Below are 72,089 nucleotides of genomic sequence, written 5' to 3' on the forward strand. Positions count from 1 at the left end.
AAAATTGAGTTCAACCTAGCTCTATGACGGATGTTTGGAGCTTTGTGGGTCTCTCTAGATACTACCATTGGTTTGTGAAGAATTTTGCTTCCATTGCCACTCACATGACTAATTTGAAAATGAACGATATTTCGTTTGCGAAGAAAGCTTTCAAAATCTCAGGACTCTATTGACGACGATACCTATACTAGCATTACCGGTGGAAGGTAAGGATTTCATAGTTTATTTTAATGCTTCTCATTCGGGCTTGGGATCTGTGTTAATGCAAGATAAGTATGTGATAGCCTATGTGTCGCGCCAATGGAGGTACATGAGAGAAATAATCCAACCCATAACTTGGAATTGGCAGTAGTGGTATTTGCTCTTAAGATTTGGCGTCATTATCTTTATTGTGTGCAGTGTTTACTAATCATGTGTTCATCCAAAACGATCTGAATTTGAGATAAAAAAGATGGATGAAGTTACTCAAGGATTGTGATGTGACCATTCAAGACCATCCATGCAAGGCTAATGTGGTGGCAGACGTGTTGAGTACCGCAAAGTATGGGTATCTTGGTGTCACATCCAGGAATACCCCCTAGACATAACCGGCGGCAACGTCCTCTTTGAGGACTAAGACTAGCCTCTTATATTACATCATTACATTCATAGGTCAAATTAGCGAAAAAATTAAAAATTTTCATTATTTCTACTAGGATATTTACATAGACCACTACATACACATAGTATATATATATATATATATATATCGAGTATACATAGACCCTTCGTATAGGAAGATTACTTAGTCTTCCACTTTTTTGTAGATAAGTATATAAAATATAACATAGTCTCAAAATAGTCGCCTCATCTCATAACCATCTAATAAGAGTATATCAAACGGGTCCTAGCCCATACATCTATGAAACAAGACCACATATAGGTCATACAATGTTTAGTACTCAAATTAAAGGAAAGAAACGTACGAGTCTTAAAACAAAAGAAACAACATAGACTTGATAGTTGCATAGCCCTAAGAAACTGAGGACATACCCTACTTGGATTATCAAGAAATCCAAGTCTTCTTCAAGTCGCCTCCAAAAGCCCTTCAACAATTGGAACCTAAAATGTTAGGGAAAAGGAAGAAATGGGGTTAGCACACCACTTATACTAAGTATGAGACCATATGCACACATATCATGAAAACATGCTAGAAGGGACATTTCATTAAGTATGCAATTTTCTTAAAAACCTTTATGCACATTCAACAAGAATATACCAAATCACTAAGGCATATTTATTAGGTCATAGGCATGTAAATCACAAGACCAACAACATCAAACCTAGTCAATTCAACATGCATATCATGTAATTGGATACATAGTCAAGTAACTCTATCATCAAGTCATAATTAACCACAAACATGAATAAGAGTGCATATCATCATAACCAAAGCAAGAAAATTACCCATGAACCCCTATCAAGTCAACAAGTTCAATGACCAATCAAAGCCCCATAACCTTACTCAATCAAGTAACTCAACAGGAATGATGACCAACATCGCGCTTCACATAACATGAAATTTAAGAGTACGTAGCGTAACACTTTGACAATATAGAACAACACATATTCATAAGTGATACGAATCAACAGATAATATAAACAATGTGCAAGTTCACCATATATATATCATGTACCATTATAAGCATATTAATGCATACGAACATCCTCCTAAAACTCCTCTAAGGATAACTAGTGCAATGTTTAGGTAGAGTCTCATACCCCTATATAGATTAAGCTAAACCCCTTAGGTTACCCTAGTTATAGTTCATTCCTGTAATTTATTTTACCTTTTGAGGACATCTTTCCCTAACCGACATAGACCAAGTGAGATAATGTGGAATCCGGTGTTATGGAACCCAACATCGAAAGAAGGCGGACTACTTGACAAGTTAGTACCAAAACATGAAAATGAAAAACTACGTGGATCCACTAGCTAGTATTCCTATGGGGACAACATAGTTCAAGAACTAGGAGATATAGTTGGAACCCCCTTTATGGTATATGCATTATAGTCTCCAATCTCACGAGTACATTAGTGATCTTACCTTCCTTATGTGGTAAGGGACACTCCTCCCTCTAGTTCACTCAGTACTAAGCTAGAGTCCCATTTAAAATGTCTTTAATGACTTTAGTAATCATCATAGATTATTGTAGGTCATAGGATCTAAACCTTGTATAATCATCATCATCATTATAGCTCAATAAGAATTGAATGAGTATAATACTTTCATTAAAATTCATATAAGTGATGTTAGCCCATAACATTTTCATATCATGATAAGGCACATTGGTAAATCATTCACCATCCGTATAACATTTACATATTAGCCAACACCTCAAAAACCATAGTCAAGACATTTCAATTGAACATCATACCATGCTATCAATCCTAATACAAGGCATACTCTAATACAACATCATGACTTAAGAATAATTAACCATAATTTGAACTAAAAGATAGGGATCACAAGGCTTACCAAGTCTCCTTCATAATCCATCATCAAGGTCTTACCATCAATCCTTAACTCAACGCAATTATGGTATAACATCATCATAATTCAATTATCAACATGATAACAAGCCTAAAATAATCACTACATCACAATTTGATACTAGTTCATAGATTAAGACAAGATACTTAGGCCAATTCACAACATACTTCATAACCTAGATCACTTCTCAAGAACTGGTATGGAAGGACTATAAATCATCCTAAATCATTCATTATTATTATAAAAACATCATCTAGTAGAAATTCAACCAATAACCAAGTCAATTAAATCAATACAATATAATTCATATCAAGATCATCCCCTAGGGTTAAGGGGTAAAGGTCATCTTTTACAAACTAGACCAAACCATCATATATATCATAAATAAGTTATAATACATGTTAATCTATTCATAATATCCAAAATAAATCATAAGAAAATTAATTCATAAAATCATTTTTGAGATTGGATAAAACCCTCTTGAAAACGCAACTTTGGAAATTAATTTGATGGAACCATTTGAGGAAATAGGTCTCAAAGGTGAAGGAGATAACATACCTTTCTAATTGATAAAGATTGATGGTGAAACTTGACTATTTGCAGACCTTAAACCCTCTCCTTACCTTGGTCTTCAATTGAGTTCTTCACTAGAAAGAGAAAGAAGAGCGAAGGAAGAGAGTATGGGTTTTGTGAGTTTTGAGAGCTTAGGTTAGTTTAATGGGGTTGGGGTATTTAAATGGGGGAGTCAATTAACTTAATAAGACTTCCCTTAACCCCCAACTAGTGACCTAAACCCTTAATTAATTAATTGGACCTAACTTAAGGCATGCAGAAAATTAGGCCCTCACAGACAAGACCTCGACTGACGGTCCATCTGTGAGTCAACCACCCTTGCCTCCTTCCCTGGTGCACATCCGTAAGTGAGTTCAAAGACTGGCCCAAATGTATCACTATCCAAAATTTCTAAGTTTTGATCGACGGATGGAATCGACACCCTGTTAATCCACACACTCCGCGTTGATTCTCTTCGTGGGTTCACACTGTCGGGGCAGTCCTTTACCCCAAAATGCAAGGTTCCTCCTCAAGGGCCCTTGGTTGGTCCTTGGGGAGTCGTACCCGGACTTTTCGACTATAAATCAACTTAAACACATGTAATCCATCCTTCCACATATTTTCATCCTTTTTCGACTTCTAAAAGCTAGTAAAATAGGCTTAGGCACGCTAGCACCTCATTAAACTAGTTTCCGGACATCATGGACGTTCTTGGACGTTTTTGTTTCTATACTACCTAGATGACTTATATTCATTAAGTTGGTCCTTTCAACAGTGTCTAAACCTTATGATACTTGTGTTAGTCTCTAGAACATGTCTTGGATTTTTCAGATGTTACATTATCCCCCCACCCTACAGGAACATTCGTCCCCGAATGACACTAAAAATCTTTAGAAGGAAGGAATAAACTCAAGACTAGAAGTCCAACGAACAACAATGCATAACAACATGAGTTACAACATCAATCATATCACTTACACAAGGCAATTCAAAAAGCTTCAATTACCACACATAAGACTCAACATTACATTATGAGAAATATCCTTCTCACAACAACAAGTGCTCAACATAGCATTTATGAATCAATTATGCCAAAGTTCAACTTACCAACATGCTACATATCAATTCATAAATACTTACCAAATCAAAATGCACAACATGACTCAAAACAACCAGAACTGTAAATTTTGAAGTCTAAATGCACATTTCACTAGAGTTCACTGTAACAACATCCAAAAAATGCACATTCTGCGAAGCTTCACCAAAATCAAGAAACTTCAATTTATTGTCATTATTTTCATTGTTAATAAGAACTACTAACCTTAGTTATAAAATAGATGAGGGTAATGGGACTTCATGTCGGCCTCGGCCTTCCATGTTGCACTCTCAAGTAGGTAATTCTTCCTTAACACTTTTACGGAAGCCACCTCTTTATTCCTTAAACTCCTTACTTGCCTATCAAGGATTTGAACCGGAAGCTCCTCATAAGATAGTTTATCCTTCACACCAAGACCCTCAATAGGAAGAATAGACTAGGGACCACTGATACACTTCTTAAGCATGGAATAATGGAAAACCGGATGAACCGAAGCCAATTCACTAGGCAACCTTAAATCATAAGCAACCTAATCAACCATGTGCAAGATTTCATAGGGTTCCATATAACGAGGACTCAACTTCCCTTTATTTCCAAATCTAGCCACCCTTTTCATAGGCAAAATTTTCAAATACACCTTATCACCTTCTTCAAACTCTAAATCCTTTCTCCTATGATCAGCATAAGATTTTTGGCGACTATAGGATGTTTGCAACCAGTTCCTTATGATATGAATTTTAGGTCGTTTGAAACCGGTTCCTTATGATATGAGATTTCTCCAAAGTCTTTTAAATCAATTTGGGACAAAGAAGCGAAGTCTCACCCACTTCAAACAACCCAATAGGAGACCTACACCTCCTACCATACAAGGCTCCATAAGGAACCATAGATATGGATGAATGGAAACTATTATTATAAGCAAACTCCACCAAAGTCAAATGCTTATCCCAATTTCCCTTGAAATTAATAATACAAGCTCTAATCATATCCTGAAGAGTTTGAATAATACGATGTGCTTGGCCATCCGTTTGAGGATGAAAAGTGATGCTTAGCTTCACCTTAGTACCCAACCATTCTTAGAATGACCTTTAAAACCTAGATTAGAATTGTGAAGCCCAATCCAATATGATGGATAACGGAATACCGTGGCAATACACAATCTCATCTATGAAGATCCTTGCTTAATTTTTTGCCAAATAAGTAGACTTGACGGGAATGAAATGAGAGGACTTGGTCAAACTATCCACAATCACCCATATAGAGTCATATTACTTTTGTGTCAGAGGTAAAATAACCACAAAATCCATATTGATGTTTTTCCACTTTCTAGTAGGAACTTGGATCTCTTGAAGAAAGCCACCCGGCTTTTGATGTTCCGCTTTCACTTGTTGGCAATTCGGACACTTAGCAACAAATTCTGCTATGTCCTTTTTTCAAACCTTCCCACCAAAACACTTCCCTAAGGTCATGGTACATCTTTGTCGAACCCGGATGAATGGAGTAACGGGACCCATGGTATTCTCAAGGATCCAATTTCTCAAACCATCTATATTGGGAACACACAACCTTCCTTGATACCTCAAGACACCATTCCCCCCAAGAGGAATGACTCATTAATCTTACCAAGAACTAATTCCTTCAACTTCATTAATGATTGATCAAGGTGTTGTTTGGACTTCACCTCAACTACCAAAGATTACTCAGAGGTATGATGGACCATGAAACCATCATTCATAGAATCTTCGAACCTCACACCTAATCTAGCCAACCTATGAACATCTTTCACTAGGTATTTCTTGGCTTCATCTATATGAGACACACTACCCATGGATATCCAACTTAGAGAATTTGAAACAACATTGGCCTAGTCGGGTGATAGAGAACATTATGTTGTAATATTTCAATAATTCCAACCACCTTCTTTGTCAGAGATTTAACTTGTTTTGAGTAAACACATATTGGAGACTATTGTGGTCGGTATACACTTCAACATGAACACCATTCAATTAATGCCTTCATATCTTCAATTCAAATCCCACGGCCGCTAACTCAAGATGATGAGTTGGATAGTTTCTCTCATCCGCTTCAAGTTGCGTAGAAGCATAGGCTACCATTTTCCCATGTTGCATAAGCACACACCCTAAACCCACTCGGCATGCATAACAATACACAATGAAAACCTTTGTACCCTCTGGTAAAGTCAACACCGGAGCGAAAGTAAGCTTATTTTTCAAGATTTTGAAGCTTCTCTCACATGCCTCTGACCACTCAAACTTCTTACTCTTTTGGGTCAAAGTAGTCAAGGGAGATGCAATGGAAGCAAAACCATCCACAAACCTCCGATAATAACCCTCTAGACCCACATTTTTCACCGCCTCAGTTTTCCTTGGATCAACCTCAACTCCCTCACTAGAGATGATATGTCCAAGAAACACTACCAATCTTAACCAAAACTCACATTTGCTATACTTGGCAAACTATTAATTCTCCTTAAGCACTTGTAACACCACCCTCGAATGGTTCATTCATCACCCTCATTTTTTGAATATACCAAGATTTCGTCAATGAAGACAATGACAAATGAATCTAGGTAACATCAAAACACCCTATTCATGAGATCCATAAACGCCGCCATGGCATTTGTGAGACCAAAGGACTTTACTAAGAACTCATTGTGACCATATCTAATCAGAAATGTCATGTTTGGTATATCCTCACCTCTCACCCTAAGTTGGTGATACCCCGATCTCAAGTCAATCTTAGAAAAATAACTTGCCCCTTGGAGTTGATCAAACAAGTCATCAATCCGAGGGAGAGGATATTTGTTCTCAATATTGACTTTATTGAGTTGGCGATAATCAATGCACATTCTAAGGGATACGTCCTTCTTTTTCACAAATAAAACGGAGCACCCCATGGAGAAATACTAGTTCTAATGAAGCATTTGTCTGGTAAATCTTTGAGTTGAGCCTTACACTCTTTCAATTTGGTTAGAGCCATACAATAACGAGGAATTATATTGGGATTTGTATCTGGTAACCAGCCGATACAAAAATCAATTTCCCGTTCGGGAGAAACACATAGAAGAGCATTAGGACAGACCTCTAAAAATTCCCTCTTTTTTGTGGACCGACTCAATGGGAGGAATTTCGGAGTCTAAATCTTGGACTCTTGTTATATGGTATAAACACCCTTTAGATATCATTTTGCATGCCTTCAAACAAGACATGATACGACCTCTAGGAATAGAATTTCCCCCCTTCCACTCTAAAATGGTGTCATTTGGAAAGTTAAACTTCACCACCCTCGTTCTACAATCTATAGAGGCAAAGCAAGCATGCAACCAATTCATACCCAAAATGACATCAAAATCAAGCATATCAAGTTCTACTAGCTCGACATAAGAAACTCGATTGGGTAACATTATAGGACAATTCCTATACACCCTTTTAGCAACAACCGACTCACCCACCTGGGTATACACTATAAAAGATTCATGCAATATATCAGGAAAAATGTCAAACTTTTTAGCTACTAGAGAAGTAAAAAATGCTAAGGTAGCACCGGTATATGACAAAGATATAGTGAGGCTCAATGGTGTGCCCTTTTCTATCATCTCAGATTGTGGTACCTAATTTACTTCCATGTTTTGAAGGTAATTGCATGATTAATTGGGCACCCAACTCACTTTTAGTATAGTTTTCCATCCACAGATGTATGGACAATCCTAGGGGATTATCAAAGTATTGGAAGAGATGTTAAGAGCATGTATGATTGATTTTAGAGGATATTGGGATAAGTTCTTAACTTTGTCCGAAATCTCCTATAATAATAGTTATCACTCAAGCATTGATATAGCACCATTTGAGCCATTATATGGTAGGGTACGTAGATCACTCATAGGTTGGTATGAGGCTGGAGATGTGAAAGATTTAGGGGTTGACATAGGCAAGGATGTTCAAGATAAACTTTTAGCAGCCCACATTAGACAAAATAAGGATGCGAATCATTAGGTAAAATGTATGGAGTTTCAAATTAGGGATAATGTGCTTCTCAAGGTGTCACCCTATAAGACCCCAAAGATGACCAAGGTTAACTAGATCCTAACATGTTGATATTGAAGGTATACGGTCCAAAATATGTATAATATGTAGTATATAGGAAGTATCTAAAGTATTAGGGGTGTTGGAAGTCAAACGTCAAGGGACGACAAAGACGTTCGACGACTAAGTCACCTATATATTTGTTTTATGGTTCTATGTGTTTATATGTGTTTAATGATGTTTTAAGGTTCTTAAATATGTTATTATAGCATGTGTAGTATTGTTTAGAGTTTTGAGAAGTTTGGAGGTTAAACGATCAAGAACGTCCATGACGTTCGAAAAATATGCCTTGAAGTGATCTTGTACGTCTAGCGTCTTTCATTGAGTTTTACGTATTCATTTTAGATGAAATTCATGTGAGAGTTTTTAAACTTATATAATATCATATTTGGGTTAGAAACATCTACGAAATTAACCCCAAGGACCATCAAAGAGTCCTTGAGGAAGGACCCAAACATGTTGCAAAAATAGTCCCAGGCAGACCATGGCGACAGAGCAGTCAACGGCCTGTTGGCCTGATGAAACCCCGTCGAGGGTCCATTAGTGGGTGACTTCACCAAGTTTGAACTTTGGAACTTTTTCCAGACACTGTAGCCAAAAACTGAGGGTTGTGACGCCCCGTCGTGGCTGTGACACCCCGTCAAGGGTAGGCGTCGAGAGGTTGTCTCCTACGCGCAGAGTTGCTGCCAACTTAGGGGTGAATTGGTAAATTCACACCACTTCTAAATTAATTCATTGTCAGTTTTTAAAGGTATTTTGGGTATTTTAATTAAGTATATAAAGGGTAAACACATTAAAGACTTCATTCTTCCAAATTGAAAACCCCAACCTTAAGATATCCCAAAGACTCCATTGAAGTTCAAATTGAAGAAGCAGCTTGGTGTGGCGTTTGGAGTAAAAATTCTTCATCAAGTTTAACAATTATAATATTTGAGGTATGGATTTTGATCCTTGAAACTTGTTTCATCAAGGATCCCAACTTTCAAGATGTTCTTCAAAGTTTTCTAAAGTGAATTGTCCAATTTCGGGATTTTACCATGGGTTCTTGCATAAATGATTTCTACACATTCAATTATGATATAACTGATATTGTATTAATTAATTCAATCAAAATTACCTATGAACCCATGTAAATTGGTGAACCCTAATTTTGACTACTTATTTGGTTACTTGATATTAAGCTAATATTGTTGAATTGTTATGTAGTTTCTTATGGGATTTCTAATGATATAAGAATTGTATTCAATTGATATCTAAGTTATATTATATTTTTAAACCTATATTGAATTGATGTAGATTCACTGAGTTTATGGTTATTGCTTTGAATTATTGTTCATGGTCATGTGTAAGGGTCTTGTGATGTTGAATTGGTTGATTTGTCATTGAATTGAAGTGTGGATGAGGGGATGAAGGTATACTTCCCTATATTCTTTATTTTGATGTTATTTATAATTCAATTATGTTATGATTGGTTTGGTCCACCTTTGGTGGCGGTGCTATCTGAATTGATGTGGCCTTGTCGGCGTTACCTTCTAGACTATTGATGATCACGGCCTTGTCGGCACTACTTGAACTTATATGGCTATTTGTGCATTTGATTTGATGATGTGTGATCATATCTACCTATATGTGAATTTATGTGTTAGACTATTGATTCTATTTAGTTAATAATGTTATGTTACGGGTATGTGTTAAGTGTGTAGTCTTAGAGTTGATACATGGTCGATCCTGAATTTGCTAGATGAGTCTAAAATGGTTGGGTTGATAATGTTAATATAGGATGACTAAATAAGGTTAAGGGTCATTACTAAGAGTCTAAAGGAAGATAGGCAATTTGTGTTAAATGAGAGTATGTTGTCTCTTGTTTAGGTAGACTTGGGTCCCTTACTTGATGCTTATGTGAATATGTGATGTCTTGACTTAGGAACATAAAGGGTCTTAGTCTTGAATAAATGAAGATAGATGAGACCTTGCATGATGATACGAAGGTCATTTATATGGAACCTTGAACCAAGTGGTAAAGTTATAAATCGTGAAGTAGTTAGCCGTAATGGTATCCTTCATGTAATGAGTGATGGGCTTAAGGTTGATTGGCTGGAACGGCATCATATCATACCTTAGGAATGTCACGATGAGCTTCTTGACGCCATTGTGATATATGCCTTAGTGGACCTTATTTTGGTTGGTTGAATGTAATTGGGTCATGAACTAGATATGGGACCCATTTATATGAACCTTAATGAGAATTGATCTATCAGAACTAAGGCTAGCACCGAGTGAGTATGGTAAGGGAAAGTATTTCTAGTTAAGTATGAGACTAGATTACAAAGTATGCCCTTCATATTCCTTAACTATGTGCCTGCATAGGATTTGTCCAAGTTCTACCATTGGCAAGTAGATTAACCTCATCGGAGTAGGATAGAACTCCAGATTCCATGTCTTGCTATCATGGTTGATGTTGGTTATTGCCTATTCTCATCATATGGAATACCTATTAGCATTAGAGGATTTTATGAAGTTTAGGTAGTGGTATGGGACGTTATCTAGCCATTGCACAATAGACTTTGAAGGTGTTATGTGGATTTCCTAGGTCATCCAAGACCATTATTTAAATGTCCCTTAGGAGATGTATTAGTCTTAGTGAACTAATGAGCTAATGACTTATGTTATGGAGTATGTAAAAGGAATAAGTACATATCTAGAGTAGTTAAGGGTTGTCTAGTTAAGGTGTGAAGGGGGCATAGGAATGGTTACTTCTATCTTACATAGATGAGTCGTAAGAATGACTCTAACTAGGGAAGATGTTGATTATGTGGGAATGATCCGAACTTAGGTAGTCTTGAAGAGGTCATTCATGGACATTATCTTCTTGACCTACTTAAGTAAGTCTTTTGATAGCTTTTGATGAGGAAATGTAATAGTGTCTATATGTTGATATATTTGATGTCTTGAAGTGTGTATGTGACTCATTATAAGTAATCCTAAGTGTCGTTTAGGAACATATGGAGAGGTTATTGGAGGTATCTCTTTGTATGACTTAAGTGAATCTTAGGATGAATTTAAGTGAGTAAATTACATGCTAGAAGTTGGTTATTAAAGGGGTTAGTAAGTCACTAAAACAGTGAAGTCAATTCACTGTAAAGTGATGCCTAAATTTGATATTGTTGATTAATTATTATGTTATGTGTTTATAAATTGATTAATGATGTTATTATGATTAAAATATGATTTGAAAAAATGAAAAGATGCATATTTCCAATAAAAGTCAGTTTTCATGATTTTTATGCATAAAGTCATACTTAGTACATGTGGTTGTACTAACTCTATGCTTTTATCTATCTATATAGTTCTTGGTAGGTAAGGAGCTTTGAGAAGTGAAGACTAGGACTTAGAAGATCCTTCAAGAGAAGTTGAAGTATGTCCTCACTTGACTTGAGGGCATATATGTCTTTTATGTTTTCGTTCAAAGTATTGTAATAGACTAAGTATTTCCATATTCGCATTTTGAAGTATGGGTTGTGTCCCAAGTATTCTTGTGTCTTAAGATGATGAGATTGAGACTTAGTATTTCCTATTACTTTTATATGAAAGAGATTTTGAAGATTATATTATATTTTGTGAAAAGTTTCAGTTCCGCACTACTTTTCACTATGTATATGCAATGAATGGTATGAAAGGTCTTGTATTAGACCTTTGAGAGGTCAACAAAGACGATTATAATCCAATATTGTACCCTAAATTCTAAGGTATGTTTTCGGGTTGTGACATACCCGTGAAATAAGTTATGAGATTTGTTAATAGGGGTAAGCTAAGTCCTAGGTACATTGGTCCCTTTGAGGTTCTTGAATGTGTAGGGTCGGTGGTGTACAAATTAGCTCTACCGCCTAATCTATCAGGTCTTCATCCGGTATCTCGTGTGTCTATGTTGAAGAAGTATCATGGTGACGGAGATTATATTATTCTGTGGGACTCAATTGTGTTGAATAAATACCTTCAATATAAGGAAGAACCGATAGTCATTCTTGATCATCATGTGCGTAAGTTGAGGACAAAATATATTAAGTTTGTAAAAGATCAATGTAATTATCGTATAGTGAAAGAATCTACTTGGGAAGCCAAATAGAATATGTATGACAAGTATCCCCAATTGTTCAGATAATCAGGTACTACTTCGTTCTTCCCTTAGCCTTATTTTCCTAAGTTTTGTCACTCGAGGACGAGTGATGGGTAAATTGATATATATTATAACAACAGGGTTCCATTGTTATAAAAATGCTAATAAGGGGAAAATTAGTCCCGACAAAAATTTTTGTAGTATTTGAATTTTTCCCAACCTTGTCTAGATTTGGAAGAAATCAGAGTCTTTAAGGTATAGGAAAATCTAGTATCAATCAAGTACTTAATTAAAATTTTGGTTACATGAGATGCTATATAACTCATTAACGAACCCATACAGTTTTACGAAATTGAATTTGAGTGAATAGAGCTCCAGAAATCAATCTTAGCGTGAAGGGTATTTTCTGAGCATACTGGAATGGGGGTGTTGTAAATTGGGACTTTGGAACTATGTGAATGATCTCTATGTTTCATTTTTTGCCACTGTACTGGATCATTGCTGTTGTGGCGGGGCTGCTTTAGTGGGATGAGTGTCATTGTACCGGACGAGATGATACTTAAAATCATAGAATATTGGGGAGGGCTCACTACTTCAAAAATATCCTTGTAGCGGGACTTGAAGCTGCTGTGGCACCTCCGCTACACGGGATTAGTGTTGTCGTTGAAGGACAGACGTGAATTAAGTCATTAATAAGACACTGAATGGCCTTATTTGGCATATTTTGACTTTTATAGGAGCGAACCCCAAACGAATCTAACTCGTTTTCCACTATGCTAGAGGCTAAATGTAAGATTTTAACTCGTAGAATCTTTTTTTGATTCGTAAAACGTAACAAAATGGGTCAATATTGATGGATATCGGTTCCTAGATAGATTTTATGGTGGAAACAACCCTAATCTACCTACTAGATCATAGGTATGATCAGGGAATGTGAGTATTGTTAGTAATCCGGGTAATTAGTGAACTTTTATTAATTTTCGTGTGTTATTAATTGTTTCTAAACAAAGAACAAGTGGAACCAATCCAAAAAGGGAAGAATCGAGTTTCTTAGGGTTTCAAGCTTGTTTCGAGGTAGGTGATTGTTGTGATTCTATAATTGTGTGATGTTTGTTTGTACTTGTTTCATTATGATGCTTGCATGTGTATGCATGTTGCAATATCGATGTCACTTGTTGTAAATGAAATAGTTGAATGATGGTTGTCATGAAATCATAATGTAAATGTATGATTTTGATTATATACTTGTGATTGTGGTGTGTACTTGGGGATCAGATTTCCATGTTCAGCAAGCTAACTATTGGATCGGTTTGCCACATTTTGTCACATCTATTGGATTAGGTTGCCACATTGCAGCACAACTATGGTATCGGATTGCCATATTTCTACAAGCTAAATATTTGGGTTTGGGTTCAGAGAGAGGACCAATAATGTATGATAATTGAATGTTGATGAGCATGTTGATAATATTGTAAATGTTGATATGTTATGCATGTAATTATAATGTTGTTCGACTTACTTAGGTCACACTAGTAGGATAGTCGTGTGATCCTAGTAGTAGACTGTGGTCGTATACTGATTCTGCACTTGCTCGTATTTTTGTTGAGTACAGGGCATCTTCAAGCGGCTATTGTCAGACCTTGCTTACGAGATTAAAGATCGTCGCATTGAATTCAAGGGTGAGCTAATCTTCCGGGCTTCCATGGGATTCTCTTTCGTCTATGTCCACGATTTCCGGACTTAGACCTTTGCGTTAGAGTAGTGGATTAGTTCATTGGTATTAGTTTTTAGACTTGGATCTCTGTCAGATGTTTTGGTGCATTGACTTTCTGATTCTAAGTTTATCTTTTCCGTTGTTTGTAAATAGATCAATTGTTGAAGTTTATAAGAACTTTGGTTTAATTCTTATTTTGTTACATATTATAAACGCCTTAGTCTTAGATTATTTTCTTTAGTTGGATGGTAGTAGTGGTTCTTCATTTAGAGTGTTATTGTGGGTGTCAATTACGATGGTCTGTATCGTGACAATCAAAGAAGTGATCGAGTCCAATAAATGCAAATTTTGAATTTGAAAAGAGATTTTGAATCTCTTACAGTCTGTTTTGAAAGACACTTGGCAATTGGGATTGGTGTAGGGGTAGTAATTACCAGCCTAGTAACTACAGTGACCTGTTTGGTTATCGCATTGTAATTACCTTGTAACTATACACGTCCTATTTGGATACCACAATATAATTGCACATGTTTTCTTTGGATGCACAATTGCAATCATAAATTATAATAAATTTAATAATAAAAATTAAATTATTTAAAATTTATACTAGACAAATAAGAAACTTTATAAAGGAAATTAAATTAAATATTTAAGATATATATTCGTTATAAATTTATATATTAATTAATAAAGACATTTTTGTAACGAATATTATGAATAAATAATTTATTTATATTTTAAAAATTAAAATATTTTAATTGAATTGATCATAACAACTAAAAGTATGAAGTTTGTACGAACATCGTAAAATGCATGTTTGATAAAAAATAAATATATAAATAAAATGTCATAAATTATTAAAGGGAAAAGGATCAAAAATACCCCTCAACTTTGGTTTATTAGTTGATTATATCCCCTACCATTAAATAAAAGTTATTTATACCCTCGCCGTCACTAATTTAACCATTTATACCCCACGGAAATCCCCAAATTGACTTAAATTTACCCAAATTATAAAAAAGATATGTTCCCTAATTTAAACACTTGTTGATATGCATCTGTCTCGTGCATCGAAGATTAACCCATGCCTCATATTTAAGACTTACCATCCTACAAAAGAGCAGCTTCTCTTTGTTGAATTGTCTGATTGATATAATGATGAATACACATTAAGAGAGATTCAGACATTTCGAGGACTAATTTGCAAATGGAAAATGTTATTGTGATGTGTCTACTCAATATTGGTGATATCTTGATAGATTTGTCAAGATTGAATTTTGATCGCTTATTGTCAAGATTGTGTGTGCGCGCGTGCGCGTGCGTGTGCGTGTGCGCGTGCGCGTGCGTGCGTGTGTGCGTGCGTGTGTGCGCGCGTGTGTGTGTGTGTGTGTGTGTGTGTGTTTGTGTGATATCAGATACCAGTTTGGAATTTCTGTTAATTTTAGACGGGTTGGACATTGAGTTTAAATTGGGAACAAGTCTTTTTTAAAATTTGGGTTACTTTGAGTCAATTTGGGGATTTCTGTCAATTAAGGGGTATAAATGGTGAAATCAGTAACAGTAAGGGTATAAATAATTTTGTTTTAACAGCAGGGATATAATCAACTAATAAACCAAAGTTGAGGGGTATTTTTGACCCTATTCCCATTATTAAATGTTTGACAAAAAAAAAATCTATCAGGTTTAATTAAAAATGACATGCAATATAAATTCAATATTAATTAAACAAATGAAATGAAAATATAACATAAGTTACAAATTCAAAACAAAAAATTTAACACAATACTCTTATAACAAATTTCAACATAGCAATAGATATAATTTATTTTTACTTTTTTCTTAATAAAGAAAATGTAAGTCTATAACCTTACTTAACAATAAATTTTATTCTAATTTAACAAATAGAAAATTAATAAAATTATGCTAACGATATAATATGCATGGCGTAAATAAATAGATAATACAAGAAAAGTATATAGAATCACGTAAAGTACGATTGAGAACAACAAGAAAATGAAATATAATGATAAGAAATAAAAAATAAACTTTGCAAATTTTAGAATAAAAAAATATAAGAACTTAAAATAATAGAACTTAAAAAATTTAAAAAAAATAAAAAGTACTCGGGTGGTAAGTACATCAATTCACAGCCTTTTTCTTTGAATTGTAGAGTGTAATTACACCCAGCCAATTACAGCAATTACTTGCTGACCAAGTAATTATATGTCCTTTCAAATAGGACAAGAAAATGTAATTACATCAAATCCAATTACAAGGGTGTCCTTCCAAACAGACCCTTAGGATGCAAGAAGATGAAACTATTGTTAAAGATTCTGATAAAATTTCTTTTATTATTAGTAAAATCAGGTTTCTTTGCGAGGATTTCAGAGAGGACAGAATAGTAGAAAAAATTCTTGGACAATTCCAGAGAAATTCAAATCTAAAGTTCCATCTTTGGAAGAGTGTAAAGATCTCTCTACTATTTTTGTTGAAGAACTAATAATTACTCTTCAAGAACAAGAGCACATAAGACCCTTCAGGCAAGATAATGTTACTGAGGATGCCTTTTATGCATAAAAACAAAAAAGAAAAAGGTAATTATCCTCTTTTCATATACTGCAAAATAAAAACACACTTAGAAATTTTTTGTTGGTGGAGACCTCATGAAATATGTGAAAATTGCAAACAAGTCGATCATGTTAAAAAAGTATGCAAGCTAAAGAGCAACCTTCAAGCACAAGTGTAGAAGCAGAAACTGAGGAGGAGCAAATTTCAAAATTGTAGTTTCTAAAGCAAACGAGGAGTGTTGAAGTTTGCTTTTAGTTACTGCAGTAGTTTTTAGCAAAACAAGTTAATTAGTTTAAGGTGAATTTGAAATTTGAATTTTAGTTAGGTAGTTTTAGTTGTTGAGATATTTTAGTATTCTTAAATTTTAAATTATTGCAGATTGTATTTTTTATGTTGGCTATTTAAAGCCCCTTAATTCTTAATAAAATTATTGAAAGTCATTTCAATCTACTACGAAATATTTTCATTTTTGTGTTGGCCCATCTTTTAAGGAAACACCAACATACTGCATTGACAACTGGGAGGCTATTGCAGATGATTTGGCTGCCACCCATCAAAAGTTGGACCAGCATCACCTTGCTTCTGATTCATGTCTGCCTTTGACTTCTCAAGTCGACATTTCTTTCATTTTACTATGAATAAATAATGAGAAAGAAATAGGGAAATTTCATACGTTTTGCTCGATAGAACTCCTCAATTTGAGTATATTCGCAGTTCTCGCTTATTACTAAATTACAGTGAATCTCAATCTTCTTTCTATTCACCACATACTGGGCCTATAGATTGTGAGATATGTATTGGATAATATGTGGTCTTTGACGCGCCGGATATATTCCTGTGCTCTGGTTTAGGTGTCAAGATTGTTTTAACATTTGTGTGTTTCGCTAGTTCTAACTTAAAGATCATTTCCAAGGATTTCTAGAATTTATATTTAAGGTTATTCTTAGTTGGATTTTCTTATAATGATTTCCTCACCCCTAATGTTTTTTATTATCGATACCCAATCATCAATTTCACCTAATACTCAACATAAATATTGGAAAATCAACAAACCATGAATTTATTTATTTGTTTCACATTTTTGTTCGTCCCATATCCAAAGGGAAGATGGAAAACATGGAGTAAAGTAAAAAGATGGTTTTTATGTTTTCTCAAGGACGTACAAATGAAATCATTTTATGTATTTTTCCAAAAAAATAAATACAATGTTGCAATGAATTCTGTATCCCACCTGGGTTAACTAGCTAACTTGTAGAGTTATGGTGTTGAATTGGATTGACCTATACAGTTTTAGTGATGTTTTTATAATTATTTATGCTCTGTTCAACTGGTTCACGTATTTGAGATGGATTCGTTTAGACCTATTATTACATATGCAAATGTCTGCTCTAACCTAACTCTATTTATTCATGTTAATAACCACAGTGACATTGCGCTCTACTTTTATATTGTTCAAATAATCTTACTTTTGTGTATACCTTTAGTTTTGTTAAACAACTAGCTAGAAAACATACCGCGCAAATTAAAATATATGTAGTAGAATCGTTTTTATTTTTAAATAATTATATCATAATATCGTTTGTATTATTATTTTTTGATTTTATTGTATCAAAAAGTTTGTTTTGAAATAATAATACCTAATGAAACTTATCAAATTTAGCATCCACTAAATGATGAATGATACATTCATTTTAATGAATAAGTCAGAATATATGTTTTATATTAAGAGATAATAGATGTTACCTTTGTTTAGGAGTCTGTTATAAGTTTCCTATATTTTAGTCATATGATGTATACATAGTTAGTCATTTTTACCATGTTGGACTTTAATAGTTTTTTGTAATCTAGGTTTCCGTTAATATTGTACTTTATCAGTTTTGTATCGACTTTATTTAAATAGAAGGTTGTACGTAAATAAAAGTATTTTTCTCTCCTATATCTCAAACCTTTTATATGGTATCCAAGTTTTTTCTTCTCCTAACAGAGTTCTAAGTTCCTTATTACACCCTCTCCACCAATGGCACCCTCATTTACCAATGCTTATGCAACTAACACTATCACCATTGTTCAATTCAACTCAGTAACCCAGCTTCTGATTAAACATGTTGGCAGCCATAACTTCTCCCTGTTGGAAGCCCAAGTGTCCATGCTCATGATAGGACACAATCTTTATGGTCAACTCAATGATACTATCTCTGCTCTTTCCGAGACCAACAACAACAACAAAAACATGACAATTACCAAGCCTAACAATGTATATCGGTTTCGTCAGGACCATTTAATCCAAAACGCAATTTTAGCATCAGTAGATCCCACTCTTACTGCTATTGTAGCCGCTGTAACCACAGACAAAGCAACCTAAGATTCCCTTCATACGACTTAAGCCAATAGGTCACAAACTCATATTCAGCTTGTGGGATCACCTCGCTGGTCTCAAAATAGAGAGTCAAACTGTAACAGACTATCTTAACCAAGTTCGATCTCTCAAAGATGATCATGCGACTGTTGGAGCTCCTGTCACCAATGTCGAAATCATTGTCAAGATTCTCACTTGTCTTAGACCATAATACCGCAAAATATATGCAATAATTCGAGCATGTGATGCCCCAACTTCATATGTTGAACTATTTAAAAGCTTAGAGATCACGAGCATCTCCTCAAACACCTCAATCCACTATAATAATATTGTTGTTTCTCAAAATTCCATCTCTCAAACACGGACCAACACCAACGACAATGCTAGGCGTTCAAACAACTACAAGCAATGTTCTCAGTCAGGCACAAAAAGCTTCTTGATGTGTCAGTTATGTGACCGACATGGACACTATGTGCGCATTTGTCGCTCTCACTCTCATAATCATATTCAGGCACATGCCACCTTTGATGGACAACAAATGCAGCAATCTTCCCCATGGATAGTCGATTCAGGTGTATCACATCATGTTACATCGGATGCCCAGGTCTCAACAATGTTACTGACTACAATGGTCCAGTGGAAATCACTATGGGAAACGGTTACGCCATACCAATTTATCACACAGTTAACTTTGATTTATCAACATCTTATTCTAGCTTTAACTTGTCCAAAATCGCTTGCTCCCCTTCTATTTCTAGTAACTTGATTTCAGTTTCTTAATTTTGTCGTGACAATAATACATCTATTGAATTCTATCCATTTATCTAGTGAGGGATATCAGTACGGGGCGCCGTTAGTTCAAGGGCGCAGTAGAGGATGTGTCTATGAGTGGCCGCTATACAATCCTTCTTTTTCTTCTCAACCTCAATGTAATGTGGTTGCGTATTTAGATCTGTGGCATCGGCATTTGGGCATCCAACACGGCATACTTTAGATTTTTTTTTAACTAAATTTTCCATTCCTGTTGAGCAAGACTCTCTTTCATTTGTAACTCATGTCAATCAAATAAAAGCCACAAGCAAGCTTTCTTTACCAATTCTTTGAAGAGTCACATGCGTCTCCAAACTATTTATAGTGATTTGTGGAGCCCGTCACCAATTTTATCCATCGATAAGAAAACATATTAGGTTTTGTTTGTGGATCAGTTTTAAGAATACATGTGGCTCCACATGATTTAGTCCAAACACGAGGTGTCAAATGTTTCCAAAACACTACATCTATTACTTGAACGTCGGTTTCAAACAAAAATTTTATCTTTTTATACTGATGGAGGAGGTGAATTTCAAAGTTTAGCTTTTTATTTGAAATCTCAGGGAATTGAACACTTCATTTCCCCACCTTATACGCTACAAAGATTTGATGTAGTTGAAAGACAACATCGCCATGTTGTCGAGATTGTAAAAACTCTAATGCATCAAACCTCTTTACTATCAACCTTTTGAAGTTTTTCATGTCATCAAACTATTTTTTTCAACAGCGGAAGGACAACACAAAATTTAAATGACAAGTGTCCATACGAGCTTTTATTTCAAGTATCACAATCTATGACAACGTCAAAATTTTTTGTTCTTTACGTTATCCATGGTTAAAAGCATATGCACAACATAAGCTTGATTCGAAATGAAAGTCTTGTGTTTATTTGCGATTTTTAAATAAATATTATTGTCATCAATGCTTTGACCCGACCACCTCCAATGTTTATATTTCTAGAGATGTAATTTTTGAAACTAGTTACCCTTATACCAATATTTTTTCCAAATTTAAAAATTAGCATTTGAAGATTTCTCGGGATGAATTATCTCCTTCAACATAGATGTACAATGATATCCCACTAACTCCACATTGTGTTGAACTACCTTAGACATTGTCTACATGTGCTCAAAGGTATGTCTCTATTCCTTCATCAGCAGCGTCGCCAATATCAGGTACACCTCTGCTTTCTCTCAACAATACAACAAGCACCTATGCTTCTCCCTGCCCCATTCAATCCTCTCATATTCCTCTATGTCCTATGAAAAGTATCAGCCATCCATTACCCAAATCTATCGACATTGGACTTCTATAGTTACTACATCTGTCCAAGCCCCTCAACTCCCACCACTACCTCAACTAGACACCCGTTCTTACTAAATGGTTACCCGCTCCCAAACAAATAGCCTCAAACCCAAGAGTTTTATTGTTAAAACCAATCCCTCTCCACCAATTACATGCTCCTTTCGTCAAGCATGCAAAACCCTATCCCAATGGCAAGAAGCAATGAAAGCGGAATATGGTGCTTTAATAAGAAAACATACATGGGATTTGGTCCCAAATGATCCCTCTCAAAATGTTGTGGATTGTAAATGGTTGTTTAAATTTAAGCATACGCCTGATGGAAACATTGATAGGTATAAAGCTCGCCTAGTATACAAAGTCTTCACACAAAGACCTGGGTTAGATTACATTCCACATTCAGTCATGTGTCATGCCTGCAATAGTTCGCTTAGTCATTGCAATTGCTGCTCAACGCTCCTGGCCTATTCACCAGTTAGATGTCAATAATGTCTTTTTGCAAGGTAATCTTAAAGAAGACATACCCATGCGGCTACCTCCTGAGTCCTCTCAACATTCAATATACATTTGCAAGCTCAAAAAGGTCATATACGGACTTAGGCAGGCTCCTACAGGCTGGTACATCGAGCTTACCACTTACTTGACAAGTATTGGGTTTGTTAAATCAAAATCTAATTTATATTTGCTTATACTTCATAATTGTAGTGTTACTATATACATTCTCATATATGTTGATGACATAATTATTACAACCAGTATTCAAGAAAGTGACAGGTCAGTAATTACATCACTTTCCTTACGATTCTCTCTCAAAGATATTGGTCTCTTGCATTATTTCTTGGGTATTGAAGTTATATACACACCAACTGCAAACTTTCTGTCTCAACTAAAATATGTCATGGATCTTCTGGATGAATTGCATATGAGTGATTGCAAGGGCGTTCCAATACCAATGACATCACCCTGCACCTTCGCGGATTCATAAGCTAATTCTATAGTTGACATTTCCCTTTACAGAAGAGACATTGGTAAGCTTCACTACATATACTTCACTAGGCTTGACATTTGGTTTGTTGTGAGCAAGTTATCTCAATTTATGCATGATCCAAAAGTATCTCACTGGAAAGCTATCAAACGTTTGATGCGCTATTTGAAACACACAAGCACATTAGGAATTCAGCTCAGTCGCGAACCAGCAGACCGTTTACTTGCTTGTTATGACTCTAATTGGGCTAGAAATCCATAAGATAGAACATCAAGTACTTATTATATTGTCTACCTTGGGAACTCACCAGTTTCTTGGTCTTTTAAAAATCAAAAGTTTGTCTCTCTCTCATCTATAGAAGTTGAGTACCCAACTGTTCCTGTTGCTTATTCTGAAGTCAATTGGCTAACGAAAGTTCTCCGATAGCTTCACCTATCATTGTTTGCTTCATCAACTGTTTTATGTGACAACATTAGCACCACCTACATTTGTGCTAATCCTGTTTTTCACAATTGGATGAAGCATATAGTCATTGGCTTTCATTTCCTTCGTGGTCAAGTTCAACAGAAAGCGCTTCAGGTTCGTCACCTTCACTCTGCTGATCAAGTCATTGATGTCATCACCAAACCTCTTCCGTGCAAAGCTTTTTAGCACCATTTTCACAAATTTGGTCTTGTTATGGTCACCCCCAACTTGCGGGAGCGTATTTAGAGATAATAAATGTTACCCTTTTGATTAGGAGTGTGTTATTAGCGTATTATTTTGGCCATATGATGATATACATAGTTAGTCATCTTTACTATTTAGGGTGTGTTTGGTATGAAGGAAAATGTTTTCCATGGAAAATGTTTTCCTAGAAATATTTTCCTAGAAAACAAGTAGATTTTGGACTTATTTTCTCATGTTTGGTTGGTGCATAGAAAATATTTTCCGGAAATGATTTTTAGTGTTTAATTTATGAATGAAAAATGTTTTTGAGGAACATCTTTTATTTTACTAGAGTAGAAAATAATTTATGAAATTGAAAATATTTTTTTTGGGTGGTGGTGGTGGGGGTGTGGGGGGATAGTGGGGTTGGGGGCAGGGGGAGGGGGTAGGATTGAAAAAATAAAAATTTGAAGTTGATAGTATTTTTAAAAAGCAAAATTAATTTTTTTGGGGTTGGGGGTGGGGGTGGAGGGGGCTGGTAGGGGGGCTGGCCAGGGGGGAGGTAGGAGTTTAAAAATAAAAAATTAAAAGTTGAAAATATTTTTAAAAAGCAAAATTAATTTTTTGGGGAGGGGGTTGGGGGGAGGGTGGTCAGGAATCGGGTGAAAAAATAAAATTTTGAAATTGATTTTTGTTTTAAATTGATGTTTTTTCCAAAAAAAAATGTAATTTGAAATTGGAGGAGAGCTTTGGAAAATGTTTTCCTTAATTTTGAAGGGAAGTCATTTTCCTTAATTTTGAGGAAAATGAGTTGATTTAGAAAACATTTTCCAGAACTTTTGTCTCAACCAAACATAAGAAAATTGGAAAACATTTTCCAGAAAATATTTTCCTTCATACCAAACATACTCTTAGGCTTTACTAATTTTCCTATAATCTAGGTTTCTGTAAATGTTGTATTTTATTAGTTTTGTATTGACTCTATTTAAAGAGAAGGTTGTACGTAATAAAAGTATTTTTCTCTCCTATATCTCAAACCTTTATATTTTATTACTAAATGATTTCATTTTTATTGCACTGGATGGGAAATTGTTAGTATGTTTTTATGGTCCTCTTTCCCTTTTTTTAAAAGAAGTCGAGATCCGAGGAGATTGAACTTTTAAATTGTAATATCTATTGTGAGGTACTTTTTGTGAATGTGTTTGTAAGTTTTTTCAAAATAAAATAACAAGTAAATAATAAACAAATACATCAACAACGTCCTATCATTCTTTATCGGATTGATTTATAGATAATAGTCTCTAATAAAATAAATATTACATTGAAATCAATACAAAAAACGTCATGTCATTCTTTGTTAGATTGATCCACTGAAACTCCTCTCTATATTTTTTTTTAAATCTCTCTTATTTATTTCTGAAATGTGCAATTTGCGCTTGCATAATATATTCATACGTAACTTTAACCGATTTGCTTGATTCTTCAATTGTATTTGTGTTCAGAAATAAATGTTTTATTAATTGTATAGAAGAATAGCATAATATAATTATTAATATTGTCACTAATATTATGCCTTAACAATTATCCAAACTAATGTGATGTGGATGATCCATAATTTTCATATTCATTGTAGTACTTTTGTGCAAGTAATTGTCAAACTTAAACTAAGGATAGAGTATTGTATGACACTTAAATATAACGATATTCAACATTAGAAAAACTAACCTCAACTAACAACTCTTACCGAATGGTGACTATGATTATGAAGATAAATGTGTGTTTTAATGTTTTTTATTTTGATTTGTGGTATTCATACCACTTTTTTTCATTTCATCATTGTGTTTTCCATTTAAATTTTTTAAGTAATGAGTTAATTAGTTAAATCTTTGTGTCAAGACAAGTGTCAAAGATTTCGAAGAAGAATAGAAGGAAAGTTAGGAATTTGTATTGTTATTTATTTATTACGAAGAATCTCTAATTATTTTATTGTTTCAAATATAGTAAATGAATAAATGAAAAGTTGTAGAAGAATATCTTAGGAAGGTGTCATTGTATAAAAAGTAATTCATAAATATGTCATGGACTATCTCTGTTATCTGCAAATTGGCTCGAGGTCTTACGTATGTGCCCAGAAATCTGTCAATGTGCGTATGTAAATTGCAAACCCTTCAGTAACTGTATATTTATGTGTAGTATCATTTTGATGAAAATTTGTTTGATTGCCATCATTTCTATCACTTTTTTATGTCTTAAAATGATAGGGAACTTTCAAATATGTGTTATAGATCATCATTCTAGTCTAGCTTATAGCTGACATATTTAAGATTTTAAGTTTATAGGTTCTGAATTCGAAATAAATTGTTGATACTCGAGTGGATTACTTAAATAAAAATATGAAGAATACGTCAAAGCTATTTAGTTCTATCGAACCCATTAACTTGTGGGGTAAATTCGTCCTCAAATATGAAGTGCATGTACTACTCTTTAATTCTTGGTTCTTGCTGAAAAGGAAACCTTAATACATTATTGCGGCATTCATATAAATTTAGGACTTTTAGTCCTAATGGAAAGAATGAAGAAGAGTCATTTGATTTAATCACAACAAATGCGTAGTCAACATCATGATACGCATTATAACATAAATAACAAATGCAAACTAATAGAAAAATGGAAGTTGTATGACCACAGTAGATGAAAAGGTAAATCATTCTTTTATATTCATTTGAATGATTTCTCTTTTATTGTTTATGAAATGAATGTCTTTTCTTTTATGTTTTTACTAGACATTTCTATAAGGGCAACTTTTATATATAGCAAACAAAAAATTCTGTATAATATAGCAAACTTTGCATAATTGCGCTCCATAGCAAACATAAAAACTGTATAATTCGCTATACATATACAAGTGTATAATTCGCTGGCCTAAATTGTATAATTCGCTGGCCTATTTCGCTGCAATTGTATAATTTAGTGACCTTATAGTTGAATCGAATTAAAATGTATGTATATTGCATAATTATAAGTTTATAGCAAAAAGATATATGTTTTTCTTGCTTTATACAAAAACAGAAACACAATATATACACTTCTGTTGTATAAAGGTAGAGAAAATTGTATTTCACTGCAATTGTATAATTTGCAATTGTATAATTCGTTGGCCTTTTTCTCTGCAATTTTTGAAGTAAAATGTTTGTAAATTGTATAATTAAGTGTATAACACAAAGATATACATTTTTGCATGTGTATATACAATTTTCTCTCGCTTTATACAAAACAGAAACAGAATTATACACTTCTGTGTATAAAGCGAGAGAGGCGAGCGAGAATGGAGAGTGGCGAGCGAGATTCCTGGAAGAGAGACGCTGGCAAATTTTAGATAATGTTTGCTATGGAGCACAATTAAATCAAACTCTAACTATTCTATTTAATTTAGGTTATTAGTTTGATATTTTATACAATTTTCCCTTTCTATAATAACTCCTTATGTTCTTTATTCTTTATCTATTAGCAAAAAATAAGAGGTAAATCTATTAACAAATTTTTGATTCTATGTCATCGACACAACCATATCCATCTACAGATTTAAGTAATTTATATTTTTTCCATACGTTCACATTCATTCACAACTGTTGATGCACACAATTTCTTTCTTTATAAATTGGACAAAAAATGTTAGTTCACTACACCATTGTATTTCATCATTTTGTAATTCTAGTGTATTTTCTTATTTATCGGTTATTCATTTTTATTCGGATTGATATATTGTTTTGTTTATTCTTTTTCATTTTTTATGAATATTACCTCCCTCCATTTCAAAAAGAATCTAATTTGACTTTGCACGGAATGTAAGAAAATAAAGAAGACTTTTAAATCTTGTGGTTTTAAATTAAAATTATGTCAAATATACTAAATTTTCCTTTAATATTGTGACTTTAAACATGTCACGTGAAAATCTAAAATAAAAATGTTACCCAAAAAAGAAAGAGACTATTCTTTTATAAACAAATTAAAAGAAAGAGATTATTTTTTTAAACAAAAAGAATAAATAGTACTTTATAAAGCAATAAATAAACAATATTATAGTCAAGACTTTCATCTACTCTTATAGGAATTTTTAAGAACAAACTTACAAAAACAAAATAAAATAAAACTGATGAAGTACTTTATGTAGTAATATAGTATTACAATTTAGCTAATCTCTTATCTACTTTTATTAAAATATAATTTAATATATTTTATATTTTTTGAAAATTGTCTTACCTTTTGTGCTTTTAACTTAATTACATTGTAGCAATATATTTGTATAAATTCATATCAAAGTAGTGACAATTCGTAAAGAATGTAGCATCACTTTTGGGATTACAATTAATGAGAAATATAAAAAAATGTCAAAATTCTTACTTTGGTTGACAGCACAGTTTCTTATCCAATGGATATTTGATGCGCACTCTCATTTTCTCATTCCCCTTGACACTACATCAGCTTGTTTGGTGGCTTTTTTTTTATTTCTACAATTTATGAGAAATATAAAAAAAATGTCAAAATTCTTACTTTGGTTGACAGCAGAGTTTCTTATCCAATGGATATTTGATGCGCACTCTCATTTTCTCATTCCCCCTGACACCACATCAGCTTGTTTTGTGGCTTTTTTTTTTTATTTCTACAATTTATGAGAAATATAAAAGAAAATGTCAAAATTCTTACTTTGGTTGACAGCACAGTTTCTTATCCAATGGATATTTGATGCGCACTCTCATTTTCTCATTCCCCTTGACACTACATCAGCTTGTTTGGTGGCTTTTTTTTTTATTTCTACAATTTATGAGAAATATAAAAAAATGTCAAAATTCTTACTTTGGTTGACAGCACAGTTTCTTATCCAATGGATATTTGATGCGCACTCTCATTTTCTCATTCCTCCTGACACCACATCAGCTTGTTTGGTGGCTTTTTTTTTTATTTCTACAATTTATGAGAAATATAAAAAAAAATGTCAAAATTCTTACTTTGGTTGACAGCACAGTTTCTTATCCAATGGATATTTGATGCGCACTCTCATTTTCTCATTCCCCTTGACACTACATCAGCTTGTTTGGTGGCTTTTTTTTTATTTCTCATCTTTTTATAATATTTTGATGCCGTGTTGCTTCATATATAATTTTATTACTTTATGTAAGCATGTGTTTTTTATACTCTAATAAAAACATGTTATTGAGGTTATTGAAGTTATCATAATTTTGGTTGCCTCTCACTATTCATATACTTTTATCACCATACTTTCATTTGGTTTTTCTTTTATTTTCACTGCTCATTGTAATTTTGTGTTTGTGAATTGTGTTTTAACATGGATAATATATCTATCTATCTATCTATCTATCTATCTATCTATCTATCTATATATATATATATATATATATATATATATATATATATTTATATATATATATATATATATATATTAAGCTCTTACTTATCTTGAGTTTGTATTTTTTTTGTTTTAAGAAATAAATAACACACATTTTAATATTATTTACTTTTAAAAAGATCATTTTTATTAATATGGGATATTTTGCACATGTCCAAAATTAGCTATACTAAAAGCAGGAAGAATTTAGGTAAAAATTATATCACAGTTTTACCCCTATATTTTATTTAAATGTTATTAATTATTTAATAAATTAAATATTCAATAGTAAATCATCATATTTCAGTACATAAATCAACCACCATAAAGTCTCTTAAATATGTGTTCTTTCTTTTAGTTTCATGTTGGAGTAAATTTGTGAATTATCTGCTTTATTCATCTTCCAATCGGGAATATAAATAATTATTTTTGCCCTTAACAAAAAGTAAAAAAACCATACAAACCTATATTATATTCTAATTATATATATATATATATATATATAAGTATTTGTATTAACGTGACTACATTATTGAGAATTTAAGTTGTTTGTTGCATAGTATATGTTAGCATGTGGCATCTTAGTATCTTAATTTGAATATTGTACTAGACCAACGGTTAGTTATTTTACTTTATGCATTTTTAGTCAATTTTATAATTAAGGAAGTATTTTTTTTTAATAGAAAGATATATGTAATTTCTATTGTAAAAATAATGATTCTTTTAGTAAATACTAACAGATTTGAAGAGAATAGATTTGTTATTTACATAAAATATTTGGAATAAACCACGTTTCTTGATATAGATATAACAATATTGATTACATAGGAAGAAACAATTTAACTTAAGAGGCATTGATAATTTTTGGATGAAAGCGGAAGGTGGAATGGAGGGACGAGAGTTAATTCAGGTAAATGATCAGACAACATAAAAGGAGTGACCATTGACTCACATATAGCTCAAAATGAACAACACCATCCAATATTTTGGAGTAGTATGCAAACTCTCTTATTCCTCTATTATCATCAATCAAAGATATAGTGAGGAGAGGGAGCTTAGGTCATGATCCTGGTTTCACTTTAATTTCCTACCATGGTCATGATCCTTCATCTCATTCCCCCCCCCCCCCCCCTTTTTTTTTTGATTAATTAATTTCTTCATCTTGTCATACATCAATCAATAAACACAAAGGAATAATGGCTTTCAAGTGTTGTGTTGAACAAAAGATGGGGAAATTTGCATTCTTCCTCATATATGCTCTTCTTGAATGGGTGATGATCCTCTTGCTTTTCATTGAGGGGTTTCTTGCTTTTTTCTCTAATGAATATGCCAAGTTGTTTGACTTGAAAATCCCTTGTTTGCTTTGCACGAGGATCGATCACATTCTCGTTCATAGGGATGCAAGCTTTTATTACAATGATTCTATATGTGAAGTTCACAAGAAGGATATATCTTCCCTTGCTTATTGCCATGTTCACAAGAAACTCTCTGATATAAAGAACATGTGTGAGGGATGCCTTCTATCATTTGCGACAGAGAAAGATGCTGATTGTGATAGGTACAAGTCACTAGTTGGGATTCTGCACAAGGATATTGATTGCTTTGTGAAGGATGCACTTCACACGAAGAAGGAAGATAATGAGGTTATGCTCCAAACAACAACTTCTTTTGTTTGGTGTTCTTGTTGTGGGGAGCCTCTCAAAATGAGATCAAAGTCAAATCCTTCTTCTCAAGCTCCTTGGAGAAATGAGGACTACACACAGCTCAAGTTCATCTCCGATAATGATTTGGATGATGGAGGTATATATTTTCCCCCCTCTTTTACTACTGACTAACTAACTAGTAAGAATAATAATAATAATGTCTTCTTAATTTCTTGCAGCAGGTAGAGAGGATAATATTAAAGGTGCTTCAGAGGAAATAAATGATAATGCCTTGAAAACTGCAAATTTTACAAGAAATATGTTCTTTGGTATACCATTGTCAGATTCATGTCAAGCTAGTCCAAGATGGTCACACAGGCCTAGAAAATTGAGTATGGAATTAATTTCAGAGAGTAATGATGTAGTGAATGAATCAGATAATGACATCCTACATCGGTTGAAGAGGCAAGTCCATTTGGACCACAAGTCTGTCATTGCACTTTACATGGAACTTGATGAGGAAAGAAGTGCGGCTGCTGTTGCAGCAAATAATGCGATGGCCATGATCACTCGCTTGCAAGCAGAAAAGGCAGCTGTCCAAATGGAGGCATTACAGTATCAGAGAATGATGGAGGAGCAGGCAGAATACGATCAAGAGGCTTTGCAAGTGATGAAAGATTTGCTTTTGAAAAGAGAAGAAGACATAAAGGTGATGGAAGTTGTTGTTGAGACATATAGGGAAAGATATGGAGATATGAAAGGAGTAGGAAGTGAGGTGTGTGAAGTTGGTGAATATCAAGAGTGGAATTCTTATTCTTTTTCATCCCTTAGTGAAAGATCAACTTGTGTCAGTCCTGATGAAGGAGACCAACATAGATTAGGCCCTTTCGAACCACATCTTGACTTTGAGCATGAGAGATGTTACCTCATGGGTTTATTGACCAAGCTTGAAGACAAAATTACAACATCTAAGGATGGATTTTATGAATCTGAAGGAAAAGGTTCGTACGTACGTAATTCAATCTTTTTGTTTTGGTTTTCTCATGACTTTTGCAGATCATATTTATAATTTCTTGTTGGTAGGAAGTGAAAATAAGGCCATTCTTAGAACAGAAGTTTCAGTAATTAGAGAGAGGTTGAGTGCCATCGAAGCAGAGAGCATGTTTTTAAAACATGCTACTATGACATTACAGAGGGACGATGAAGGAATCAAACTCTTGACAGAGATAGCTCAACATCTACGGAGGCTTAGGCAATCCAAGGATGGAAGCGCATGAGATCAGTTTTCACCAAATATGGTGATTTCTTCCTCTCCTTTTTATCTGTGCTCGAAATTATGTTTCAACACAGAGCTATACATTTTTATTTTCCAAGAATAATAATTTGGTGTCTCCATTGTTTCTAATTATTTACTTTGGACATCTACTTGTTTGTTAGGATGTGCTGTTGTTCTCGTAGAAGGAAGTTCCAAACCTTTGACATATTATGGCCTTGAGGTCTTGTGGTAATATTCTCTTCCATGCTTAAATATACCTGGATTATTATTTCACATTCACAGTAAAAATTAAATTCCATCAGTAAACAGTGACTTTATTGCCAAGTATGTATGTTGTTTAAGATCTCTTGCAGATGAGCCAGGCAAGGAACCAGGCAACTTTTGGTATAATGGAGCAAGCTTTCGCACAATTAACTAAATACTATATACTAATTGAGTTGGACACAAGGCAAATGAAGTCATTGTATGTATATATTTAACCATGTGCTCATGGTTACTTATATCCTCCTCCTAGTTTCCAATTGATGTTCATTTTTGACAAGTTGTTTCATCTATATATATAATGAGAGGATTTACATTAATATTCAGGGGATGACAAACCCCTCTCTCATCGTTCTACTATTTGAAAGTAGCGTGAGCATAAACAAGTGGTAGTGCAGAAGACGATGCATGTTAGGGTGACCAAAAGTTTCATAAAATCTGTCACCATTTGATTATAATTTGCACCCTAAAATATGCAATTATCAAAACTATTGAATGTGAGCTTACTAGCCATGTGAGAGAAATTGAGAGAAGAATTGAGAAAGGAAGAAATACAGAGGAAAAGGAATTAACCAACTTGCGTTATCAAATGAGAAAGAGTTCCTATTTATATATCCCTTCTGACTAATTAACTAACTTTTAATTAGCATTGTAACTAACTAATAACATTTTAACAAACTCAACTAGCTATAACTAATTATGCATTACATTCTTTCTAACACTCCCCTCAAGTTGGATGGTGGAATATGTCCACCATTCCTTACTTGAACAACATTGTGTAATTGTTTTCGCATTGCTTGGTGAAAATATATGCCACTTGCTCTCTGCTTGCTATGTGTACAGTCTTAATTGATCCTTCCTACATCCCTTCTCTGATGAAATGACGATCGATCTTTATATGTTTTGTTCGTTCATGATACATGGGATTTGAATCAATTTGCATTGCTTCTTTATTATCACAGCGTAACTTCATTTGCAACTCAACTTGAGCTCCAAGTTTCTTTCAATAACCGTTGTAGCCACACCAACTCTGTCACAGTGGTTGCCATACTCCTATATTCAGCTTCAGCTGAAATCCTTGAGACTATATTCTGTTTCTTTGACTTCCAAGAAACCAGAGATTCACCAATCTTAATACCAAAACCTGTTACAAACTTTCTAGAAAACACACATGATGTACAATCAACATCAGACTAAGCATTGATTTTCCCTACTTCTAGTTGCTCATCAATAGTCCTAAGCCAGTTTGCCCTTTAATGTAACTTACTATATGTAAGGCTGCAACATAGTGAGACTTCTTTGGTGAATGAATGAAATGACTCAAATGCTGCACAACTTAAGAAACATCTGGCCTTGTCATGGCTAAGTCTAACAGTCTCCCAATTAGCCTCTGATAGACTCTTCGATCTTCTAACTGAGAATCATTTGTGATGTTAAATTGATTTTCATACTCCAAACTTGTATGCTTTTGGTTTTGTTCAAGAGGAGTTGTAGTTGACTTTCCACCGTTAGCCCAGAATCGGATACTAACTCCATAGCATACCTCCTTTGGTTCATCAAAATCCCACTTTTTGACCTTGCAAATTCTATACCAAGGAAGTACCTTAATACACCCAAATCCTTCATCTTGAAGTTATGATGTAGGACATCTTTAGCCTCTTGTGCCGGTGATAAAAAGGTCATCCACATGTATAAGTATAATTACAATGTCACCAACAGTGTTTGTTTTAGTAAACAATGAATAGTCCAGCTTGCTTTGTGTAAACCTTGAGTGGATGAGGGCATTAGTAAGCTTCAAGTTCCATTGTCTGCTGGCTTGTTTTAATTCATACAAGGACTTGAGCAGCCTAAAGACTTTATGCTCTCCCTGGCTTAAAAATCCTGGTGGTAAGGTCATATATACCTCCCCAAATAAATCCCCTTGAAGGATGACATTATACACATTCATCTGAAAAATAGACCAACTAGACTGAGCAACCAAAGCAATAACACACCTCACCGTCACTATTTTCACCATAGTGAAGAAGGTATCATGGTAGTCCAAACCTTCCAACTATGTGAACCCCTTAGCAACTAGTCTGGCCTTATATCTTTCAACGTTGCCATCATCTTTGTACTTAACCTCATACACCCACTTCCAATCAATAGGTAATATTTTTAGAGGCAAATCAACAACCTCCCTAGTGTGGTTGTCAGTGAGAGCTTGAATCTCTTGGTCCATAGCCAAAGTCCAATTACTATTGTTGGAAGCCTGGTCAAAAGAGGAGGGTTCTGAATAGAAGAGAAAAATGTGGAAATATGAGATTTATAAGGTGTGATATTAGAGTAGGACATGGAAGAAGAAATAGGATGAGATGTTTTGGAAGTAGTGACATAGTCAGTATGCCAGATGGGTGGTTTGGTGGAACTAGAAGATTTTCTTTGAGAAAGTGGAGGTGTAAGATGAGGAAAGATAGGGTTCAAATATTGAACAGAATATTTCCTTTTTTTGTATTGTATTTTTTTTCAAAGGAGGCATGTGCATGATTATATAACTACAACTAAGTTACAATATATGGAAGGAACTAATATCTTCCTGTTTTCCAAAGATTATCACAATCGAATTTTTATTTTAAAAGATTACAGAATATCTCTACAAATCCTCAAAATATCTCTACACTCCCCCTCAAGTTGGTGCATAGATGTCAAACATGCCCAACTTGCTCACAAACTTGGAGAAATTTTTTCTCGAAACTACTTTAGTAAGAAGATCATCCAATTGGTCCTCTGATCGAATCTTGGGTAACTCTAATATCATTACATCCAACTTTTCCTTGACGAAAACCCTGTCTACTTCTACATGCTTGGCACGACCGTGTTGTACCAAATTGTGTGCAAATATCATCACGTGCCGCCTTATTATCATAATATAGTTGGATTGGTGCCTTAGGTGGATAACCCAAATCTGTTAAGAGAAGTTCCAACCCCAAAGTTTCACATATTCCAAGTTTCATTCCTCTGAATTCCGCCTCCGCACTTGACTGAGCAACAACATTTTGCTTTTTGCTTCTCCATGTAACAAGATTTCCTCCCACAAAAGTGAAATATCCCCAAGTAGACCGTCTGTCATTGATATCTCCAGCCTAATCAACATCCTTATATACATTTATTACTAGAGGATCTATACATTTTGTGAACAAAATTCCCTTTGCTGGAACAGACTTCAAATATTTCAAGATGCACATAGTTGCGTTCATATGTTGCTCGCCAATGCGTAAATCGACTCAAAGTAACATCGATCACACTTGGTCCATTTACGGCCAAGGTGCTTCATCTCGAATTTTACCATGTTGTCTCTTTAAGAACAAAGTGTGATCGGTGTTACTTTGACTATAGCCAAATGCCTTCATACATTTGATGAATTTTTCAAACCACACTCTTGGTGATTGTTTCAGTCCATAAAGTGATTTCTTCAATCTGCATACTTTATGATCATGTGATCTCGGTATCCCATACCCTCGAGGATAGTCCATATAGACTTCTTCAGACAACTCACCATGTAGAAAAGCATTTTTCACATCAAATTGTTGTAGTGGCCAATCAAAATTTGCAGCCAAGGATAATAGCACTCGAACTATGTTGATTTTTGCAACAGGTACAAATGTTTTTGTATAGTCGATTCCATAAGTCTGAGTATATCCCTTATCCACCAACCTCGCTTTGAATCGTTCTATCATACCATCTTTTTTGTACTTGACTATATTCACCCATAGACATCCAACTATTTTCTTTCATGATGAACAATCGACAAGTTCCTATGTATCATTTGTTCAAAGATTTCATCTCTTCATTGATAGCTGCTTTGCATTTTGGATCAGTTAAGGCTTCCTGGACATTATTAGGAATAGATACAACATATAATTGATTTACAAATGACTTATTCGATTCCAACAAACGATGATTAGACACAAAATAGCTCAATAGGTATCCAGTCCTACCAGAAATTTTTTGTTCATAGGTGGGTTTAGGAAAACCTCATTGTGTCGTGCTTGTAGTTGTTTGACTGATGGTTCAGGTACAAAACCAAAATCATTTGGAGTTGGTGACGATTGATTTAGCATATCAGTTGCTTGTTGAATGAGGGGTTCATAAGATATTGGATTAACTTGTCCAATTTCTTAATTTCCAGTAGCACCCAAATCTTCTTCATCAATTTCCTAATTTTCAGCAGTACCCAAATCTGATTCTACCATATCTTGGTTATGTCTCATTTCTTGATGTTCACCGTCACATAAATTTATTCATATACAACCTGTTTACTTGGTGCAGAAAGTATCGATTTTTCATAATTTAGAGACAAACTATCCTTCACATCCTCCCCTTAGAGTTTTGTTTCATTAGAAAAATATACAGACTCTTCGTGAAAAACAACATCCATTGTAACAAACATTCGTTGAGTTGGAGGATAAAAACATTTTTACCCCTTTTGATTAGTAACATATCCCAAAAAAACACTGTAGTGCACGAGGGGATAGTTTATCGCATTGATGCTTATGAATATGTACAAATACTACACAACCAAAAATGCAAGGAGTCAAATTTGGGACTGTCGATGCATCACCGCTTTAGGAAGAGCTTGAGATGTTGTTTTAAAGTTAATTCTGCTAGAAGACACTCGATTAATTAAATATGTTGCACAATTGAGTGCTTCTCCCCAATAACATTGTGGTAGATGAACTTCAGTCAATAGAGCACGAATAACTTCTAAAAAATGACATTTTTTTCTTTCGGCTACCCCATTATATTGGGGTATATTGGGACAAGTAGTTTTATGAGCAATTCCATGTGTTTCTAAATATCGCTTAAGTTCACCGTTGGAATATTCTCCCCCATTATCACTACGTAGAACTCTTACTTGGCAATTATATTGAGTGCAAATCATTTTATGAAACTTTTGAAACAACAAATTCACTTCACTTTTGAACTTCATCAAACATACCAAGTCATTCTAGTATAATCGTCTATAAAAGTAACAAACCAACGTGATCCACCTAACGTATTCACCTTGGATGGACCTCAAATATCTGAATGTATAATCATAAAAGGAATTGAACTTTTTTCATTTCACGTTGACTCTTTAAAAGTTCACAGACATCACAATGGAAATCAGAAACATCAAATTTTGTAAATAACCAAGGAAACAACTTATTAAGATATCCAAAAGAAACATGTCCCAATCGTCGATACCATAGCCAAATATAAGATTTCCTTGTTTTGTCCTCACAACTAAACACATTAATCGGTAATGCTTCGCGCAACTGATTAGAACTTTTTGACTCCAAATTCAAGCAATGCAACTTCTCTCGTCTAGTACCATAATCAATCATCTTCATCGTCTGGATGTCCTCAAACACACAATAGTTAGGCCAAAACATCACAGCAAAAGATAGAGTAGTGGTAATTTGAGAAATAGACAAAAGGTTGTAATCCAACAATGGAACTACTAAGACATTGTCTAAATTTAAATTACTAATGAGAGACAAAGATCCTTCCCCAATGATATTTGTTGAAGAACCATTAGCGGTGGAAACATACTTTTGTGACAATGGTTTAAGGGATGAAACTTGTCTAGAATCAAATATCATGTGATTTGTATCTCCGGAATAAATTATTCATGTATATTAGAAACAAGTGTAGATAAATTTAAAGTCTCACCATTGTTACCTCTCGTTTCTACCAAGGTTGTGGATTGTCCAACAACATCTTCCTTGGCATTTGTTTCTACAGTTGCAGCAGTGGAACTCTGGCTTGCATTTCTCTTTCTTGAATCACAATTCTAATACCACCATTCTAGATATCCCACAATCTCAAAACAACAATCTTTTGTGAACCCCGACTGATCAAAATGATTACACTAATAAGTGGACATTTTGATACCCTTAGACCTCATTTGATCTAGTTGATTTTGAGAGAATCGATTTTGATTAGATCTATATTTGCTCACCATGGCGGCTACTTCAGATTTTTCAAGATCTCCATTCACTATTGCATGCCCAACATTTTCACGACAAACCATTGAGTAACATTCTTCTAATTCTGAAACATGATCCTTCATCAAGATTTCCCCACGAATTTGTTCAAATTCACCATCCAAGCCAGCAAGAAAGATGTGCACCTTTTGTTTTTGAATAGACTTGCGGTAAGAACTGACATCCTTTTCATTTTCCATGATCACCTTATCACGGTGATCCAACTCACAAAAAAATTCAATCAATTCTCCATAGTAGGAAGACAGAGATCTGTCATTTTGTTTGGCAGAAAAGGCTTTTTGATTCAAAGTGAAGACTTTAGTTCATCTGCTCCATCATAAAAGGTTGTTGACAGAGCTTTCCATATTTCTTGAGCAGTAGGTAAGCCAATATATTGCTTCATGATCTCAGGAGACATAGACATCAACGTCCACCTCTTCACCTTTTGATTGTCTAAGTGTTTTAAAAGGCGGGGGTGTGAGGCGAGGCTTTTTATATAGTACGGAGTGAGGTGTAAGTCTCATGAATCTAGTTGGTGTAGTATCATGTATATTCAGTTTCATACTTTTATTACTAGTAAAATAAGCAAAAATAAACTTTTCAATGATTTATAATTTTTATTTGAGATAAGTATTAATAATCAATAATGAAGAAAAAGTATTATATTATTATTTGAGAAATATCATTACACCAATATAAAAATATGATTTAAATTTAACTTAAAAATAAATTTCAAACGCTTGGGAGTGCGTTTTTACGCCAAGGACTTACGTTTTTATGTTCAGGGCTTACGCCTCAAATTTTAGGACTTAGACCTTATGATCTACATTTTTAATTTACGCCCTAGAGTATTTTTCGTATGCCATGCCCCGAGACTCACTCTGAGACTCGCCCCAAAAACATTTTTGAAAACACTATTGTGTACCATTTATCATGTCCTTCATCTTTTTTAGTAGGTGGTTGTGTATTCCCATGAAGAAACGAAAATTTCTCTTTTTCACCAATATGCATCTATATGATTTGAGACCACACATTATAATTAGTTTAATTTATAATAATTCCTGCATTGAAAGAGGAATTTTCAGATTGAATGACAATCGAGTAGAGTTAGAAGCATCTGATTTGTCCATGGCGCTGATACCAAGTTCAAATCTTGAACAAAATATTTCCTTTATTTGTATTCTATTATTTTTCAAAGGATGCATGTACATGATTATATAACTACAACTAAGTCACAATATATGGAAAAAACTAATATCTTCCTATTTTACAGGTAGAGTTAGAACCATCTGATTTGTCCATGACGCTGATACTAAGTTCAAATCTTGAACAAAATATTTTCTTTTTTTGTATTCTATTATTTTCCAAATGATGCATGTACATGATTATATAACTACAACTAAGTAACAATATACGAAAAGAACTAATATCTTCCTATTTTACAATGATATCCAGAATCGAGTTCCTATTTTAAAATATTACAGAATATCTCTACAAGCCCTAAAATATCTCTACAAGGTGATGGGGAGTTAAGAACTGAGGGTGAAGGAATGGTATGTGAATTGATGGACTGAGGATCAGGTGTGACAAGAGGATGACTGGTTTGAGGGTTTGAAAAGATAGCAGGACAACAATCATTTGCAGGGCTAGGGAATGCAGATAAAGAGACTAGAAAAATAGGAGTATGATGAGGTTGTGAATCTAGAAGAGTATGTTTGGGATGTTTAAATGGAAAAATATCCTCCTTAAAGGATACATCTTTGTTAACATAAACGGAACTTGTGGCATTATTGTAAAGTTTGTAACCTTTTTGTGTATCAAAATAGCCCATAAAAACAAAAGTAATTGCCTTGGGAGAAAAATTGACAGTGGTGATCGGTCTAGTGGCATAACACAAGCAGTCAAAAACTCGTAAATGGTGTAATTTGGGCACTTGATTATGGAAGACCTCATACAGAGATTTTCCTGCCAAAATTGATGAGGGAAGTCTATTTAAGAGTGGATGATCTTGGAACCTGAGTGCCCTTGCCATTTCAAAAACATGTCTATGTTTTGTTTCCGCAATGTCATTTTGTTGAGGTGTGTGGACACAAGTACTCTAGTGAATTATACCAAGAGAAGTAAAAAGAGTGATATTGTGAGTTAAAAAGTTCCAAGACCATTGTCTGAACTAACAATTATAATAGAAGTTGAAAACTGATTTTTGATGAGACTAATAAATATTGTGATAAAAGTCACAACTTCACTTTGTATCTCAACAAGAAAATCCAAGTCATTCAGGAGTACTCATCAGTAATGGCAAGAAAAAACACATAACCATTATAAGAACATTGCTTATAAGGCCCCCAAACATCCATATGCAGAATTTCAAAAGGAGATACAATTTTATTAGTGCTAGAAGAGAAGGGGAATCTAGTTTATCTTGCAAGAGGACACACAGGACACGAAAGAAAAACTTTATTCTGCAACTGAGGCCCTTAGTGAGTCTATTTGTGGGAACTAAAAAAAGTTCAATTGTATCATATTAACACATTACATATGTAAAAATATATATTCATTATAAAGTACTAACAAATCCTTGGTCAATCAAATACATCCTAATTAAATATAGTAGTCAGTTCAAAACATTTAGTTTATGCTAATACATCCCAATTAAATATAGTAGTCAACTTCAAAACATTTAGTTTATACTAATACTAAGTTGCATATTAATGATCCTAATCTCAAAACAAAAAGAAAGGGGCATATGGCGAAATTGATAGAAGCTACGAACTTAATTGGTAATGAAACCATAATTTAAATTAATATTACATGTATCACACTGTAACTTGTTGATTTTTAATTTCAAGATTACTTATTTAATGTATAATTAATAGGAGTATAGTACTTATCAATTTATACAAGAAACACAAATACTAATGTATCACAATTGAATGGTCATCTCAAAAATATAAATAAAAATCAAATTAACAACACAATATATGTAGTTTCATACCTCTGCTTGTCTGATCTATTTTATTATGCAACTAAAACTCTGATCTATTTTATACATTGCAAATCGAGACTCATATTTTTTTCCAGATTTTTGAATGACAGGTTTTTTTTCCAGATTCTTCATTGTCTTAGCAAAATCAAAATATTCATGATGTACCTTCTCATTGTTTTTTGGATTTTGAATCAAAATTGAAAGGATCTTCGATGAATTGGAAGAAGAAATTTAAAATCCCACTTATGTATCATTCATAACTCACCTTGATTTTCCAGATTCTTGAACGTATTCATGATCATGTATCGGCTATTGTTTTCAACTTTTAAAATCTATTATGATTTAGGAAAGAAATAAAAGATGAAAATTTGAATTGTTTGAAACCATACGGATCAAATCATATGTCGGGATAGAATGTAATTTAAATCTTATTTGGATACATTCTATCCAACTTATTTGCTATGTATCCGAATAACATTATTTTTAAGGGACTTTCGTAAATTTTTAAAAAGTAGGGATAGAATGTAATTTAAATCTTACACTATGGGATTCAGGGAAGTTATACTATTTTTAAATATTATACTAAAATACCAAATAAAAATAAAATGTATACTATATATCATACCAAATATCATAATACTAAAACAACGATATTCAAATTCAGTACATTATGACATTTCAGTATATACCATACCAAATATCATAATACTAGAACAACGATATTCAATTTTTCAGTACAATATGACATTTCGGTATATACCACAATACCATATCATGTGCACCCTCTATTTGTAAATCTCCCATTAAATATGGAGTGCAATACACTACACACCCAGTATGATTGAAGCTTAGTTTGAAAATATGATTCTCAATGAAGATTTCTATGACTATTCTATGGCCTATGTTTCATAACCGAATTTTATTTACATGTGACGAATCTTGGCAAAAGCACTACACTTGACGTCCACATACAAACTATACAAGGGCTGCTGAATTCAAAGTTTAAGAGTATGAAAGAGAATATTTACAGACCAACAAGGGTTGTGATGAAGGTAAGTACTCATTCATCCTTAACCAAGAGACCTCGAATTCAAAGCCCATAGCTACGGAGTCGCCTTCGTTAGGGAGCGTCGGGGCTAGTACCGAACAGGTGTAAAACCAACAAAATAGGAGAATATTTACAGAAAAATATTTGCAACTGGTTCCTTGCTAGTTCTCCATAAGAAAATTAGAATATGACAGATAATTAATTACCTACAATGGATATTTTAAAGCTGAAAACCCAACTCCATAAATACCCTTCTTCACAATTTTCCCAGAACAAACGAGGACCTTGCACTATTTCAAAAAGCAGGGGGCAACAACCCACACAAGACAAGAACAAATACAAAAACCCTCCATTTGCATAAACCAAATACTTGGCATGATCAAGTCTTCCAAGCATTCAAACAAGTTATGATTTACGCACACGATCACGCCAAGAACCTTGCTGCATTGCCAGTGCCTAATTCATATAATACAAGAATGATTAAGCAGAGTGGAACCAAAAATGAAGATAAAGGGGTGAAAACCTAACCACGGTACTCTAATAATTAGCAAAAACCTACTATGATAAGATTTAAGATATCACCTGTCCATTGATGAGACTTGTAGCAGTTGCAATTTCAGATATGTCCTTTTTGACATTCTTATCTTCTGCTTCATCATTTGTTTCTGAGGAAGGTGAACATGGCAATAGTGAGGGAGCTCCAAAAATAGCCTCATCATGAGCAGCCTCAATTTGTTCCTCCCTCCTAGTCTTCAAATCAACAAAAAAAATTAACAGCAAAAACATCTTAGCGCTTTGGCATGATCACAGCCCATTTGCAACACAGTTATGAGAAGTAAATGATACAAAGAAAAAGAGGTGTGTACCTCCACCGTAGAAAACCGAAAGCTTTTACCAATGTGGTCGACTAAAGCACCATCATCTTCTACAGCTAAAGCAATCAACAGTGCATCAGTGTCAGCAAATAAAGGAACTTTTCTTTCTACAAAAATATCAATATAAGCAAGAACGGAGGTCCCCCGTCAGGGGAGGAGCTACGTGGAGCCCGGGGGACCCCCTTCATCGAAAAATTACGCCGAATATGTAAGCTCCAATTTTGAATATATATATATATATATATATATATATATATATATATAATATAATATAAAATCCCCTGAACAGAAGCTTAACTCGATGACTAAGAAAGTTCAAATTTTGTCTTTGATGCTCTGGTTCAAGTCCCACTATGTGCACTATCCCCTCCCCCTCCCCCCCCCCCCCCTCTTCTTTTTGCTTTGGAAAGTCCCATAGGCTAAGCGATGGGCTCAACTTTTGAGCTCAGAATACCAACCCAATGAAAAAGCCTCATTAATTTTGGGCACAATCTGAAACTTTATTTTCTTTTTCATTATTTTTCCCATTGCTTTTGGGCTCAATGTGAAGCTATATTCATTTTTTTCTCTTCTATTTCATTTCTTCTCAATTAGGTTTTGTTTAAATATAGTAGGCACATTCTTTGTATTTTTTTCTTTTATTCTTCTTATTTCTATTGCTCACTTCATTTCTTCATAACTCTCATTCCATGTACTAACTGGAAGAAACACTTGAAAAAACAATGAATTGCTATTAAACTTGCAATTGAGTTAGGCAAAAAATTATGTAAGTAAGGTAATTTTAATTTAATCAAATGAAGAAATTTGAAAGTCGTGGATATCCTTTTAACAATATCTATTTAATTGAATTTCTTTCTTTAATTTCATAGTATTTGTTTCTTATTTTTTCCCATTCCATTTTAAAGAGATCGAAACCAAACTAAAGTTATTTGAGTTACTCATCATTTACTTGTTTTACAAATGACTAATCTAGTAAATATAATTAAATGAATTGAGAAATCGACAATGTCATTTATTTATCTACTGAATATGCATTATAATATTAGTAACTCAATCCTTACACCTTGTAAACAAGCTTAGTGATTTTCAAAGTAACATATGATCGAATGGACACTATTTCAAAATTTAAAGAAAGTTCAAACTGAAGTGAAATACTAGAAAATAAAAGAAAGAAAGAAGACAAGAATTCTAAAAGGTTCAATAGAGCAGGATAAAAGTAGGAAGAAGCTAAACACGACATGACAAGGCATTCCTTCCTTGTCTCGCTCCATTTTTCATCTTATAATTTTCACATATTTGCTTCTTTATTTATACTTTGACCCCCCCCCCCCCTTAAGGAAAGTCACCTTAGTTTCATGCGAACCAAACTAATCATCCACATCTCCACAAGATTAACAGTCCCTCCGTTTCACAAAGAATGACCTAGTTTGACTTGGCATGGAGTTTAAGAAAATAAAAAGACTTCTGAATCTTGTGGTCCTAAACTAAAGTTATCTCAAATGTACAAAATTGTCCTTTGATCTTGTTGGCCTTAAATATGCCTCGTGGAAAGTTGAAATTTAAATATTAACAAAAAAAGAGAAAGAAGTTATTCTTTCTTATACAGACTAAAAAGGAAAGGAGACCATTCTTTTTGAAACGGAGGGAGTAATGTATAAATTATAGTACATTTGTTTTATTAGCGGTGAAAACCTCATCCAACTTAAGATGTTTCCTTGCGATATGAATATTTCAATGAACAAACAAATCCTTCATACACAAGCTACGCAACCTAAATGTTGTTTTAGTTTGCATCTTATATGCACGTTGACCGTTAGTGTATTGGAATTCTGCATCCTATGGAATCATCATTACATTGAAGATTTCTAGCAAGCTACAAATAGCTATACAAGTAGGAAATAAAGGAAGAATATTGAAGTCCATCCTTTTAACTAGCTCAGTGCAAGACACCTGGAATCTGATTTTAGTTATATGGTTCACCCTATGACCACTGCCTGGTTGCAGCAACAATAAGAATCCTACTAAAAGTGATAATGTAAAGGATTCAATTTGACAATGTTCATATGTAAACAATAGCAACCAAATAGCTAACCTTCAATCTCGTTGTCATCCAAAGGGGCATCCTTGTCAAAGTCAAAACGCTCCCATCCCGAGCCCATGCTTATTGTTTCATCTTTTCGAACTGTCAAAAGAAACAAAAGAAAACAACGGGCTACTTCAATCCATACTCATATTAAGTTTAAGTGATAAGCTTCCACCTCTACCAGAGTTTGTATGAGCTTGTAAGATAAGCAGACAACTAATATGAAACAAAAATGTAGAAAAAGCGGGGCAAGAATTTAGGAAAAGGCTATACTTCACATAAACCTATAAGCTACAATATGTTCTTATGATATACTCCCTCAAGTCCATATTAAGCAGGTGTTTGGACATGCGTTTTAATCTTGTAATTTGAAACTATGAAATGAAATCAGCATTTGGACATGCGATTTCATATCAGAAATCCCAAATTCTCCAAAAGGTCAAATCATAATTTCATAATTTACACATAAAAAATAGACCCACAAGTTGATATTTTGTAAAGAAAATCATTCGTATCGACATATTTTTTTGAGAGAATAATAGAGTAATGAAATATTCACGAACATAATGATATTGACCGACAAACAGCTCATAGTAAGAGTAATATACAGCAACTCATTAGGGAACTCATGTTCAATTTTTACTTTTTTAGTGAAATAAAGTTTGATCATAAATGTTGTGTTTTCTTTTATAACAGCTTTGGGATAATGTATAATACTTCTGTTATGAACTTTTGCTTATTTGGTAAGATTGTATATAGAGTTGGGCAATTTTAATAATTTGAGGATTTTATGTTTATAAGCAAAAAGTACCCAAATTGTATGTACAAACAAAACTCAGTTCCATCTTATATGATTTTCTTTAGAAAGGTAACATTCGTATATATTGACTAAAATCAGTACATGGCCCATGTGTACTAGAACCATAATTACAACTTATCAACAAAACAAGATATCTGAATCTAAAATCTAAATAGAGCAAAGGATCTGAATAATTGACTCAGAAACAACAGAAACAAAAAAGTCTGATACAGTTCAATTTGACCTTCTGAAGAACACAACTTTTGCTATGAAAACATCTAGCACTTCTCTCTCTCCAGATTGTCAAGCAGATATAGGCTTACACAATCCTCCATCTATTTTTGTATGAATCTCCCCCACCTACCTCTTCCTAACTATGGAGGAGGTGGGTGTTTCTGCTAAGCATAGTCCAAACAACTCCCCCAAGGCTGATAAAAATCCTCCAAGTTGGGTTGTTATCTTGCCCGGTAAAAACAGATGGTTGGTTGTCTCAACCTCTTCCACAAATAGCATCTAGAGCACATAGAGAACTTCCTCTTCTTGAGATTTTGTTGTGTCAAAACTGCTTCTCTTGCAGGTAACCAAGTAAAACATGCCTTCTTGAAGCAATTTTTGTTTTCTAGATCTCTTTTCATGGCCATTGTGGTGGTTGCTGGCCACCTTCATTCAAAAACTTGTGTTGAGTTCACCGAAAACTTGCCTTTGCTATCTTTGTTCCACAACAATCTATACCTCATTCTTGTCCCTTTGAACTCTGCCAGAGCTCTACAAATTCTTTCACGGTTTCAATTTCCCAGTCATTAAAACTCCTTCTAAACTGGATGTTCCTCCTTGTTGTGTCGAATTGTCAGCTAAACTCATTTGTTGATGTACTACCACCAACACATACATCTGAGGGAAAACGGTTTTTAAACTAGCATTTCCCAATCATTTGTCCTCCCAAAAAGAGGTCATACTTCCATAGCCTACCCTCATTGTTGTGTTACCTCTCAAAAAGGCTAAAAGATTCAAATAAATCTCCATAAACTTACAACATAGGGTGTATATACCTCCATTTGTTCTCCTCTCCATGTTTAGCTTTAATTACTTAGCCCTATTGTGCTTAAGGCTCTTGTGAGTATCTCCACAACCACTTCAGTCTGAGTGCCTTGTTTGAATTTTCAAACTTCTCACTCCTAAACCCCCTTGTTTCTTTCCCCATAGAACCTCGTTCATTTTCACCAAGTGCAAACAGTAGAGTCATCTTTCTCAATCCCTTTCAGAAGAAAATCTCTCCAATCTTGTCTAAACTTTTTATCTCTCCATCCGGAATGGGAAAGATAGACATCATGTTGGTTGAGAGAGCATCCAAAAGAAAATTGATGAAAGTTACTCAGCCATCTAAGCAGATGTCTTGAGATTTCCATATAGTTAACTTCTTCTCACACTTTCCAATCACTGAGTTCCAAATGTCCATGGCCTTTAACTTGACACCTAGGGGCATACCAAAGGAGATGTATTGAGATCTCCATCTAGTTAACTTTTTCTCACACTTTCCAATCATTGAGTTCCAAAAGCTCATGGCCTTTGACAACCTAGAGGCATACATAGGTACATAGAAGACAAGGAGCCTACTTCCCCTCCTAGAATTCCAGATAACTCCAACATATTAGGGACTTCATTGGTCGAGAACAACTAGCTTTTCCTCCCACTAATATGTAGTCCAGAAAAGCCCTCAAAAAGCAGTAAAATTGATCTTAGGATCAGTACTTGCCCTCCCTCAGCATCACAAAAGATTAAGGTATCATCAGCATACTGCAGGTATGTGACTTCCATGTTGGCATTTGAACTTGGGGTTTGGTTTGTGATTCATTTTAAAGAGAGAAGGCAAAGAATCTCCCTGCCTCAAGCCACTTTTTGTAGGGGAAAAGCCTTCAGGTGATCCATTGATAAGAACTGAAAATCTTTTGGTGGAGATGCAATATCTTACCCATTGAACCCACTTCCTTCCAAAAACCATACATGAGAGCAGTTTCAGCAAAAAATTGGAGTTTATCATGAAAACTTTCAAGAACTTCCACTCTCAATGTTTTCATGACACATTCTGATTGTTTCCGCATTGTAGTGCAACTGGATTGTGATCTAAGCATAATCTCTGCAACACAACCTGTTTAATTTTGCTGAAATTGTCAACCCACTCCTTATATATCAGAACCCTATCAATTCTAGAAGCAGCATTGTTCTTGTCTCCTTTGAACCAAATAAAACACCTCCTTAACCCAAAAGATCCATGTCTTCAATGAAATTTCAAAAATCTTTCATTGTTGTTCTCCTTTTGCAATTTCTCTTCTCAGGTGGAAACTCGTGACATTGAAGTCACCATAGATTGTCAACGGTCCCTTAAACAAACTTTTGACAGATCATATTTCCCCTTACATGTTCTCTTTCAAACATACATTTTGGACCACATACTCCTATTCTATGACACTTATAGTCCTGCAATGGAGCCTCAAGTTTACATGAAAGAGTGTAAGAGCCAATTTACAGAATTTCCCCTCTCGCTATCCCGTAACATCAGAATCCCCTGTCTAGTGCAACTAGCATGGTTCCTCAAACAAACTTTTGACAACTCCTATTTCCTGTTACATGTTCTCTTTCAAACATACAATTTCGACCATGTACTCCTACTATGACACTTATAATCCTCCAATAGAGCCTCATGTTTACATGTAAGAGTGTAAGAGCCAACTTATAGAACTTCCCCTCTCGCTATCCCATAACATCAGAATTCCCCCTCTAGTGCAACTAGCTTGAAGACGAGCATATTTGTCCCATCTTGCACCCCATAATTCTTTTATCATATCTTTAAACTCCCCCTCTAGCTTAAATTCCTCTCGACAGACTATGTCTACATTCCAGTTGAGAATTAAGCTCTTCACCAATCTTCTTAATCCCCACTATTAAGTCCCCTCACATTCCAGGAGACAAATTTTACTTTCATGGTAAAACATTGTCCTCTTTTCCCCGTCTCTCTTCTTCCATCACTTTTGAAATTGATGTCAACAGATGAAAGCTTTTTAAGCTCCTAAACCCCTTGTATCTAGACTTATTAGTGATGGAATCGTTTTCCATCTTTCTAGCCTTCCAGAGTTGTCTATTTGCATAAGTAACTCCAAAGACTCCTCATGTCGACTATAAACATTTTGCCCAACTTAATCAGATTTTGTCTTACCCATGCAAATGTCTCCTCCTCCTTTTGGATAGTAAGACTCTGATCCTGTTGGATTGGTTCAAGATCTTCCACCATCCACTCTTCAATTTATGTGTCATTCTACATGGAAACTATGGTGCTTTGGTCCTTCGAGATTTTCGTAGCCAAATCGGCTTTGTCGCTGCTAATCTCCTTTGTTGTGGCTTCCGAAATGTACTCAACATTATTTCCTATATCTCCCTCTCATAAGCTTTCATATCATGATTTTATCTCATATGGCCAAACGGTCCCTAAGTAAAATGTTGCAACTTTTTTCTTACTTCAAACTAATAGAATTTTTAAAATTCATGAAAATCATTGAGATTTTTTTCCACATTTACCTTTATTTTTAATGAGGTTCTTAACTACTTCACATTTCCTAGGAGAATAATTTACAAATTAATCTGAAGGTCGCAAAAGTAGAAAGTAGCCTTCAATTTATGCCCTTAAACATGTTTCTTAAGAGGTGTGTCATACCCAACAATTCACTTAGACTAGAGGGAGTACTAGTTCTGCTATTTCTTGCATGTATTGATGATAGGCTTAGACCTTCCTGTTAGCATCATCACTATTGTTATATCATTTTTTCTAGAAAGAGTTAACAGCCCCATAACCATCAGTAGAACTAGGTAATATCTCCTCAACTAATTAAAACATATTAGTATCCACTGTATAGTACATTAAATAGCGAAATTTACATATTAGGCATCCACAAGTGAAGAATATTATCCAAAAAAGACCAGAAAAAGAAGTTATAATTACCACTTTCTGAAAGTTGAAATTTCATTTTGGCTTTGACTCTTTCAGCTGGAGTCTGTTCAACATAGAAACAAAAAATAAACAATATCAGGCTTCATAATTATTTTTTTGAGAGAAGGGTAACTTTGTATTCACAAGAAACTCATCTAAGAAAGGATGAGGACATCAGGCTTCATAATCTGAAACAAAGTACTTGCAGATATTAGGGGATTTATCAAAAAACAGATCTTAGAGGATACAACAAAAAAGTCCAACAAACAAATTTAAGGCTATGGATCCAAAATATTGGTTGCACCTACTTGGTAACCACTAACAATTAAGAGAACTTGCGGATGATGAAAGCAACATCAATATATGTGATTTCCAGTCCATTATCACATCTTTGAAGCCTCAAATGGATAGTTAGAGGAAATATACGGATATGGGAGCATTGATAAAATCCACTATGCAACTAAAGGGTAATTTTAATGTGCTCGATAATCAGAAGATTCCTTATTCTTTAGTTTTGACAAATTTGTAAGTACATCGGTCTGAAACACATTTACAGAAATTAACAACGCAAAGAATCTATATCGTGCTTTACAATCCAATCATCCTTATAGCATAAAACATAAAGGCAACATCTTCAGGCAACATTATCCAGGGGTTGCATCGGTCGGTTCGGTTTGGTTCGGTTCAGCTTTATGGATTATCAGTTTGATTTATCAATTTTTGGTCGTTTTCAGTTTACCCAATAAGAAAATGTCTGTAAAATATTATATGACTTCTCACTTATTTAAATGCTTTCATATAGTAAAACACAAACGTTAATGAAAAATTGCATCAATAAGAGAAAATTTAGTATTAAGACTATAATTACATGTCACCACCAAAACATAGTATGAAATTTCATATGTTAATCAAATTACAAACCTTTACGAACTTGCAAAAGCTACAACCTACAATTACAAACTAAAACTAAAACTAAAACAAAATAGTCCAACAAGACTAAAACTAAAGCTAAAATCAAATAGCTATAATTGTAAACCCTTACTTCAGTTTTTAAGTTTCCAGTAAAGTGGGTAGAGTACTATAATAGCTGTAGTGTCAAGTTATATATTGAATTATTAATATTTAACATTTAGGAAGGGTAAAGTAGTAAATTATTATCGTTTCATTGGGTCATCAATTTACCCAATAACTCAATAGTGAAAACCGAAAATGAACCAATAACCCGCTAACTTTTTTATAAACCCAATAACATTTTTTCGGTTCCATTTATTGGGCAATTCGGTTTTTGCATACCCCTAACATTATCCAATCTTCCTATTCAGCAACCATAGTAAGATGCTTTTTTATCATTGGATTTGAATGCAAGAGTGTGTCACCTTATTATATACAACACCTTCGTCCCAATTAATCTGGTGGTATTTGACTCATGAGTTTAAGAAATAAAAAAAAAACTTCTGAAAATTTCCATGCAAAACAAGTGACATATGTGTGGCTATAACCCATCTCCAGGTAAATGAAAAGTTTAAAGTTAAATTGTCGATAGATAAGGAAGTAACTAGTAAGTGCTCTTTTTTTTTAGATAGACTAAAAAGGGAAGTAGGCTAGGATGAAATTTGGATGGAAGGAGTAACTAAGATCGAGTGTAATATGTGAACATAAATTCAAACATTCTACACATTCCAGCATTCTGTTAAAAACTCTGGAATTGTTAAAATGACTGCAAGCTTCTCTAGCGGACAAGATCACAGTTCTGGTCAGTAGTGGCATTCTCCTCAAAAACATACTGTACAATTGAGATCAGGATGTACAATTGACACTTTTAAAGACAATGAGAATATTGTACCAATCTGCTTCGCTCACTGCCTAGAATGTGTGTGATATTAACACCAAAAACAGCACAAATTATAACCAAACCAAGTAATATTGAGAAATAAGAATGAAACTTACCGTAGTTTGATAACCTTCAATCAATTTGCTATAATCTACCATAGCAGCTCTATCTTTGCCAACTTTCCCCGGTCTTTGATCCCGTGGTGACACACTCCTTGTCCTCTTTGTATTCTGCTTCTCTTTTTGTCTATGTTTATATCTGTCTCTACTTCTACTTCTACTTCTACTTGTCGACCTATGTGGACGCTTCGACCTATAAGCATCCCGGTTTTCACTCCACCTCGAATGCCTCTCTTTATCTCTGTTCCGGCTTCGACTCCGTCGCCTTAACTTGTGGCTTCGACTCGGGCTTCTCCGGCTGGAACGTTTTTCGCGACTTGGACTTGTGGAAACCCTACAAGAAAGGCAATCTTTAGGTTTATTCTTTAGCTTGTTTTGGATGGTTTGGAGCTGAGCTTGTTTTTCGAACTCGGTGGTTTTGGACGGGCTTGATGCCCTGACAAAGCTACCTAGAAATGAAGAGGAAGAAACGAGAGCAGAGCCACGGATGGGTACGGCATCATTTGAAGTTGAAGAAAAGCCTAGACCTTGCTTGAATCTTGCGGCGCCTTCTCCTTTTCGTGTAAGTTCGTCGTAGTATGCTGCGGCCTTTTCTTCCTCCATCTTAGGACAGAGATGGGGTGGTGCACCGCCGCTGACGGTTTCGTGGAAAAGACCAAATGGCTCGCCTGTTGAGAAAATTAAATGAAATGTGTAAATTTAGGATGCCACCGTCCGAGATCAAACCCTAGAAGTTAGAGCCAATCTCGGATTGTGATTGGCGTACTTGACTTTTTGGAGGTTTTGTACAAATTCTTTTCGTATCGTTCGTCGCTTATACATAGTGAAAAGTAGTGCGGAATGAAAAATTTTCACAAAACATTAAAATATCTTTAATAAAATCTTTCATTAGAAATCATCGAAATACCATGTCTCAATCTCATCAAAACTTAGACACAAAAATACTTAGGTTATGACTCATACTTCAAAATATAGAAATATTTAGTCTATTAAAATACTCCGATGAAGAAAACAAAAAACATCTTATGCCCTCGAGTCAATGAGGACATACTTCAACTTCAATTGAATGATGCTACGATCCAAGTCTTGCTTTCCAAATGCTCCTCACCTACCAACCACTATAGAAATAGATAAAAGCATGGAATTAGTACAAACACATGTACAAATTCCTAAGAAATCACCTAGAGCACTGATCACATTTTTAGGAGTCACATTACAGTAACCCACTTCACTGTACAATGAAGTTCTCTTAGTTTTATTTTAGACACCTTCTAGCATGCATATCTCCTTACTAAAAGTTGTTCTAAGACTCAGTTAAGTAAGACAAAGAGAGACGGCACATACATTCTCTCTAGGCACACCTAAATGATCCTCAAGACCACCTACAATGAGATCAACACACACTTACAAGACACCAAACACATAAACATGACATTCTTCTTCCAAAGGCTATCAAAAGACTTACTTAAGTAAATCAAGAAGCTAACGTCCATGATTTGACCTCTTCAAGACTACCTAAATAATCTTTAAGACTACCTAAGGCTTAGATCATGTGCACATAATCAACATCTTCCCTAACAAAGTCATTCTTAAGACTTATCTAGGTAAGATACGAAGTGACCATTCCTATGCCCCTTCACACCTCAACTAGACAACGTTTAACTACTCTAGGTAAGTACTTATTCATTTAACATGTTTTCTTAACTTAAGTCATTGCATTCATTATTTTATTTAAGACTCATTCATCACATAAAGACATTCAAGTAATGGTCTTGGACAAGACTTAGGGACTCTCACTAACACCTTCAAAGTCTATTGTGCAATGTCTAGATAGTGTCATACCACCATCTAAACCTCATAGAACTTCTCTAATGCTAGTAGGTATCCCATATGATAAGAATAGGCAATAACCGATATAAACCATGGTATCTAGACATGGAATCCATAGTTCTAACCTACTCCGATGAAGGTGTTCTACTTGCCAATGGTAGAGCTACACACATCCCATGTAGGTTTATGGTTAAGGAATATAAAGGGTGTGCTTTGTACTCTTGTCTCGTCCTTTAACTAGAGCTACTTCCCTTACCATACTCACTCAATGCTAGCCTTTGTTCTCATAGAGTAATTTACATTAAAGATTCACATAAAGGGGTTCCATATCTAGTTCATAAAATCACATTTACCCTACCAAAGAGGCCCCCAAGGAAAACCTTACAATGGCGACAAGAAGCTCATAATGACTTCCCTAAGGATTGATATGATGTCGTTCCAGCCAACCAATCTTAAGTCTATCATTCCTTTACTTGAAGGATACTATTACGGCTTTCGACTTCAACATTCATAACCTTACCACTAGGTTCAAGGTCCACACAAAGACCCTCTTAACATTCTTCAAAGTCACATGTCATTCATACATACAAGGAAAAAAGGCTTTAGCATCCTAAGTTAAGACATCTCATATTCACGTTCATACATGCACAAGTAAGGGACACAAGTCAACCAAGACAAGACACAACATACTTCACTTTTAACACATATTACATATCATTCTAGAAGCTCATACAAATAACCATTATCATACTTAAGTCATCCTATACACTACCATATCATCATCAATAGAATCATCAAAGACTCATATAGTCAAGTAGGAATAACCATGCATCAACCCTAAGACTATACACATAAAGACATAGTCATAGTCTTACATGATCACCTAAATAGCATCAATAGAAGAACACATATACTTTCACATCACTTATCATTTAGATAGATATTATCCAACTTCACATAATCAACTATACAAATCACCAAAAATACTTCAAGTAGTTGCCTACAAGGCCATGGTCATCATTAACATAAAGTAACGCTGACAAGGCCACATCAATTGCAATTAAAGCACGTAATACTGCCACCATAAGTAGACCATACCAATCACAATATAATTGAAGTCTAATTAACATAAAATAAAGGACAGTGTACCACCACTCCATCCCCAACACTTCAATCCAATGCTAAACCATCCAATTCACTACCATAAGGCCCTTACCCATGACCATGAACAACAATTCGATATAAAAACTATGATACTCAATGATACTAGGTCAATTCAATATAGATTCATCAATCTAAGACAACCTAGATATCAATTCAATATAATTATTATATCAATCAATAGCCCATATAAAACTACACTAGAATTCATAAGCATTAAGTCCAAATCACTTAACCCATAAAGTAATCAAAAACTAGGGTTCATTAATTACATGGGTTCATAGGTTAATTAAGTTAAAATCATCAAATTAATAACAATTCAATCAATATACAATGCCTTAAAACCTTTAATGCAAGAACCCATGGATAAATCATGAAATAGGACAATTCATATTTGAAAACTTTAGAAAACTTCTTCGATATTTAAGCTCCTTGATTAATAGAGTTTCAAGGATCAAAAACCATACCTTAATAAAGCTAATACTCCAATTTGATGAAGAATCTTCACTCAATTCTCCAATTCAAGTCCTTCCTTAAGTTTTGGCTCCAATGGAGTTCTAGAGAATTTCTAAAGGATTTTTGATCTTTTTTTATTTTGAAGATTGAAATCTTCTAAGTGTTAAAGACTTATATACATGTTTAAAATACTGAAAGACCCTTTAGGAACCGCCCAAAGTCTTATTTGGACGTGGGTGAATTTACCAATTCATCTCTTGAACTTACAGTGACTTTGCAGGAAAAACAGTACCATCGATAGATCGTCCCTTGACCAACAGACAATTCTGTTGGTCCATGGTTGGGGACTGAGGCTGGTCTTTGTCCCCTCCTTCCTCACGCCTAAGTATGCACCAACGACTCCCCACCTACAGGACGTCGACTGACCCACTTGGTGTCACGACCGGAATCTAGACACCAAACGAGACCGGTGTCGTTGACCTCTCAAAGGTCGCAGACAATCCTACATACATCATCCTTACTTCATCTAGATTAATTTTAGCGGAAAAGTTAAACTTTTTGTTTTGTAACATGCATGTAAGTCAGTCTACTTAAATTCATATACGTTCACCATCAACCATCTAATATTAAAAACATCAAATGAAAGAAATAGGTCAATACTGCATTAAGTGTATACTTGCCAAAATGGCACCAATACAATGTCCAAAATAAAACGGGAAAGAAACGCTAGTGAAACATACTCCACTAGCTCAATCCTATAACTAATCTAGAATATAATGGGCAAGCGTCCTCGAATGCATGAGGGCCTACCAAGTCCGAATGAATGCTCCACGTCCGGATAGCTTCAGCGTCGATCTGTAAGCTCTAACGTCCACCTACGCCTGCGCCTAAAAATTTAGAGTTGTATGGGATTAGTACACACTTGTACTAAGTATGGGTATATGCAAGCACACACCAAGGACATGTATGAGTAAAAATAGTTCTTTCCTAACAAGTAAAAATAGTTCCTTCCTAACAACATGATTTATGGAAAGTCAAGTTAGTGGACTTGCCAAATTGGGCTTAGGATAGTAAGGGACTTGCCAAATTTGAATTAGGATAGTCAGGGGACTTGCCAAATTTGGTTTAGGAAAGTCATGCCATGAGAGTAACATGTATCATCATACTTATCATTTTGCAAACAACACATAACATATTGCACATATCATATCACATAGTTCATATCATTCTTTCATATGCCATGAGAGCTTGGGATCATGAACTTGACATTAGGACTTCCCAAAATGAGTATTCAACATATGGGACCTCAACTAGGGAGCCTTATTTAGCAAACACAGAGTCTACTTTATTCAGTCATACGTACTTCATTTCATTCATTCATAAGCTAGTGTAAACACTAGTCATACCTAGGATGTAGTTTAAGACTCTCATCGGGTTTGTTGTGCAATGATCAAGAATAACCCAGTGTCATTACTTGAGTCTAGATCACCTCTTGATTATCCTATCCTAACAGCTTTGGTATCGTTCATATCATTATGTGCATCATTTGAGGCTGGCCTCATTCAGTCATTTGGGAACTTTAACATTAAACGACATAGATCATGTGAGCATCATGACATCCAGTGTCTGCCCCACATCGAAAAGAGGTGGAATCACCGGCCAAAGTGACCCAAAACATGTTAGTGTACATAGGGAATTGAACCCTACTAGATCCCTATATTGGCAGTATAGGTTCAAAGAGTAGGATATATAAGGAGACCCATACCCGGCATGCCGGTCGATCTCATCTCATGAGAGTTACGTGAACCTCCACCTTTATCGAAAGAAGGCATCACCGCTCATAGCTAGCGTATGGGTCCTCAATATAAAGTTCCATTACATTCAACTCATACGTCATGGAAGTTGGCTTCTAGTATGAGGACATCATAGCTCAATAAATGATCTCATCTCATCATTAGTATTAAATATACATTAATGTCAATACTTTCGTTAGAGTGTTTATAGAGACTGGTCTTTTCTTTAGCTTTACACTCTCATAGGTGAGTACGTTTTGGTAACATTTACTTAGGCTCATTTGAGATTGCTCTCATCTTTCACATTATCCTCTTATCATGTTATCACCACATTCATTAACTTAAACATATTTGCTCTTCATAATTACTCACCCCTTTTTATGTGAATGTTCATTTCATCATATGTCAATGCACTTGGTCATTTAGTGTGTTTCATACTCTTACTTGATCCTTTTAGGGTTTCATCATTTCGTTACATACATCTTAGATTCACTTACTTTACACGTATGCTAGACTTATGGGTCTATATGTACAAGCCATGAGGCTTTAATCATAGTTCGTTTAAGTGATTCATATCTTACTAAGATTATGTGGTACAAGACTTATGGATCTTATAAGTATTCCAAGATCTCGATTTCGATCTATGTAGGCAACATTGTTTTTGAACATTTATTCACATTTGATTTATGTATCAATGCGGAATTTGGACAAGGGAACCCGATTTTGAATTCCTTGTACAACACGTACATTTTTATTTATTTTAGTTTGATCCACACGCCTTGGGGACCCAAGATCGAGCCCCAACGCCTCCTTTCCTTTTTCCCTTAATTTCTTTCTTTAGTTTTCGTTCGTTTGGGAGTGAGGGAATGTGGGATCGAACCCCTACAACCTCATTATCTTTTATTTTCCTTTTTCCTTAAACCAATTTTTGTTTTGACCAAGAGGGTGTGGGATCGAACCCCCACAACCTCATTTTCGTTTCTCCTTAATTTCCTTTATTCTGTCGTGTGGTTGTGGGTTCGATTTCCACATGCCTCAATATTTATTTTTATTTTAATTCTCTCTAATATTTGATAGAGAGGTTGTGGGTTCGAACCCCACACACCTCATTCTTATTTTTTTATTTTTCTTGTCATTTTCGATCAAGTCACGCGGGTTCGAATCCCACATGCCACATTCTTTTTAACTCACATTATTTCAATGATTTTTAACATGGTGAAGTCACGGGTTCAATCCTTAGTGATCTCACTTATTTTTCTTTATTTTGCATAGCTTATTAAACAACTTTACTTTGCTGAAATTAACCAACAAGGTGCTGGAAATTTGAGTTACATTTTTCAGCTTCTTTTCATCAACATTTTGAGTTAATTCTTAGGGAATTTCGTGAAGCATTTAGCTAATAGTTTTCCACTCAAATCAACAACATTATACTTCATGTGAACATCACGATTTATACAAGTTTGTGCACGTGAAATACAACCATAAAACATGTCATTCCATGCTCCAGTCCATGTCCAAGAGCCACTGCAACACACACTTTGCACACATACTTATCACATATTCTTGGAAAAAACATACTTTAATAATCACATAAATTCGAACACACATACATGAACGTGATCATCACGAAAACACATTATATTCCTAATTTTTACCAGCAAACATATCCACCCTACGAATCAATGGGAGCTAGTGACAGAGACATGCAACGGGGAACAACCCTAGTTTTCGGAATAAGATTCATCTGAGTCCTAATGGTCTCTTGGGAAAGGGACCAAGAGTAAGAAAACCCATACCTTTTTAGACTTGACAACCAGCCACAATCACACGTCCTAACCCACACCCAAATGATTCTTGTTCACAAGTGAAGTTCTTTACGTGTAATGCTTAGGCGTACAAATTTTTCTTTTTGTTTTTGATAGATGCAGCCAAGAACACATTTTATATAGTAGGCTTATTTTATTTTTCTATTTTTAATGGTAAAGTAAAGCTGAAAAACGTTTTAGAAGTAATATAAAGAATTAAGAGCGGGGATGAAGCACACTCCTAGTGGGAGTCATGCGCCCCTTTTGTGGGAATTGTTATAAAATATATATTAAGTTATTATAATGCCCCTCCTTATTTTAATTAATTTTAATCAATTAATTTGTGCCTCATTATGCCTCCTACTCGCTCGAACCAGAGTGAGGAGGTAAGATCTCTTAGGTTTGACCACCGAGATTTGACTTATTTTGACTAATTAATAACTTTATTTTATTAATTAAATATCAGCATAGGATAATTACTATACTACCCCTAGCCCCAAAATTACCTTTATACCCCTAGAACCCTTAAAACCTAGGACTAACCCTCTAAGTCCGGTTAAGACTCATCCGGGTGAATCCTAGTATTCGGGTACGCTACATGGCAGGACCCAATTTCCTAGCTCAACTAACTCCCCAGATTAGTTGGCTTGGATGTCGCAAGGGTTCAGAGGTCTGGTTCTACGCGCATCAATTCGTGTAAATTCGATCTAATTGTAGGCATTCTAGACACATTAAGAATTATTTAGCATAGCAATTTTTAGGGTTGTTACACTTGGTGTCGATTGCCACCGTAGGTTGGGCTATCTTGAGCAGTCTTGGTCACCAAGAAGGGTCCTTCCTCAAGGGCCCTTTAATGGTCCTTGAGGATGTTTGTTCGGACGTTTCCAACCCAAAAATGCTCGTATACGATTTTAGAACCTCTCACATGAATTTCATCCAAAACAAACACGTAAAACTCAACGAAGCATGCATAGACACACAAGGTCGTTTTCAAAGGCAAACCTTTCGAATGTCATGGACGTTCTTAGACGTTTGACCTTCAAACTTCACAAAACTTGACACACTGCCTATAAACACAATAATAACTCATTTAATTATGACCTTATAACCTCATGAATCACACATAAAACCACATATGAGGCACATATGACTTAGTCGTCGAACGTCTTGGTCGTCCCTTGACTTTTCACTTTCAATTCACCTAAAACTCTAGACACTGCCTCAATACCACATTTTATACCACTTTAGAACCTTAGAATATCATGGCAACCATGTTAGTATCTAGCTTCACCTAAGTCATTTTTGAGGTCTTACATAGGATCAAATTAATATTCTTAAAACTTTCTTTTATCTTTTAGAAAATACCAAAAAAATACTTTGTTTATCAACTTCGGAAAATGGTAAAAATTTCCCCTGAACTATGCGAAATAGATCACTTATACCCTTCATTACATTTTTGGATCAAAAATACCCCCGTCGTTATCTTAAGAAACCACAAATACCCTCAATAGTCAACACTCCAATTTTTTAGTGACGTGTCAAGCCACATGAGACTAATCCCTCCACCTAAGTGTTGCCAACTAAGATTCACCACAAAAGAACTTGACCTTTAGTAGCGACAAAGTTGCCATAAAATCCCAAATATTGCTATTAAAGTTTATGAGTGATTTTTAGTGGCGACTAAGGCTCCAACGACCATTTGCTAGTAAAATCTATTATTTCAATAAAGAAAAATATGACTATTAATTTTCTATTGTAACCTAATTTTCTAAAATAAATAACTTGCAATATCAATATTAAAAATATCCAATATTATTACGAAAAATCATCAAAATTACTTCTCGATTCACATGTCCTACTATATAATGCATCATCGTACATTTTATACATTTACATATGACATAAAAATAAAACATACAATGTCTTCAAATTCTTATTTAATTGATATCATTTTTGTTTTTTTTTTAAAAATAATGAAGAAAAAAAACATGAAATTAGAATTTAATGTTAAAAAACTTTTAGTGGTGATTTCATGGCTTTTATGGCGATTATTGTCGTCACTAAAGTTCTAGTTCTTTTGCAGTGAATCCTAGTTGGCAATGCTTAGGTGGAAGGATTAGTCCCATGTGGCTTGTCATGTCACTAAAAAATTGGGGTGTTAACTCTTGAGGGTATTTGTGGGTAGTTTTTATCCCAAAATGTAACGAAGGGTATAAATGATCTATTTTACGTAGTTCAGGGGAAATTTTGACCTTTTCTGTATCAACTTTTATAATTCAAATCCAAATTATTTAGAAAATAAAAGAAAACAAAATTTTCTCTTCTTCCTCCCTAACATTCTCTCTTCTCTTTTGCATATCAAAACAAATATTCTCATTTACTATTTTATCATCCTACTCATCTCCGATCGTGATTGTCTCTTCTTTTTTAACTGAATATTGTGTTCTACTTTAAATGGATAAGTCATTTTTTTAAATTTTTTTTTACAATATTCAAACAATACTAAGTTTATTTCATGGGTTAATTATCAATAAATCGTTCTATAAATGTGAAAATTGAATAATGGTGTAATTGTACGTATCATTTATTATTTTTGAAAGGAAATCAATAAATCCAAAAAAAAATCTTAATTTTGAGAAAATGTATATGTATTGTTAACATTCAATGAAGAGTCATTTTTTGTTGCATTAGTTGTTCTTTTTATGACCATTTTGTTCATATGATTTTAGAAAATAGACTTGTTCAGTTGTCCAACATATATTTCATTTGTTGAAACCTTATCCGGAGCAGCGAAGAACTTGAAAGTAGCGATTTGCATACCTCAAAATCTCAATATGAATGGTATTTTTTTTATAAATAATTACTGATTAAGCGATATTTTTTATTTATTACCATTTATAGCAACACTATGTGAAATCTGCAATATGTATTAAAAGTGGATTATGTACGCAATAAATATGTATTATAATTACATTTAAAAATATATTATGCTTGTTTTGTAAGAAATTGACACATGGTATTATAAGTGTATTAAAATGTCTGATAAATGTATTAATCATCAATAAAACTTGTATTATATGTAAATAATAAATTATTCTTTATAATATTTATTTAAATTGTATTATAAATGTATTAAAAGAGATCAAGTGAAAAAAAATTATTATTGCTATAAATGATAAAATATTTTCTTAATATAGTATATTTATGTAAGTTTCCAATTGAAAACTAAACTTGGGTTCTAAAAATGAAAAAGGGTCAGAATTGGTTGTGTAAGGGGTTGAATGTAAGGTAAGAAAGAAGTTGTATTGGAATTGAGAATTTGGCCCATTTAATTACAATTATTGTCAAATGAGTTTTAATAATTTAGTCAAATTGAGCTTAGCTGGTGATTCGGTAAAAATAAAATATGATAAATTAATATAAATTAATTAAAAAGCTTCTCAACATCAATAAAATAAAATAATAAACTTCATTATTAACTAACTAAATCAAATTATTCAAATAAAACTAAAACATTTTTAGACGATTGTTGAGTATTCATAAAATATATGAAATATATATAAAATTATATAGAATTTACAAAAAAGAAAAAGTACTTAAAATGATTTTAAAAGCATTTAAAATTTTATAAAGTCAATTATTTTAAATTGTTTGAAATTTAAGAAGCTCGATAATTAATTTATATTGTGGAGGTACGAAATTGGGATTCATTCAGTGTTTTAAAAGGTGGGAGCGTGAGGCGAGGCGTAAGCCTCGAGACAAAGGGCGTAAGTCACATGTATCTACGGGGCGTAGTCATGTATATTCAAATTTATAGTTTTATTACTAATAAAATAACTAAAAGTAAACTTTTTCATGATTTATGATTCTTATTTGAGATAAGTATTAATAATCAATAATGAAGAAAAAAGTATTATAATTATTATTTGAGAAATATCATTAAACCAATAATAAAAATATGATTAAAGCCAAAAAATTAAATAAAATAAAATACGCCCGGCGTATGTTTTTACGCTCAAGACTTACGTTTTTATGTTCAGGGCTTACACCTCAAATTTTAGGACTAACACCTTATGGATATACGTTTTTAATTTATGCCCTGGAGCGTCTTTATACGCCTCTCCTCGAGACTCGGCCCAAAAATGTTTTTTAAATCACTGGTGATAACAATGAAGACAAAGGAAACAAAAGGAAGTTGAGGAAGAAAAACAAGAAAAAAATTAAGTTGAGGATAATGATGTGATCAAAGCTATCAACGCACACACTTTTCATCTGCTTTTGTTGCTTAATGCTACTGGTGATATCATTAGCAGGTCAGTCATGGGAAGAACTTTTAACACCTTCAGAATCATTCTCAAAAATTTGGATTTGGAAGATTTTTTTGAAATAGTTGTTTTGATCATTCTCTTGATTTGTCAGAGAAAAATAAAGCACGTTTTCAAATTACTATGGTCAATGAACTTTTGAAAAGTAGGTTCATTTTTTAGATCCTGAAAAGAACGATATAGTTTTGATCAATTATAGTGGCATGTCACTCTTCTTTGGCAGAAAAGAGTTTGCCATAGTTTCAGGGTTAAAATGTTATCCTTCTTCTGAGTTACTCCCTGAATTAATAGTAAAAAAAGAACCACGTTTATGAAATAAAGGAGAAAAAGAAGAAACAAGACAATCAACTGAGGAGTGGGAATTGATGTCCTTTATTGGCACAAGCTTCAAAAATCCCTATTCAATATTTTTGTTAAATGACGAGGATACATCAAAGAAGCACAAGGAGTCATTGTGCTTACTTTGGTTTGTACATAATGTACTTTTGGCCAAAGATGTCGATGCAGGTGAATTTATCTCAAGATATTGAGGCTTTCAACAACTATTCTTGGGGTCATGACAACTTTGACTTAACTGTCAAATACTTGTTGAAACCTTTAGGACCAAAGACCAATAACTAATTTGGCTTGCCATTGACTTTCATGGTAAACATAAACGTTCTTAATCTTTTTATATTTTATTGAATAATTCAACATTTGATTTGTGACATGTGTTTCTTTTTATAGGCTTGAGCATTTGAAGTCATTCCTCATTTGACCCATTAAGTAACTACTAAAGAAAAAATTTCATCTCCAAGGATATTGAGATGGCTGAGAGCAAAAAATGTCGCAACATATGACCTCATATGCAGCAACATCAGGCCCAAATATTTCCATAAATGACTTACTTTTATAATTTTAGGTTGTGTGCCCATGGCTTGTCCCAACAGAAAACGAATTGCAACTGTCATTACTCTAGGATTGGTGAAAACCTTATTTGATCCTATTGTGGATAGAGTTAAAATGGAATTGGTTGGAGCAAGAACCATCAAAAGAGACAGTTGATAATGACTTAGTTGTTTTTTATGGGGTTGATGTTGGTGGTGTTATTGATGTTGGTGGTTATATTGGTGTTTCTGGTGTACAAAATCAAGGGACTACCTCTTGTAGAAGATGCTCTAGCTTTCTCTGTGATAAGTGCAAGAAATAAGATGAAGATTTCACCGTATATCTTCAAATATTCAGTCAGTCTGTCAATGAATTTAAAAACAAGAGGGAGTCAAGGTTATTCCATCAAAGAATGTTCAATATTCACATACTCCACAGGCCAAGAGGAGATTTTTTTTTTACCAAGGCAATACAAAATTTGAAGAACAAGATCTTTGGAGAATTTCCAATGGTCATAGGAGAGGAAGTGTTGGAGTTCAAAAAGGTGAATGTCTATAAGCATGTGGCTATAGCTGGGAAAAAAGTGTTGGGGCTGATGAGAATAAAGGATATGGTGCACATTACGCCATGCAATTTTTCAGTGGAGAATATTTCAGGAACACGACAAGCACGAAAATTTGGTGGGAAGTCTGGGTAATTTTTCTCTACTAGTACCTTCAATTTTTAATATTAGTTTGTTTTTATCTTTTCAATGATTGCTTCTCTTTACTCTTTAATATTATTTTTTGTTTTAGTATATTTATGAAATCCTTACCCTCATGTCGGAGAGGCATATGAGATACCTGACTTACTATGATAGCAAAGATAAAATCATGCATCTCAACTTCTACTCCAACTTTAAATTAATATATGACAAAATGAGCGAGGATACAATAACAGTTGGTGGTGGAAGCTTTGTGCAGTTAATTAATGAGCTTGAATGAAACGAAGATATGATTATCTATGTCAAGGGAATTATACCATATCCTGGAAGAATGGATTGGATTGGTACAAAAAGAATTTTGACGGTTATTAACTTAAAAAAATTCATTTTAATGACTCTTGAGATCCTCTTACACAAGAGTCGCATGAAAGTTTATGACTGGTACTGATGGGTATAGAACGAAATCTTCAACATTCATACAATTTGTATTAGAATTGCTCCCAAAATTATTCAATCAAAGTGAAATATGAATCATTTGCCAAATTTCTCAATGAACCATGGGAATTTGAAGGTCGAGTGAAACCCATGATAACAAATGATTTCAAAATCGTGTGCGGATCATATTTGATAGCATTTATTGAGCATTTAATTAGCAGGACAACAATTCAACCTCTTCAAACGTTGTTGTGTGACAATATAGTTGGTTGGATGCAATGGATTTGGGCTGCTGAGATAGTATCTAAGAGATTGGAGCCTTGACAATGTTGCACTTATGTTACTTTATCTTATATTGAGAGCAAGTACATATGATGTGATGTTATATTGAGAGCAAGTACTTAATCAAATGTTATTACATAAGGATCATCTATAGCAACATATGTCTCATATATAGCAACATATGGGTAATCTGTACCAACATATGTCTCATATGTAGCAACATGTCATCTGTAGCAATCTATGTCTAAAATAGTCAAACATTGCTAAGGAAGGGTGTTGCTAAGGAAGGGTGTTGCAACATTTGAGACATTTGTAGCATCAAATAAGCCATTTGCAGCAACATATGATTAAAATGGTCAAACGTTGTTATATAAGAGTGATATGTTATAATATTTGAGGCATCTATAGAAATAGATAAGTCATCTGTAGCAACATGTGTCTCATATGTAACAAACATGGGTCATGTATAGCAACATTTTTAGTCACATGTTACTAAAGATTGGTGATATGTAGCAATATTTTACTCGTTGCGACATTTGACTCATATATTATGTTAAGAACAAGTAAAATGTTGGAACAGGGGTGCAAAACTATGTTTATTTATTTCCACAACTATGATAATTTTAATAGTTGTACACAATTATATAATAATTTTCCATCCTTCACAATATTCTTCTTGGTAATGCTTAAAAAAAAGAATAAAATCACAACAAACAAGACGAAGATTAGTTTCAGTTTTTACAACATTTGGTATTCTTCTTCTCCTTCATTGCCCATTTATTACTTCTTTTAATATGGCTTTTATCATCAATTTCCAACTCATTAATTTTATTCGCCAATCTTAGGATAACGAACTTGGATTGTATATCAACATCTTCACGATCCATCCATCTAAATAAGTTGCATGCATTCTTCCTAAAATATACACCACAAAGAAATTTAAATAAAAATAAGTCTCCAGAATAAGATGTAGAAATATACATGCACGATAGCATGGACAAGACCAAAATCTTTGATCTATCTTATCCTTAGACCATGAAGTTTGCATTTAAAGTAAGTCTCCATGTTTGCAACAGATTTCACACCCAATATGGAATCATTTTCATCATTACAATTTTGATTCAATATTGCATTAGACATTATATAAAAAGTGACAAAAACAAACAAAACTCATTCATTAGATCTAGATTATTACTGATATAATATACTTTAAAGAACACATTTCTAACCAACCACTGTATTGCAAAATTATAATTTCATTGATTTAACAATACATGACTGTGCTGAGATTTGATTTGATCAAAGTGCACTCAAATTAGTTGTCTATTAAAAAACAAAGAACAGAAAAGACTGACAGAAAAAAGACTGATAAAATAAAATAACATCATTGTATACCATGCACCCAGAGATTCGAGATCCATGCGAACATAAAGAGGAGGAGAGAGAGAGAAAAAAAGCGAAGTAGAGAGATCGAAGCGGCAAGGAAGAAAATGAAAACCCTATTCTTGATATGAAAATGTAAACATGTATATATATATATATATATATCTATATATATATATATATATATGAAAGGGCCCGTTAACGGGCCCAATATTTCAACCTTAAGTTTATTATTTCTTGATTAATTATTAAAATTTATATCTATGTCGCGAACTTACTCCAATACAATGTTTTTCTGACCGTTCATCATGATTAACTACCTAAATTCATTTAATCATAACGATATCTGTAACGACCTGTTTAGTCGTTTTGAGCAGCAGACTTTATTTCTGGAAAAAGTGGCAGAAGCGACGGACCCCACGACGGACCGTCATGGGCACGACGGACCGTCGCAGGGTCTCGTTTCAAAACACTTAGAAAATCTGAAATTGGGTACTGAAAATCGACTCTCTGAACTTCGTGACGGAATGGCAGGACGGACCGTCACAGGCGTGACGGACCGTCATAGATTGTTCAGTGGAAATTGACTCTCTGACTCTTGCGACGACCTGCAGGACGGACCGTCGCAGGCACGACGGCCCGTCACAGGTTGCGCAAATCCCAGGCAGAATCAGATTTCCTTACACGTTTTAAGGGACATTTTTGGACTATTCCTTCCTTAATTATAGATTTTGTGGGTTTATATTAATAACTCAAATTCTTGGGGGTTAAAGGAGGTAACCCTAAGTTAATTAGTGGGGTATTATTGCCATCTTTTACACTTAATTATATGTTAACTAGGGTAAAAGAAAGAGGGTTTGAATAAAGAAAATAGAGAGAACAAGGAGAGAGAGAAATTGATCGATCAAGAGGCAGAGGGAATATCAAAGCTTGGGAAATTGCTTGTTGATTCCAATTCTTCGGTGAAGGTAGGTTATGGTTTTCATGCTTCATAAGTAAACTCTTAATAGTGAATGATATGTATTGGTAGTATTGTAAACCCTACTATATGCTTAATTGTATGTTTGCATGAATATGATTATGTGATTGTGATAAGATAAGCATGATGAAAATATTGAATCCCAAATCTTGAAAAGAAACTTTAATATACATTATTAATGATGATGCCTTGGTATAGAAGAAGGCTTGATGAATTAAAGTAATGGGATTGAGGATGCCTTGGTATAGAGAAGGCTTGATGATTTACAGAATGATATTAGTGGATCGGAGTGTCACGTTCCGACACATAGATTTAGTGGATCGGAGTGTCACGTTCCAACACATAGATTTAGTGGATCGGAGTGTCACGTTCCGACACATAGTATTAGTGGATCGGAGTGTCACGTTCCGACACATGTAGGGGATCGGAGTGTCACGTTCCGACACATAGAATTAAGGGATCGGAGTGTCACGTTCCGACACATGTAGGGGATCGGAGTGTCACGTACCGACACATAGTATTAGTGGATCGGAGTGTCACGTACCGACACATAGTAGTAGGGGATCGGAGTGTCACGTACCGACACAAGAGGAAGAAAGATAATGAATCTTGAAAGATGATAATATATTCAATCTAATGAACTAAATTCCCAAATGAGTATGGTATTGAGGCTTGAGCCCTCATGGATGAACTTGATGGTACTTACTGATGATTATAGTACTTGTTGTTGCTACATGTTGAGTTTTATAGTTGATTTATGATATTACTTGATATATACTGTTCTCTATTTTGAGTTGGCCGATGATATCTACTCAGTACCCGTGTTTGTACTGACCCCTACTTTTATGTTTGTCCTTCTTGTTATTTGTGGAGTGCAGCAAACGTGCCGTCATCTTCGACTCAACAGTAACTCAAGCCAGTCTTCGTCACACCGGATCTTCAGGGTGAGCTAACGCTTCTAGCTTGGACTGGATCTTCTCCTTCATGTCTTGATGCCTTGAACTTCCGGCATGGACTAGCTTCTTATGTATTTTTAGCTTCTTAGAAACTCTTAGAATTAGTAGTTTAAAGTAGATGTTCTTGTGATGATGACTTCCAGGTTTTGGGAATAATAGATGTTGAATAATAATAGTTATTGATTTTATTAATGAGTTTAAGTCTTCCGCATTACTTTCTGTTTATATTATATTGAAATGTTAAGGTTAGATTGGTTGGTTCGCTCACATAGGAGGGAAAGTGTGGGTGCCAGTCGCAACCCGGTTTGGGTCGTGACAATATCTTTCCTACCACAAATAATAACCTTGAATTCATAATTCAAATTCAAGGCAGAGCTAAGAGTTAAGTCTTGAGAGTTCTTTCGAATCTTTGTTAGAAAGTCTCTTTGATTCTTTTGAGGAGTCTTCTTTAATTTCTAATAACTTGTTTCAAGATTTTAGTAAGTAAGTATGAGAATGATGAAAATTTATTCTTGAGTCTACATTATCATCGAGATCCTTCATATCATGAATCATAACTTTTTAATTCATAACTCAAATTCAAGAAAGAGCTAAGAGTAGAGTTCAAGAAAGCATTTGAGTTCAATTGTGAATCCTTTGAGATCATCTATCGATTTGGGATAAGTTTTGATGAAGTAAGTATGAAAATGAGAAAGTCGAGTCCTTCATTCCCATAAATGGCATGAACTTCTTAAGTTGAGTATCTTTGAGAGGAGTAGTATCTTCAAGGTCTAAGTCTTGAATATTGAGTTCCTAATCATTTATGGATTATATTCCTAATCATGGGGCTACTACATGTTACCCATGGAGGTCCTTGAGTTGATAAATTCATGTTTATACATTACAACAAATTCGATTATCAGGAACAAATAATTTCATCACTAAAGTTTACAAAGACAATTTAGTACTTCGTCGCTGAAAATATTATATTAACTACAAAAAGAAAAATCGTCCCCAAATCCTTAAAGAGTTATGATAAATTTATTTGTGCAAAAGGTAAGTATATTTTTTTGTAGTTAATAGTATGTTTTATCACTAAAACGGTTATTACTATGGAAAAAATTACATTGTCGCCAGTTATTTTACTTCAACCAGTGACAAATCAATTGTCTCTATAGTTAAATGTATTTCGTAGTTGAAGAAAATCTAATATTGCCACTAACGACTAAATTTTATATATAAAAAGTTATTCTGTTCTCTATGTCAGATGGACGAAAAATGATGTAATTATATCTATTCAAAATTGTTTAATGGGGTAATAGGAAGGTTGTAAAGTTAAGATGTCTTTTTAAAAATTCGGAACAACTTCAGTGGTGACTTTATGTATTTTCTCTTGAAATAATTAATTGATATGGTAACATGCAAGGCTAGGCTAGGCTACATATCCATATTCATAAGACATTAGTTCCACCGAAAATAACAAAATTTACATTTGAAATGTTCTATCCTTATACTACTACTTCAGTCAAAGAAAAAGGACTTGACTGGAGAATTTGTGGTCAATATTAAGCAATTAAACTAGGAGGGACATCACCATTATTTCTTGGAGGGTGGTGCATCAGATCTACCCACACACTCAGTCAAAAGACCACCTACAGAAAAACAAACAGTCATAGTTAGCTAGCCCATAACTTGAGAAACATCAAACATAAACATAAACACGATGTTATATATAAAGTAAGAAGACTTACCAAATGAGGAAGTTATCCTCCATTAGACAGGATTCGAAAAAAACAAACAAATCACTTATGCACTGAGAACACACTTGAAGAACAACATAATTACATTGATCACCCACAACAAGAGCATGCATAAACTTGAATTTTTCCAAGGTGGTAACATCTTCTTTGCCTGTGAGAGGAGGAGATGAGAAAGAATGAAGGAAAGAAAATAAAAAATCGAGAGCTTTTTCTAAATTAAGAGAAGTGTCACGACCAGGGAGCACCCCCTAGATGTAACCGACATCGTCGTCCTAGGAGAGGACTAAGACTAGACTCTTAGCTTTCGTCATAACATATCATAGGTCTAAAAATGCACAAAATTAAAAATTTTCTTATATATAGATAGTGAGGTTTACATAGACCTCTCGCATACTGCATATATGGAGTTTGTTAGACTCCTCGCATAGGAAGCTTACATAGGCTTCTCACTTAAGCAACATAACTAATATACAAAAGATAGTCTAATAAAATCGTCTCATATAAAACCATCTAAAGCGGAATAGAACATCCGGTCATAGACCTTACACAAATGTATAATTGTCACATAGGGATTACAACAATATCTTGAACAACAAGACTGAAATGAATATCTTTAGAGGATATAAAGTAACATAGCTAGAATGAGAAATACATCATCCTCGGATCTTGAGGACCTACCCACACTTGGAGAAAGATATCTAAGACTTCTTCAAAGTAGCATTAATACTTCAACGGCATGAAACTACATTTTCTGGGGAAAAGGAAAAAAATATGGGTTACTACACCACTTGTACTAAGTATGGAAACATATTGATATACCGTGGTTTCACGGTATTATTAATACTTTTTCCTTAAGTTTAGTGTGTCCAAAAGCCTTTTTGTGCTAATTTTTGTATAAGTTTCTCCTTATTTGTAGGAAATCTGTCAAAAGATGAATGCGGAGGTTTTTGAGCGAAGAAATGCAGAAGAGACCACCTACGGAGCTTGTGACGGTCCGTAGGTGACAACATAGTGCAGTTGCTGAAGGAAGATAGGGAAGTCTGACCAAGTGTAAGGTTACGGAAAGCGTAACAGACCGTCGTACCCATGACGGTCCGTCCTGCAGGTTCGTCATGAAGTTCAGAGAAGTAATCCTAGTACCCATATTCCAAGAGTTCAAGTGTTTTGGAACGAAGACCCTCGACGGACCGTTGTGCTTGTGAAGATCCATCATACCTGCCTTCAAGGGTAATGAAGATAGCAGAAGAAGAAATTACATCAAGTATGGGACGACGGAGTCCATGTCGGTCCGTCGTGACCACGACGATCCGTCGTGATGTCCGTCGATCCAACCGCGTTTTGACAGATTTCCAGCAAATAGAGTCCTTGTTTAATTAGGTTTTTATTTTCTATAATAGTTCGAAAAACCTCATTTTTGAGGTTAGACTCAGGATCATTGTTAGACCATTGAATATTGTGAGACTCTTGATTATTTTGTAGACTCTTTGAGAGATTATTGATTATCTTGAGACTTTTATCATTGATTGTTGGTGAATTTTCCTGATTAATCAATTGAACTTTCAAATTTTACTCTTTCTCATCGAAGTAAGTGCATGAATTCTTATATCACATATTTGAATATTGTAATTATGACTATGGGTAACTAAACTCCATAACTAGGGTTGTGGGAACCATAGGCTAATAATGAGGTAAAACCTAACTAAAATAACAATTATAGAACAGTGTCTTACATGTATTGATAATTCTTTCATTTAAAAGTCTTTTTAATGGATGACCAACATTAGAACTCGCCTTAATGCTACTTGCCGGACCAAAAAGGTAGATAATAGGAAAAGAATTATCAACATATATTTAGTGTATATTATCTAATAGTCTAGTATTGATTTGTATGAGTTAATAACTTAGTCAAATATCGAATACGATGCTTAATATGAGGTAAAGATAAGGGTTAGGATAGCAACACACGTAGCCGGACCAAGGTGTGGAATGAAATTTTCTAGATGCCGGACCAAGAATTTAGAAATACATAACTTATCACTTTGCATGCAAGATACTAGGAAAGAATTGATATAGTTAGACTTATCAACTTATGAACCTGTGGGGAACACGTAAACCCTAGTTACTTTGATTAATTGATTAAACTCCAACATTTGAAGCTTTTAGTTGTCTCCTTTTATTTCACTAGTTATTTTCATTTATTTAGGAATAGAAACCCCCCTTTTTATCATTTTTGCTTTCCAAGGAAGTAATTGACTGAACAATAGTAATAATAGATTGAAGT

At 34.2% G+C, this 72,089-nt stretch overlaps 2 protein-coding genes and 1 long non-coding RNA gene across 5 annotated transcripts; 2 read left to right on the forward strand and 1 right to left on the reverse strand.

Annotated features, from left to right (window-relative positions):
* Nucleotides 1-29,130: 29,130 nt before the first annotated feature.
* LOC101260615 (probable myosin-binding protein 5) lies at nt 29,131-31,686 on the forward strand. 3 transcript variants are annotated; one of them, XM_010315840.4, is made up of 5 exons: nt 29,131-29,986; nt 30,072-30,830; nt 30,913-31,127; nt 31,267-31,333; nt 31,448-31,686. In XM_010315840.4, the coding sequence occupies exons 1-3, from the start codon at nt 29,383-29,385 to the stop codon at nt 31,104-31,106; spliced, it is 1,557 nt and encodes a 518-aa protein (XP_010314142.1). In that variant the 5' UTR covers nt 29,131-29,382; the 3' UTR covers nt 31,107-31,127; nt 31,267-31,333; nt 31,448-31,686. The 3 variants fall into 3 exon arrangements, with proteins under 3 accessions (XP_010314142.1, XP_019066893.1, XP_019066892.1); XM_019211348.3 differs by having other exon boundaries at nt 29,149-29,986; nt 30,069-30,830; nt 31,459-31,686; XM_019211347.3 differs by having other exon boundaries at nt 29,151-29,986; nt 30,069-30,830.
* A 6,710-nt stretch (nt 31,687-38,396) lies between these two features.
* LOC138340685 (uncharacterized) lies at nt 38,397-40,847 on the forward strand. The gene is made up of 2 exons (XR_011213429.1): nt 38,397-38,647; nt 40,456-40,847. It is a non-coding gene; the product is annotated as an uncharacterized lncRNA (long non-coding RNA).
* A 690-nt stretch (nt 40,848-41,537) lies between these two features.
* On the reverse strand, nt 41,538-52,170 carry LOC101260908 (uncharacterized). The gene is made up of 6 exons (XM_004252148.4): nt 51,092-52,170; nt 49,157-49,208; nt 44,376-44,465; nt 42,275-42,339; nt 41,991-42,158; nt 41,538-41,864 (listed from the first exon to the last, which is right to left on the reverse strand). The coding sequence occupies exons 1-6, from the start codon at nt 51,695-51,697 to the stop codon at nt 41,814-41,816; spliced, it is 1,032 nt and encodes a 343-aa protein (XP_004252196.1). The 5' UTR covers nt 51,698-52,170; the 3' UTR covers nt 41,538-41,813.
* Between the last annotated feature and the right edge of the window lie 19,919 nt (nt 52,171-72,089).

The sequence above is a fragment of the Solanum lycopersicum genome, chromosome 12, assembly GCF_036512215.1.
Source record: "Solanum lycopersicum chromosome 12, SLM_r2.1".
Taxonomy (NCBI): Eukaryota; Viridiplantae; Streptophyta; class Magnoliopsida; order Solanales; family Solanaceae; genus Solanum; species Solanum lycopersicum.

Bases quoted from the DNA above. Each gene is read 5' to 3' on its own strand.
- LOC101260615 (XM_019211348.3), top strand. From the start codon at position 29,383: ATGGCTTTCAAGTGTTGTGTTGAACAAAAGATGGGGAAATTTGCATTC. The intron at 29,987-30,068 runs GTATATATTTTC...AATTTCTTGCAG, and splicing joins TAATGATTTGGATGATGGAG to CAGGTAGAGAGGATAATATT. The intron at 30,831-30,912 runs GTTCGTACGTAC...TCTTGTTGGTAG, and splicing joins TTATGAATCTGAAGGAAAAG to GAAGTGAAAATAAGGCCATT.
- LOC101260908 (XM_004252148.4), bottom strand. From the start codon at position 51,697: ATGGAGGAAGAAAAGGCCGCAGCATACTACGACGAACTTACACGAAAA. The intron at 44,466-49,156 runs GTAATTATAACT...TTCTTTTGACAG, and splicing joins ATTTCAACTTTCAGAAAGTG to TTCGAAAAGATGAAACAATA. The intron at 42,340-44,375 runs GTTAGCTATTTG...TGATTGCTTTAG, and splicing joins GGATGACAACGAGATTGAAG to CTGTAGAAGATGATGGTGCT.